This window comes from Salvia splendens, chromosome 6 (genome assembly GCF_004379255.2).
Source record: "Salvia splendens isolate huo1 chromosome 6, SspV2, whole genome shotgun sequence".
NCBI lineage: Eukaryota > Viridiplantae > Streptophyta > Magnoliopsida > Lamiales > Lamiaceae > Salvia > Salvia splendens.
In genome coordinates this window covers 1-70,941 of record NC_056037.1, presented here as the reverse complement: position 1 = coordinate 70,941, position 70,941 = coordinate 1, and the positions used below count along the sequence as shown (strand labels likewise).

At 43.7% G+C, this 70,941-nt stretch overlaps 5 protein-coding genes and 1 pseudogene across 9 annotated transcripts; 4 read left to right on the top strand and 2 right to left on the bottom strand.

The window, feature by feature from the left end:
• The first annotated feature begins 317 nt into the window (after positions 1-317).
• Positions 318-2,619, top strand: LOC121806277 (cytochrome P450 736A117-like). Its single transcript, XM_042206265.1, has 3 exons — positions 318-634; positions 691-1,279; positions 1,827-2,619. The coding sequence occupies exons 1-3, from the start codon at positions 354-356 to the stop codon at positions 2,424-2,426; spliced, it is 1,470 nt and encodes a 489-aa protein (XP_042062199.1). The 5' UTR covers positions 318-353; the 3' UTR covers positions 2,427-2,619.
• A 721-nt stretch (positions 2,620-3,340) lies between these two features.
• Positions 3,341-3,787, bottom strand: LOC121807819 (cytochrome P450 71A8-like). Its single transcript, XM_042208161.1, has one exon. It carries the CDS (start codon positions 3,785-3,787, stop codon positions 3,341-3,343), a length of 447 nt encoding a protein of 148 aa, XP_042064095.1.
• A 27,511-nt stretch (positions 3,788-31,298) lies between these two features.
• On the top strand, positions 31,299-37,730 carry LOC121808575 (fimbrin-5-like). Of its 5 annotated transcripts, none has more exons than XR_006052226.1 (15): positions 31,299-31,903; positions 31,977-32,144; positions 32,301-32,539; positions 32,658-32,829; positions 32,929-32,967; positions 33,052-33,120; positions 33,209-33,325; positions 33,459-33,670; positions 33,937-34,092; positions 34,167-34,366; positions 34,733-34,890; positions 34,967-35,063; positions 35,415-35,506; positions 35,702-36,057; positions 36,418-37,730. XR_006052226.1 is itself a non-coding variant. In XM_042209131.1 (15 exons), the coding sequence occupies exons 2-15, from the start codon at positions 31,817-31,819 to the stop codon at positions 35,894-35,896; spliced, it is 2,001 nt and encodes a 666-aa protein (XP_042065065.1). In that variant the 5' UTR covers positions 31,299-31,516; positions 31,804-31,816; the 3' UTR covers positions 35,897-37,730. The 5 variants fall into 5 exon arrangements, 3 of the variants coding, with proteins under 3 accessions (XP_042065065.1, XP_042065064.1, XP_042065063.1); XR_006052227.1 differs by having other exon boundaries at positions 35,702-36,699; positions 36,767-37,730; XM_042209131.1 differs by having other exon boundaries at positions 31,299-31,516; positions 31,804-31,903; positions 35,702-37,730.
• A 6,148-nt stretch (positions 37,731-43,878) lies between these two features.
• On the top strand, positions 43,879-45,767 carry LOC121807125 (cytochrome P450 83B1-like). Its single transcript, XM_042207322.1, has 2 exons — positions 43,879-44,926; positions 45,002-45,767. The coding sequence occupies exons 1-2, from the start codon at positions 43,952-43,954 to the stop codon at positions 45,521-45,523; spliced, it is 1,497 nt and encodes a 498-aa protein (XP_042063256.1). The 5' UTR covers positions 43,879-43,951; the 3' UTR covers positions 45,524-45,767.
• Positions 45,768-49,783: 4,016 nt separating this feature from the next.
• On the bottom strand, positions 49,784-51,748 carry LOC121807814. Its single transcript, XM_042208153.1, has one exon. The coding sequence runs from the start codon at positions 51,746-51,748 to the stop codon at positions 49,784-49,786; it is 1,965 nt and encodes a 654-aa protein (XP_042064087.1).
• Positions 51,749-52,887: 1,139 nt separating this feature from the next.
• Positions 52,888-66,810, top strand: LOC121810027 (annotated as a pseudogene).
• The last annotated feature ends 4,131 nt before the right edge of the window (positions 66,811-70,941 follow it).

The window sequence follows — 70,941 nt, the reverse complement described above, 5'->3', positions numbered from 1 at the left end:
CCCGAAGCTTAGGTAGTGGGCATAGGGCGCACCCTAGGGCGAGCACCCACAACGGAGGCATCGTCTGTACCCGAGGACGATGGCACGCATAGGGCGTGCCATCGAGCGCCCCATTGTGGGTGCCTGGTTATCATGAATGTGGGTACAGTCCTATTCCTATCACGATTATGCAAATTCAAACAATGCATTGTGATAGGATTGAAATCTTTTATTTAACATTACAAGCAAGCTAGTTTATTAAAAAATGAATTGGTAGGTACACTTATAAAACCCTGATTGTCAACTATAGAGTACTCCTATTTATAGACTAGCTATTTATAAAAAAAAAGGAAGAATTCGAATTAGAATTCGAAATGAATATGTTTATAGTAGTATTCATGACATCCATGATCCTAGTATGGTTGATTTGGAAGCGGGGTGGAAGGAAGAAGGTACCGCCGTCGCCTAGGGGGGTTCCAGTGCTGGGGAACCTCCACCAGCTGAGCCTCCTCCCCCACCGCGACTTCCTCGTACTATCGAAGAAACACGGGCCGCTCATGTTGCTCCACTTCGGACGGGTTCCAGTGCTCGTCGTCTCCTCTGCGGATGCTGCTAGGGAGATCATGAAAAACCAGGACCTGTCTTTGGCGGACAGGTGATTAGTACAGTAAGTATTAATTTTCTTGAGTGAGTCTAAAAATTATTTTGCAGGCCAAGGTACAAGGCTCACAAGAAGATCCTGTACAACGGCAAGGACGTCGTGTTCGCGCCCTACGGCGAGTACTGGCGCCAGGCGAAGGGCCACTTCGTCCTGAAACTGCTGAGCAACAAAAGGGTTCAATCCTTCCGCCCCATCCGGGAGGAGGAAACCGCCCTCTTCGTACAGAAGATTCGAGAATCTTCTGGACAACCGGTTAATCTCAGCCATATGTTTTTCAACTTCACCTACGACGGGGTGTGTAGGTCGGCTCTCGGCCGGACATACAGCCAGTCCGACAAGGGGAAGGAGTTCCTCGTGCTTATGATGGAGATGACCGAGGCCTTGGGGGCCGTCAGCATCGGAGAATTCATCCCGTGCCTCCGCTGGATCGATCGTATCAATGGGTTTGATAAAAAGGTCGACAGGATTGCCGCTGGTTTGGATGGAGTGCTGGAGGCTGTCATTCGAGAGAGGTTGGGGAATCTGGCCATGGGGGACTCTTTCGAGGACAAAACTGAAGTTGATTTTCTTGATATCTTGCTTCAGATTTACACTCATCATGTCTCCACCAATTGGGATACCATTAAAGCTATAATTTTGGTAACTTCTCCAACTCTATTAATCATTTTTTCACAGTTTGTTTGCTAGCTTTAATTATCAGATAAGATAATGTCTTCATATACCAACAAAAGTATAATTAGCCTAACTACTAGATATGGCTTCAATCTAGATATTTGACTGTGTACTGGGTTTTGTCCATTAAACCATCTTACAAAACTTCTTTTCATTTTGAATATTATTACAATGAAATAATAGCAAAAACTTGTATTGAATGATACTACCATAAATATTGATCAAACGCATTGATAGCTATGACTTTGGGTAAGCCGTTTTATATGGAGTATTTGATACTCTTTAATTTGCTAGGATTATTAGTAATTTATTGGGAATTGATGGCTGAAATTTAGTTTGTTATGTTTTTGGTTACAAAAAAGGTAGTCTAGTATTTTTTAAGTTGCGTTAATATATTGGACTAATTTTAATGTTATTGATGGGATTTTTCATAGGATATAGTGTTACTGTATAACTGTACTATAAGATAAGGAAATAAAAGTGTAATGGCAAAAATTTCACATATTATTTTTAGGATGTGTTTGGTGCGGGGACCGACACCTCGGCTGTGGTACTGGAATGGACGATGACGGAACTCCTCCGGCATCCAAAGGCCATGCGAAAACTGCAAGAAGAAGTGAGAGGAATCATCGGACAAAAACAAGACATAACAGATGATGACTTTGACAAAATGCACTACTTGAAAGCCGTGATCAAAGAAAGTCTCCGTTTGCACCCGCCGTTTCCCCTTCTCCTTCCAAGGATAGCCACTCGAGACGTGAAGGTAAAGGGGTACGACGTTGCGGCAGGGACAGTGGTGATGGTTAGCTTTTGGGCCATAGGGAGGGACCCTGAGCTGTGGGACGAACCAGACAAGTTTATGCCAGAGAGATTCTTGAATTCTTCTATAGATTTTAAGGGTGCTGATTTTGAGTTGATACCTTTTGGTGCCGGGAGAAGAGGCTGCCCGGGGATTGCGTATTCGATGGCAGTTATCGAGTTGTTGGTGGCTAATATTGTGGCCAAATTTGACTGGAAATTGGCTGATGGAAAGGATTTGGACATGAATGAGGGACCTGGGATTACTGCACATAGGGTTGTCCCTCTTCATGCAGTTGCTACTGTGGTTGCATAGTATTTTCATGTGTGTTTGTGTTTTAAATTTGTGTTTATGGTTTGCTGGGTGAAAAATGTTTTAATCTCATGAAATATTAATTGTTACTTTAGGAGTTACATTCGATCATAATTGCAACGCATAAACAATATGATCCCATATATAGAGCATTAATTGTTGTGTACTCGATGAAATAAATAATGATTTGATTATATATGTCCTTGAATTAACAATATTATATAATCGATTTTAATATTTCGATTTATTCAGAAAACATTTTTTTTATTATAAGAATGTACTATTACATGCATGCACAGTTCCCAAATAATACATTCTCAAAAAATAATTGCCAATTATTAGACAACCCATTACACATAAGTTTGCACCTGCCAAACACTATTAATGTGCATTATTCAATCATTTTGTTGTGTATTGACAAAATGTCTCGATCATGTTGGATACGAATTAGTACAATTTATAAATAAAAAGGACATAACTGTACGTGTATTAATTATACAACCCCTTATCCTAAAATAAATTATCACACCAACTATTCTTCTAGATATGCATACAAATTAAACGTATGCATATCTTTTGGTTACACCAATTTATTCGCCTCCCATCAGACACTTTAGTAATATGTACTTACAAACGTAGTATATCACTTAAAAACAAATGGGATACAAATAGTTAAACATAACTATAGACAAGTAATTAAACCAAACTCTATAAACAAAACTTTATACATAGATAAACCGCGTACACAAACTTTACATGAAGTAATCTATAAAACTGAAACTTATTGATAGAGCTAGCCTTCCGAATTATACTATTCACTAATCGGAAAGGCAAGTGCAAGAAGTGGAACAACTCTATGTGCCGCCATCCCAGGTATCTCATTCATGTCCAAATCTTCCCCATTAGGTAATTTCCAATCAAACTTCGTGCACCAAATTTGCTATCACAATCTCTATAGCAACAATAGAGAATGTGATCCCGGGGCACCCTCTTCGCCCTTCCCCAAAGGGGATAAGCTCGAAATCCTGACCTCTCAAGTCAATCGAAGAATTCAAGAATCTTTCTGGGATAAACTTGTCAGGTTCGTCCCAGGAAGCGGGATCCCGCCCGATGGCCCACCCATTTATCATCACCATTGTTCCGGCTGCAACGTCGTAGCCTTTGACTCGCACGTCTTCCCTCACGATTCGAGGCCCGAGTAATGGGAAGGGTGGGTGGCAACGCATGGCTTCCTTGATCACAGCCTTGAGATAATACATTTTCTCTATATCACCATCTCGTATCTCTTGGTCCTGCTTTGTGATTCCTCGTACCTCGAATTGCTGCTTCTCCATCACTCTAGGGTTTTGTAAGAGTTCCGACATCACCTGATGGGTGGACGAATTTTTGATGGTAGTGAATGCGGGTAAAAAATATAGATCACGACACAGGGAATTACGTGGTTCGATTTACTGAGGTAAATCTACGTCCACGGGAAGAAAGGAGGGCAAGATTGTATTGCTTGATCTGGCTTTCAGCTTACAAATACAGACTTGCTATATGATATTTGATGTCTAGAGCGCTCTCCCCTCTAGTCTATCTGATCTAAGTTCTATTTATACATTGAACTAAGATCGTGGCTTGCATCACCACTAACTAGGTCGTGGCTTACATCATCACTAATTAGGTCGTGGCTTACATCACCACTAATTAGGTCGTGGCTTACATCACCACTAATTAGGTCGTGGCTTACATCATCAGTAATTAGGTCGTGGATGTCGTGGAGGTCATGAGATCCTGCATGGGTCCACTATCTCTTTGTTTGGTCCGCTATCCTGCATGAGATCCTGCATGAGTTGACACCACTATCTCCCAGTTCGGTCGAATGATGAGACCGAACTGCTGAACTATTGCCGAGCAGCTTTTGCCAATCTGAGAGTAGAGCTTGATTGGTCGGCTTTTACCGAGCTGTAGGCTGGGGCCGAACTCTTTGGTAATGCCGAACTGATACTCTTCCTTGGGCTTTGGGCTGATGGGCCGTCACTGCTATTGGGCTTGTTTAGTACGTACCCCATCACTACCCCCCCCCCCCCCCCGAAAAGCGAAGTGAATCACTTCGGCGAAGCGAGTCACTTCGGCATTCTGGATAAAGGTACGGGGAAGGCTGACGTCAGGGGACGTGCCTTGCGCGTGACTGCATTAAATGCGACAGTAAAATCCGGCCGTTGAATCCTGAAAAGGTGGGATTCGAAACGGTGCGATGATTTTGAAATCTTCTCCGAATCTGATAAATACGTCCTTTCTTCATCATTTGAACACTTTTGCTATTGCTTCTTCTGCATTCTCTCTCTTTTGCGTAAAAATTTCCTTCCGCTTTCAAGAATTTCTTCAGAATTTCTTCAGACTTTCAAAGAGTAAGAACTATGTCTTCTTCTTCTTCTTCTGAGTCAGGTAGCGGTAGGAAAGGGGATAAGGGGTCTTCTAGCCGGAAAGAATCCGGGGAAAAGACCGTAGAGTATTTTCACAGCATCTTGAGTAAGGATACTGTGATATCCCTACACGAAAAATATTTTTTTCCTGGGGGGAAGGTTGCGATTCCCGACGACCTTCATAGGGCTGACTCGCCGCCGGAGGGTTACGCCACCGTTTATGAAGCCGGCTTGGAATGCGGGCTTCGTTTCCCTCTTCCCCCTGCCTTTGTAGAGCTGCTTGATTTTTTTCAACTCCCTTTAGGTCAGGTGACTCCGAACTCTTGGAGGCACTTATCGGCCTTTGCTGCCGAACTGCGTAGGCTAGATAAGGATCTGTCTCTGAGGGCAATCCTTAATTTCTTCCAGTTTAAGAGAAAAGGATCTTGGTTTTACTTGATCCCTTTACAGCCTTTTAGGGCCTTCTGCAAAACCAAGTGGCCAAAGTGGCAACATCGCTTCTTTTTTTATAATAGGACAGCGGCTCCGGGCTTTCCCTGGAGAGGGCCGAAGTCCGTGATTCCTCATCCTCGGTTAGAACCGTTGGACGAGCTCGAGGGCGAGCTCAATAAGATTCCTATGATTAGGAAGCAGTACCTGGAGTCTGAGCTCGTCAAGGGCGACTTCGTGTTCGACTCCTCGTCTTCGGACGAAGAGACCGAGGGTGAGGAATTCTTTTTTGTGCCTTACTGCTTTTGTGGCGAAAACTAACCTTGCTTTCTTGCTTTTTGTTAGTGAACATGCTAAATAAGATTAGCCGCAAATCCTCCGAGCTTAAGGAGCCGGAGAAACAGAAGGCTACCAGCTCGGCGCCTGATGCCGAGAAGAATCCGAAGAGGCAAAAGACCTCTTCTTCGGATCCAAAAAAGCCGGAGTCGACTTCGGCAAAGGGGAAGGGGAAGACCCAGAAGCCCCCAAGAGCGCCGGAGAGAGACATCGTCTTGGCGCCCCCTTCGGAGCATGTCTGTGAGCCTTTTGCATGGCCAACGGACTTTGCCGAGGTAACTTCTCTTCTTGATTCTTTGGCTTTGCTTCTTTCCTATGTTTTTTTGGTGGCCCCTCTGTTGACTCTTTCCTTTTTCCATTTTCAGAGGAATAGCATGCTCAGCAAGCTCGTCGCGGTCGAACTCTCTAAAGCGTCCAGCGACTATGCTGAGATGCAGAGGAAGTTGGCGGCTGCTCGTCACCAGGCCGAACAGGCTAAGGCAGACTTTGAGAAGGCCAGAGCTGCTAGGATCTCGGCCCAGGATGAAGCCCAGTTTGCCAAAAACCAGCTCGTCATCCAGCGAGAGCAGACGAAACGGAGGGATGCTGCCGCCGTGGTTGCCCAAGGGGAGGTTCTCCGTGCTTTCGCGGAGAAACTCTTTCTGAGCAATCAATTTTCGGCCTTTGTCGGTGATCTGCTGAAACTGATGACCGATAATGCCGAGCAGGGGCCCGAAGTCGTCCTGCCGTTGTACGGCCGAGAGATAGCAGCTCGTCTCCAGAGTCTGCCGCTCCTTGAGGAGCTTGCTTCGTCCTCGGTCCTGCTTTCTGCTGACCGAGTTCGTAGTTGCCGAGCTGACCGGGACGAGAATATGGAGGCTATCTTTGCCTCCTTAGGGCCAGTTTCACCCGCTCCAATTTTCCACGGAGAGGGTGAGACCGAGCAGCTTGATCAGCAGACCGGAGACAGGCAGGCTGAGCAAGAGGTGCTGCTGATCGGTGATGGGGGCACCGAGCAGGCTGGGGGGAGCAGGGAGGCCGAGGCTGAAGCTGAGGCAGACAAGGAGAAGGAAGCTGAACCTCACCGAGGAGCCGGAGACAAAGCTGGCGGAGTATGATTTCGTCTCCCTTCTCTTAGTTTAGTTTCTTCCTTGTTGTAAAATGGCCTTGAAGCCCTCCTTGTGTAAAAAATTTTTTCTTATGAATGAAAAAATTCTTCTTTCTACACTTGTGTCTTCGTATAGCTTTTCGTACTCTCTTTTACTCCTGTTGTGGTTTACTACCTGCTCAGTAAACTGAAATGCCGAACTGACATAGCTGCTTTGTATTCTTAACTCTTAAGGAGCTGGAGGTACTTCACTGGAAGCGGCTGTACTCTTCCGCTTTAGACGAAGCTGAGAAAAAAGCCATAGCTGACCAGATGAAGAATGACGAACTCTTGGCTTGTTTAGTGAAGCTGGAGGCCGACAATAAGGACTTAGAGTCCGAAAAGAAAGATCTGGAGGCCGAGCTGAATACTGCCGTCGCTGAGAGGACTGCGTATGAGGATTTCATCTGCGGACGCGGGGGAATGAGCATATGTGAAGTTCAGAATCAAGTTGATGAACTGTGGGAGGAGCTTCATGTACTCCAGAGGAACAATGCGCTGGAGAGCTCGGCTTACCAACAAGTTGTGAAATCATTGCGGCGCTGGGCTTCTCGGTACGACATCGTTCTTTCCCGGCGTCCTTCAATCGAGAGATTCCTTAGGCATTTCCCGCCAACAGATGCTCACACTCCAGCTCAAACCTCTGATCCACTTGCTCAAAATTCTACTCCAAATCAGCAACGAACTCAGGAGCAACCGGAAACGTCAAGACGAGAACGGACTCGGGAGCAACCGGAAACGTCAAGACGAGAACGGACTCAGGAGCAACCGGAAACGTCAAGACAAGGACGGACTGAAGTTCGTAGAGGAGCTGTGACTATGAGTGAGCAAGATCAACAAATGCTTCGTGAAGAGACTCTTCGCCGCCGAGGTGCCAGAACTTCCCGGACTCAAGGAAGAGGCGGTAGGTCGATCAGAGCATCTCGTCGACCTGCTTATTCTTCAGCTGCCCGGAACACCCGAACTCGGCTTCACGAGGATTTTTTGAATAGGTGGCTCAACTTTAGCAACCGTGGACAGTAGAATAGTCCTTTGTAATAGCGTAACGCCTTCTCGTAGGGCAGCGGAGTTGTATGCCGAACAAGTTTTAATAAATGAAATCTTCATTTCGCTTCTATCACTGCGTATTTACAGCTCAGCGAAAAAATTTCATCGTGCTCGTCCTCGGTCTTATGAAGTAAACTTCTTTGACCGGACTCGTCCTCGGTCTTATAAAGTAAGCTTCTTTGACCGGACTCGTCTTTGGTCTTATGAAGTAAACTTGTTTGACCGGAGTTGGTCCTCGGTCTTATGAAATAAACTTCTTTGACCGGACTCGTCTTTGGTCTTATGAAGTAAACTTCTTTGACCGGACTCGTCTTTGGTCTTATGAAGTAAATTTCTTTGACCGGACTAAGCTTGTGTCCTAATTTGGCGAGTTTTATCGCTCGGATCGGACTTTCCCTTGTCCTAATTTGGGGATCGGACTTTCCCTTGTCCTAATTCGGCGAGTTTTATCGCGTGGATCGGACTTTCCCTTGTCCTAATTCGGCGAGTTTTATCGCGTGGATCGGACTTTCCCTTGTCCTAAATCGGCGAGTTTTATCGCGTGGATCGGACTTTCCCTTTGTTGCAGTTCGTTTCAGACGAACTGCTTGTTTCTTAAGCTGAATTGTGGTCTTGTATCCTCCTTAGAAGCTTGGACTCACAATCGTTGGCTTATACATGTTCTAAAAAGGGGATCAGCCTTCGAAGAACAAGATACCTCAGTAACATTTGTAAGAGACGACACGCACATAGACAGACAAAACGCACATAGACAAATAAAAAGGACGAACAAGATTTTAAACTTTTATAAAACAAGCACAAAGAACAAGTAAAAAAAACAAAGAAAGCACATACCTCTAGGACCGAACTAGACACAAGACTGACTGACCGGACTGTCTCTTACAAATGGAACTTCTTAAGGTTGGAAACGTGCCATGTTCGGGGTACTTGTTCTCCTGACACGTGAGTCAATTTGTAAGACCCTTTGCCGAGGACTTCTGACACCCGATATGGACCTTCCCATGTGGGTTCGAGTTTGCCCAGCTTTTCTGCTCGGCTTACTTCGTTGTTTCTCAAGACGAGATCTCCCACTTGAAATTGCAGCTTTTTCACCCTTTGGTTATAATACCGGGCTACTTGCTCCTTGTACTTGGCTGCTTTTATGCAGGCCAATTCTCTTCTTTCTTCGGCCAGATCTAGTTCGGCTCTCAGTCCGTCATCATTCATTTCTGAGGAGAAATTTAGAGTTCGGGGACTGGGTACGCCGATCTCAACCGGAATCACGGCTTCAGTGCCGTACACCAGACTGTACGGAGTTTCACCGTTGGAGGTTTTGGGTGTAGTTCGGTAGGACCATAGGACTTGAGGGGGATTTTCTACCCATTGTCCTTTGGCTTGTTCTAACCGAGCTTTTAACCCTTTCACCAAGATACGGTTTGTTACCTCCGTTTGTCCGTTTGCTTGTGGGTGGGAGACCGAAGTGAACCGCTGTTGAATATTCAGCTCTTGGCACCAATTCTTGAATGTCTTGTCGGTGAACTGAGTCCCATTATCCGAAATGAGGATGTGGGGTATGCCAAATCGGCACACTATGTTCTTCCAGACGAAATCCAATGCCTTCGAGCTCGTTATCGTAGCTAATGGTTCAGCCTCCACCCACTTCGTGAAGTAATCCACGGCAACGATAAGGAATTTCATTTGCCGAGGAGCTTGTGGTAGTGGTCCTACTATGTCTATGCCCCATTGCATAAAAGGCCAAGGGCTTTGCATAGCACATAGATCGGTCTGCGGCATCCTTGGGATATTTGCATGGATTTGGCACTTCGTACATGTCTTGACGAGCTGCACTGCTTCTTGTACCAAAGTTGGCCAATAATATCCCCATCTCAGAACTTTTTTAGCTAAAGCTCTAGCTCCGATGTGGCTACCGCAAGATCCTTCATGAACTTCTCTAAGGATGTAGTCCGTCTCTTCTGGTCCTACACATCGCAATAACGGTTGAAGGTAGGACTTTCTGTATAGGACTCCTTCATGAAGTTCATACCGAAGTGCTCGGCATGTGATTTTCCGAGCTTCTCTCTTATCCTCGGGCAGTTGTCCTTGATCTAGATACTGTAAGATCGGCGTCATCCAGTTCGGCGAGCTGGTTACTGAATGTACCTCAGCTTCATCAATGCTTCGGTGTAGTAATTCCTCCACCTTTGAGCTCGGATATGAGGCCAACTTACTTAAAGTATCTGCTCGGCTGTTTTCCGCTCTGGGAATGCGGATTATCCGAAAATAAGAGAAACTTCGGCTAATGCTTTGCGCTTTGTCCAAGTATTTTTTCATCCTCTCATCTCGGGCTTCACTTGTACCCAGCATGTGATTCACTATGACTTGTGAATCACAATGGATTTTGAGAGATTTGACAAATAGACTTTGCGCTAAGTGAAGTCCGGCAAGGAGGGCTTCGTATTCGGCTTCGTTATTAGTAGTTGGGAATAAGAACCGAAGTGAATAAGTTACCTCGTGTCCGTCGGGAGCGATAAGTAGAATACCAGCTCCACTTCCCGTTTTATTCGAAGCTCCATCTACGAATCCGCTCCAGCAATCCGGCGGCTCTACTTCGGATTCCAGGGGCTGTGCTAGTTCGGTATTGGCAGAATTTTTCTGTTCGGCAATGACAGGGATTACTTGATCGATCTTTGCCTCTGTAAGAAAATCTGCCAAGGCTTGTCCCTTGATGGCTTTCCGAGGTAGGTATTCGATTGAGTGTTCTCCCAACTCTATGGCCCATTTGGCGATTCTGCCTGATGCTTCTGGCTTGGTCAAAACTTGCCGAAGTGGCAGATCGGTTAAGACGCATACCTTGTGAGCATAGAAGTATGGCCGCAGTCTCCTTGCTGCATTTACTAACGCCAGAGCAATTTTTTCCAGAGGTTGATACCTTGTTTCTGGACCTCTTAATGCTCGGCTTGTAAAGTAGATGGGAAGCTGCTTTAGGCCTTCTTCTCGTACAAGCACCGCGCTAATGGTTTGATCTGATGCCGCTAAGTATAAGAATATCACTTCGGCATCGGTTGGAGAAGAGAGAATTGGAAGCTTGGCTAAATAACTTTTGAGCTCGTCAAAAGCCTTTTTCTGCTCGGCTCCCCACTCAAACTTTGGTGCCTTTTTCAACACTTTGAAGAACGGCAGTTGCTTTTCGGCTGCTTGGGAAAGGAATCTATTCAGTGCGGCTAGACATCCAGTTAGCCTTTGCACATCATGTATGGACTTCGGCATCGCCATGTTCTGAACAACTTGAACTTTTGAGGGATTTGCCTTGAGTCCGTCCTTTGAAACCCAACAACCCAGAAACTTTCCCGAATCTACCAAAAAGGTACATTTTTGGGGATTGAGTTTGAGGTTGGCTTTTTTGAGCACGTCGAGGGTGGATTTGAGGTTGTCTTCGTACTCCGAAGTGCTTCTGCTTTTGACGACTATGTCGTCAACATACACTTCAACCTCTTTTCCTATCAAATGCCGAAAAAGCTTATCTACCATCCTTTGATATGTGGCTCCGGCATTCTTTAAACCGAATGGCATCTTTTTATAAGCAAAGATGCCGAAGTCAGTAATGAAAGCCGTTTTTGAAGCATCATTCTCATCCATTAAAACTTGGTGGTAGCCTTTGTATAAATCAAGAAAACAGAAAATTTCGAAGCCGATCAAAGCTTCTACTTTTTTATCTATGTTCGGAAGGGGATAGCAATCTTTAGGACAGTGCTTGTTTAGATCGGTAAAATCTATGCACATCCGCCATCCTCCTTCTTTTTTCTTGATCATCACAGGATTGGCCACCCAAGAAGGATATTTCACCTCGAATAATACATCCGCTTTCAATAATTGGCGGACTTCGTCATGGATGACTTGATTTCTTTCTGCCGCAAAGAGTCTTTGCTTCTGTTTTATAGGCCGGACTGAAGGATCAATATTTAACCGATGAGTGATTACCTCAGGGGGCACTCCGGTCATGTCCAACGGAGACCATGCAAAGACATCTTTGTACTCCTTGAGGAGCTGGATGGTCTTTTCCCGGAGTAGAGGCGTTCCCGCGAAACCGATCTTGACCGTTCTGGATGGATCATCTTCGTATAACTGAACGGTCATTGAGTTCGACTCTGGTGTGACTTCGGTCATTTCGCTTGCCTCTGACTCCGGCTGCTGTGATTGCTATGCTTGATGATGCCGATCTGATTGCTCGGCACTTTTAAGCGCAATCTGCAGACACTCTTTTGCTCTCTTTTGATCACCTCGGATGACCGCTATCCCACCTTTAGTGGGAATCTTGATGGTGAGGTGATAAGTAGAGCAAACGGCCCGAACTGCGTTGAGCCAGTCTCTTCCCAAGATGATGTTGTACGGGGACCGAGCTTTTACCATAAAGAACTCGATCATCGTACTGGAGCTTGTAGGCGCTTTTCCCACCGTGATCGGAAGGCTGATAATACCTTCAGGGCGGGTGTCCTCCTGGGCGAAACTTTTCAGAGGAAGTGGAGCCGGACTGAGCCGAGCTGGATCCACTTCTAGTTTATCGAAACATTCTTTAAAAAGAATGCTGACTGACGCTCCGGTATCCACAAACACTCTGTGGATCAGTTTGTTTGCCACTCCGGCTTGGATGACAATAGCGTCTTGATGAGGAGAGATGGCCGGGACGGGATCTGCATCTGAAAATGTAATCACTTCGTCCTGCTTCAGCCTTTTATGCGTTGGCTCCTCTCGATTGAAGCCTCTGCGCTCTGACTTCAGGGACGATTTAGTCTTCCCGGCAGGGAGAGCATCAATAGTCAGGATTACTCCATCATATTGCAGCTCGTCATCGTCTTCGGGGTCCTGTTGCTTTTTCAGATCCTGAGGAGCGCAGTTTGCACCTCTCTGCTTTTTGTTCTTTTTCGGCTGCTTGCTTTGGTATTTTTTTAACGTCCCTGCTTTCACAAGAGCATCAATACCTGCAGCCAAATGTCGGCACTCCTCGGTATCGTGACCGTGGTCTTGATGGAAGGAGCAATATTGATCCTGAGGTCGACGCGCGGCCGATTTCGTCATCCGCTTTGGTTTTTCGAACATATCGGAATGCAGTTCGAAAATTTCCGCTCTCGACTTGTTCAATGGTACGAACTGAGCGGGCGGCTTCTCAGGATTGAGACGTGGCCCCAATCGGTCTTGCACCGGAGTCCTTTGAATCCTTTCAAAAGGAGTTCGGCGAGGATGTCCCTGATCGCCAAAAGGAGTTCGGCGAGGATGTCCCTGATCGCTATGATCGGGCTTCCTCCTGTCTCCTCGGGATGAGCTGTCTAAAGACCGTTTGCGACGGTCTGCCTCATCGGCACGGGAGAACTGGTCCGCAATGTCCCACATCTCTTGAGCTGTTTGCGGACTGCATTCCACGAGCTTTCTGTAGAGAGCTCCGGGCAGGATTCCATTTTGGAATGCCGAAATGACAAGTAGATCATTGAGATCATCTACTTGTAGGCATTCCTTGTGGAATCTCGTCATAAAGTCGCTGATCTTTTCGTCGCGACTTTGACGTATAGAAAGCAGCTGAGCCGAAGTGATTCGGGCTTCCGCTTTCTGAAAGAACCTCCTGTGGAAAGCATCCATTAGATCTCGGTAAGATCTAATGCTGCCTTGGGGGAGGCTATCGAACCACCTTCTTGCGTTCCCGATAAGCAGCTCGGGAAACAGCTTGCACATATGGACCTCATTGAGACCTTGGTTCGCCATGTTATACTGATAGCGTCCCAGGAAGTCATGAGGATTCACTAACCCGTCATAAGTCATCGACGGAGTTCGGTAGTTCTGTGGCAAGGGAGTTCGGGTGATATCGTCCGAGAACGGAGTCTTCAATGCTCCGTACATGGCGAACCCGACATCTCTTCGGTATGGAGGAGATGGAGTTTTCCTGTGATTCCGGTACCGAGGAGGAACAGGAACATGTCGGGGTTGAGGATTCTTCTTCCTGGAAGACACGGCACTACTGCGGTAGTGACTTTCATGTCTGGATGAGGAGGGAGAATCCACCGTTTTCGTCTCCGGCTTTTGGCCCTTTTGCAGGAAAATTAAGAACTCTTCCTGCTTCTCGGCCAAAAACAACTTGACAGCCTCGTTCAAATCGGGCTGCTGGGAAGACTCGGTGCGATGAGTCTTTGAGCGGCTTGTTCCTTCTCCGTGAGAACTGGAAGTAGATTTCTCCCGAGGCTGTTTTCCAGACCTGCGGGCTGGACTAGCTTCCTCAGGGTTATCACGAACGGTATTATGGGTGTTATGTGATCTGGTATGCATTTTTTTTTTTTTTGGGGTGGAAAAAGGGTCAAAAATTCGCTTTATCACAAATTTGGTTCTCTGTTTCCCACAGACGGCGCCAGTGATGGGTGGACGAATTTTTGATGGTAGTGAATGCGGGTAAAAAATATAGATCACGACACAGGGAATTACGTGGTTCGATTTACTGAGGTAAATCTACGTCCACGGGAAGAAAGGAGGGCAAGATTGTATTGCTTGATCTGGCTTTCAGCTTACAAATACAGACTTGCTATATGATATTTGATGTCTAGAGCGCTCTCCCCTCTAGTCTATCTGATCTAAGTTCTATTTATACATTGAACTAAGATCGTGGCTTGCATCACCACTAACTAGGTCGTGGCTTACATCATCACTAATTAGGTCGTGGCTTACATCACCACTAATTAGGTCGTGGCTTACATCACCACTAATTAGGTCGTGGCTTACATCATCAGTAATTAGGTCGTGGATGTCGTGGAGGTCAAGAGATCCTGCATGGGTCCACTATCTCTTTGTTTGGTCCGCTATCCTGCATGAGATCCTGCATGAGTTGACACCACTATCTCCCAGTTCGGTCGAATGATGAGACCGAACTGCTGAACTATTGCCGAGCAGCTTTTGCCAATCTGAGAGTAGAGCTTGATTGGTCGGCTTTTACCGAGCTGTAGGCTGGGGCCGAACTCTTTGGTAATGCCGAACTGATACTCTTCCTTGGGCTTTGGGCTGATGGGCCGTCACTGCTATTGGGCTTGTTTAGTACGTACCCCATCATCACCCATTCCAGAGCTGTGGATACTGTAGTTCCACCTACAAATACATCCTGTGCAACATATCCAAAAATTGATCAGATATGATTAATACTACTACTAAAATTATTTTTTTAAATACAGCCTTACAAACAATAAAAGAGAAGAAGTGAGAGATAAAATTACCAAAAGCAATGGTTTGATGCTATCACGTTGAATGGAGGCATCCTGGTGGGCAAATTTGGATTAAAATGTCGACAAAATCATGTAAATGTTGGTCTTTTGGATGGAGATGTTGTTGAATCAAACACTCCAAAATATCGTCCATCTGTTTGGCAGTGTTATCCAGTCTGTTGTAAAACCCATTAAGACGGCCGATCCAATCAAGGCAGGGCATGAGAGCATCTCCAATGGCGGCGAGCCGGTCGGCTAGCCGATTTTTGGCGCTCGCCGGTCCGCTCGCCGAACCATTGGAACCGGCGAGCGCCATTTCGGCGAAAAAATCGGCGAGCTCTGGCCGATTCGCGAGCGCTCGTCGATGCGCTCGCCGGTCTGCTCGCCGCCATTGCAGGCTCAGGACCGGCGAGCAATCGGCGAGCGAATTTAATGTTTTTTTTTAAATTTTCGAAACACTATATATACGCGATTTGCACGTCATTTTCATTCACACCACTTGTTTTAACGAGTACTCTCTCTATTTTAATTTCTGTACAAGATCAATAACGGGAAATGAACAACGTTGGTGGTAGTAGTGGTGGTAGTGGTGGGGATGATGAGGAGTACGATCGTCGAATGAACGAAGCGTTAGAGGCCTATACGAACCGTGAGATTGATCGGCTGTTATAGAGGGCCTTGCAGCCAGCGGTACCTCGACCTCGACCACGACCAGTTGTCCACCGCCGAACAGTGATTGAACGTGATCGCGTAGCCAGCGGTACCTCGACCTCGACCACGACTACTTCGCACAGGAGCCGCGGTTCAACGACAACCATTTCAGGCGCCGTTTTAGGATGAGCAGAGCCCTGTTTATGCGTATTGTTAACGCCTTGGAGTAGGGATATCTGTATTTCCGCTTCAGGCACGATGCGGCTAGCATACCCAGCCACACACCTATTCAAAAGTGCACTGCGGCAATCAGACAATTGGCCTACGGAGGTGCGGGAGACATGTGGGACGAGTACCTCCACATCGGTGAGTCGACTGCCCTTGAATGTATGAAGTATTTCTGTCAGGGCGTGATTGAAATTTTCCATGATCAGTACCTTCGAAGCCCTACTCGCGAAGACTGCCAGTATCTGATGCAGATGCACGAGGAGAAGCATGGGTTCCGGGGTATGTTAGGTAGCATAGATTGTATGCATTGGGAGTGGAAGAACTGTCCCGCTGCCTGGAAGAGGTTCTACACGACCGGCTACAAGGGAAAGAATCCCACGATGATCCTGGAGGCCGTTACTGACTACCGGCTATGGATTTGGGATGCGTATTTTGGGATAGCCGGGTCGAACAACGACCTCAACGTCCTCAACTCGTCGCCCCTTTTCAACGAGCAGTGCCAGGGCGTCGGTCCGGCCATCAGTTTTGTCACCAACGGGACCCAGCATGATATGGGCTACTACTTGGCGGATGGGATATACCCTAGGTGGCCCGTCTTTGTGAAGACGATCAGATGCGCATCGGATGAGAGGAAGGCCTACTTTGCGGAACGCCAGGAGTCGGCGCGCAAGGACCTGTAGCGCGCATTTGGTGTGCTCCAGTCTCGATGGGCGGCAATTAGGGGTCCAACGCGTTTGTGGCATATCGACTGCATTGCTGATATAATGTACGCCTGTATTATCATGCACAACATGATTGTCGAAGATGAAGGTGTACGACTAACTAGTTGGGCCAACGACGATAATGAAGCAGGTCCAAGCCACGGCATAGCCGCCCCCAACGTACGAAATGGGGTCCCGCACGATGAAGCCGGTCTCCTCCAAGCACATGCCGACATGCGCCAAACGGATGCTCATATTCGACTCCAAAAGGATTTAATTGAAAAGTTGTGGGCGCGGAGGATTGCACGGCGTTAGTTTTTTTTTAATTATGTAACTTTTTTAAATGTACTTTTTTTAAAATTTATATAAAATAATTGGATTTTCCCGTATCTGTGTCATAAATTTAATTCCATATTTTGTGTGATTGTCAATTATTTGTTTTATATAATTAGGGGTGATGTGACTAGACTATTGCTGGGCTATTTGTTTGTCCTGATGATGTGGCAAGAGGATTTTTAGTACTGATAATGTGACAGAAGGAGTTTGTGGCTGGACTATTGCTGAGTTATTGTTGGGCTATTGTTGGGCGAAAGGTACTGGAAATGCCCTGAAATCACCAATATTAATAACCCCAAGAAACTCCATCAAATCCGTCATCACACGTAGAAACTTGTCCCATTTTCAAACTTTTTCCCAAAGGCTGCTCTAGCAATCACATCATTCGTAAAAGTAGCAACCATGGCGCTTAGGCCATCCACAATAAGAATAGCCCAGTAATAGTCCAGCCATAGTCTAGCCACAAACTCCTCCTGCCACATCATCAACACTAAAAATCCTCCTGCCACATCATCAAAACAAGCAAATAGCCCAGCCATAGCCTAGCCACATCACTCAAAATTATATAAAACAAATAATTAACAATCACACAAAATATGGAATTAAATTTACCACACAGATACGGGAAAATTCAATAATAATATTAAAATTTTAAAAGTACATTAATTAAAAAAACACACTTCATTAAAATTAAAATAACATTACAACATCCTCATTAATGAGTTTGTCCCACATCGAAAGTGGAATATAAAACATTCAAAGATGTCTCTATAAAAGAGAAATAACCAAGAATGAGGTTGTCCCACATCGAAAGTGGAACATAAAACATTCAAGGATGTCTCTATAAAAGAGAAACAACCAAGAATGAGTTTGTCCCACATCGAAAGTGGAACATAAAACATTCAAGGATGTCTCTATAAAAGAGAAATAACCAAGAATGAGTTTGTCTCACATCGAAAGTGGAACATAAAACATTCAAGGATGTCTCTATAAAAGAGAAACAACCAAGAATGAGTTTGTCCCACATCGAAAGTGGAACATAAAACATTCACGGATGTCTCTATAAATGGAAACAACCAAAGAATGAGTTTGTCCCACATCGAAAGTGGAACATAAAACATTCACGGATGTCTCTATAAAAGAGAAACAACCAAGAATGAGTTTGTCCCACATCGAAAGTGGAACATAAAACATTCAATTATGTCTCTATAAAAGAGAAACAACCAAGAAAGAGTTTGTCCCACATCGAAAGTGGAACATAAAACATTCACGGATGTCTCTATAAAAGAGAAACAACCAAGAATAAATTTCATAAAAAAAATATTAATTAAAAAAAAATTAAAAAATCTGCTGGGCGATGCGCTCGGCGATCCGGAGCGCTGCAATAGCGCTGAGCGGATCGCCCAGCGCACCGCCTAGCGCCACGGAACCGCCGAGCGCTAGGCGGTTTTTAAATCCGGAAATGGCTGGGCGGTTGCAATAGACCGCCTAGCGCCGGCGCTCGGCTAGGCGGTGCGCTAGGCGCTATTGTGAATGCTCTTAAATCCACAGCTCCTGAAGCTTCTCGAACCTTTTTGACATGAAGGGTCGTTTCTTCCTCTCTGATCCATCGGAATGATTGAACCCTTTTGTTGCTTAGCAGTTGAACGACAAAAATGCTCTTTATCTTTCTCCAGTACTCACCATAGTGTGCGGACCCCACGTCTTCGGAGTTGTACAGCAGCTTCTTCGAGGCCTTTAAAATTAAATCAACATGCATCCGTCAATGAAATATTGTTCAAGTTTGACTTGACACGAGTTTTAAGAAATGTAAAGAAAAATGAATTGAAAATATTAGTGAACAAGGTCCCACATTTATATATTAGTTTTACAATAAAATGTGAGTTAAAGAGTCAGTGGAAAGTGATAACCATTTACCAAAAGTAGAAAAAAAGTAAAGTGAACAATTGGACAACAGTACTAGTTATAAGAATCCAATCCAATGAAACCTGCTAGCTAGAGCTACCTTGAAGTGGGTCGGCCTGCGAAGGCGATATCAAGGGTTTTCATGACTTGGCGGGCTGAGTTGGTCGAGGAGAGACGAGGACGGGGACGGATCCCAAGAGGAGAAGCATGACGGGGCCGTGTTTTTGGGCGAGGGAGTGGAGAGCGCGGTGGGGGAGTGAGCTGAATTGGTGGAGGTTGCCGGTGTTGGAAAGATAACTTGAAGTGTTCCAAGTATGTTGGGAAGAGAATGTGTGGAGTCCCAACTTATTGGGAAGAGAATATCATTTATAATGTGGAGTTCCAATATGTATAGTTCCTAGGTATATTTATATCTAGAGTCCTATAAATACCTATTTACTATGTATCAACAACAACAAGACAAATCAATCACAATTTAGTTTTCAAGAGTTCAATAGTTTTATTTTCTGCATTTTACTTTTCAACATGGTATCAGAGCAGGTTCGATCCTTGCATGGATCGATTTGTCTTTATAGAAAAAAAAACGAAAACCTCCCCTCAGCAAAAAAAATCAAGGAAGGAGGCAACCAACTTTGCTGGGAAAGCGTTGGAGGAATTCGTGAGTATAGATCCAAGTTGGTGAATCTCACTGAGGTTACTGCCAAGTTTTTTTAGAATCTGGTTAGGGCTCTCGAGAATGATCTTTCGGAAGTTGAGGGCTGGAACTCTGCCCGACGGGAAGTTCTTCACCAGCAAAGTGACGGCATAGCAAGACCTGATGGATGAGTCTGCTGCTCTACTAATGACCAACCGTGGTAGAGATGGCAGCAGCGGGAAGCAAGGTTGGTGGCTGAACAGCGCTGGCAGCAGCAGCGTTTGCCCGCTAAGTGAAAGAGCTGTGGCGCTAGATGACCGAAGAGAACAACGCGAACGACGGTGTTGTGTCACCGCGAAAATCGGTGGGAAAATCAGAGGCGATGACCTCACAAGGCCCTTGTTCTGGCAAATTGGAAAAAAAAGAAGATGAAGTCCCTGACAGCAGCAACGCGCACAACCGCCTTCAAAAGAAGAAAACAGAGGAGTAATCCTCGGTTTTTCTTATCGAGGCGGAGAGGACTACCACAGCCGGAGAAACTAGAAGGAGGCAGCTCGTCGGAAGGAGGAGACATGACTGAAGTTTACGCCTTCAACTAGGCTGTAAACTTGGGTGTCGGAAAAGTGTTTCCAAATGGAGGTGCTAACTAAAAGTGTATTGGCGTTTATGAACAGATTGTCGCCAAGAAGAGAAATTCAGGAAATGAGTCGAAACAGTCGAAGAATTATCCGGTGGAGACGGAGAGGAAGTACACTACCGGAAGATTCGTCTCCAATTCTTTTAGCCATAGTGGTGCGTGCAGCCAGTTAACCGGAGAAGAAAGCAGTTGCGAAGGAGGCGCGGTGCACGATTGACGATATAGTCGAGGCTTGGCAGGAATCGGCAAGGAAATCTGATGTGATGACTGTAAGAGGAGAAAGCGAAGTGAAAGAGTGATTGGAGAAGTTTCACTGCTGGCTATTGGTGACGCAATTTGTGAAGGGACGACGAGCAGCCGATCTAGTAGCCGAGAATAAGAGGTTGCCCGGAATAGGGGAGCACAATGCCGAAGAAGCAGGTCACCGGAGTTACAAAGGATGTCGTGCCGGTGATGGAGAAAAGATAGCCAGCCCTGATGAGGAAGGAGAAGCCGAGACTTCCAGAAACGAAGCCGAGAAAGCAGTCTTTGATGTCGGAAGTGCACTGGTCGCCTCACCTATATCAAGTCCGAGAAGGCCACAATCGACGAACGAAAATCAGAACAAAGGAAAAGACGAGTTATCCGACTGAGAGGGCGAGATATTGGCCAACCAGATGACTCGTCTTCAAAATAGAACCACCGATGGGGGGAATCTCATTGAAAGCCTTTGCCCAGACACAACCACATGATCATCGATCACTGCTTCAAAAGGTAGTCGTGCCGGAGATGGAGATGGCCAGCCCCACCAAGAGAGGAGAAGCTACTGCCGGGGGCAGCCTGGAGAGACTACAATGAGAGAATTACAGAGGACGAAGGTGGAGCAGCCAACGTCCTGAATAGCACATCTCCGTGAAGATGCAGCGGAAGAGATCCCGCTGACTGGAGGAACCGCGAGATTTGGCGGTGATCCGAGAGGTGACCGCACTGAAGAATGCCGAGGAGGAACCGAAGTGAAATGTGATGGGAGAAATCTCATCGTCAGAAAATGAGCAGAAGCTCCACGGAGTTCGGACGTTTTTAGGGTTTCAAAAAAGAAGTAAATTTGGGCCTAGTGGTTATTAGGCTCAAGAAAGAAGAAATGGAAATAATGAGCCCATTGGAATGGGCCGAGAATGGTCTAAAAATGGTTCCTGGATACGAGCTAAAACTGTCTAAGATGGCTCCTAGATACGAGTTAAAAATGTCTAAAATGGCTCCTGGATACGAGCAAAAACTGTCTAAGAAGGCTCCTTGACACGATTTAAAACTGCTAACTAAAAATTGAAGAGCTCTATGACAAAAGGTAAAATTGTCAACAAAAAATTGAAGAGGTCTTTGAAACGAGTCTAAACTTTCAATGATGAATGAAGAGCTCCTTGATAAGAGCCTAAAGTTTCAATGAAGAAAAATGAAGAAGCTCATTGATAAGAGCCTAAACTTTCAATAAAGAAAAAAGAAGCTCCTTGAAACGAGTTTAAACTTTCAATGAAAAAAAAGACTCCTTGATACGAGTAAAAACTATCAGTGATGAATCGAAGAAGCTCTATGATACGAGCATAAACTGTCAATGAAAAGTGAAGGATTCCTGAATACGAGTATAAACTATTTATCCAAGTGAAGATCGTGCAAGTTAAGCGTCGGAAAACTCGATACTTAACTTGAGGGGGAGTGTTGGAAAGATAACTTGAAGTGTCCCAATTATGTTGGGAAGAGAATGTGTGGAGTCCCAACTTGTTGGGAAGAGAATAACATTTATAATGTGAAATTCCAATAAGTATAGTGTCTAGGTATATTTATATCTAGAGTCCTATAAATACTTATGTACTATGTATCAACAATAAAAAGATAAATCAATCACAATATAATCTTTAAGAGTTCATTAGTTTTATTTTCCATATTTTACTTTTCAACGCCCGATTATAGTTAGGTTTCGGGGTGATGGCGGTGGGTTTGTTTTGCTGGAGGCTTTGTGGAAGATGAAACGGTTAATACACAAAATTGAAATTGGGATGACAACTGTCACAACAACAATATAATGCAACTCCTGCATTTTTTAACATGTGTTAAGCTTTGTATGTGTAGGGGTTTTATAGCTATTTTTTCTACTATAGATACTACTCCTATCAAATAAATAAAATCAAAATGGTGACGGGAATTATTTGCACTGTAAAAATTTTAATGTCTTGTGAATATTCAAATAAATAACAACGGAATTATTTGCACTGTAATAGAAAAGCATCTTGAGGACACGTTTATGTGTACATTTTAATATTTTGTCTTTTCAGAATATTTGTTTTACACGTTTATTAATTTTAGTTGAGATATGAAGAATGTGAGCGACTTTTTGAAAATTAAATACAGCGGATCGGAGATAGCATGATCGATCACATACAATGTTTTAAAAACCGGAGTGGCAAGTGAACCGGCGTCATTACTGGTTCACTGGTTCAATCGGTTCACTGGTCGAACCATTGGTTGAACCGGAATACTGTTTATATATATATATATATATATATATATGTATATATATATATATATATATATATATATATATATATATGTAGGGTTTTGATCTATGCAAAACTAGATTTAAATACAGAAACGCAGAACAATATCATAATTAGGTCACTTTTAGGTAATAATTAGGTAATTTTTAGGTCATGCTAACAAAGCATGACCTAAAACGATCTTATCATGACATTAAACCCAAATATTATAATATGACCTAAAATTGCTTAATTATGACCTTCTGTGTTTTTGGTTAATTATTGACCATTAGATCATCTAATCCTAGGGCCAAGATTTGGTCTGCATTTCTGGATTTAAACACATACTTATTTTGATCATCTCCCTATATATGTATATACATTTAGTAGTAAATAATATAATTTAATCAAATATTTTATCAATAAATATTATAGTATTATATATTTAATAGTATTATTATAGAAAACAAGTCTTATACTAGTATATTAGAATATTTAATGACGTTAAGTTTAAATACAATAATAAATTATAATACACAATATTAAAAACTAGTATTAAACTCTATGTATAATTATAAACTCCTATATTATAAAACATTAGTGATTGTAAAAGTATAATTAAAATATAAGAAATATATTAAAATTAACAATTTCTTAAAAGAATATATAAAACTAAAATGAATTATCTTAAAAGAATATAAAATTAAAAAGAATATATTTTTAGTGAATGATAGAATTTTATTAATTTTTTATCAACAAATATAATTAAATATATAAATTATACTAGTAGTAAGTTATTGTAAATAAAAAATTTAATATTTATGTATAAAAATAAATAAGTTCATAGTATTATTTTCAAAAAGTAATGCGGCAAAATAATATTATACACAAAGATATATGAATAAACATAAATTAAAAACATATATTTAGTAAATACTCCTAGTATATAATCAAATAGTAGTAAACTTTTAATATAATTAATCACATATTCTTAATATACATATATACGTATTAAACACGAATTATTAGTTTATATAGATAAAATATTTCGTGTTTAACATATGAAAATAATTTATGTTCATATTACTACCAAGAAGTCCTTGTGGTGTAGTGGTAGAATTGTTGGTAAGTTCACCGAGAGGTCTTGAGTTCGACCCCTATCAAGGCCAAAATTTTAGAATAAAATTTTGAAAAGCATTTGAACCGGTTTCCGGTTCCCGGCCAAACCGGTTCCGACCGGCCGGTTTCAGCGGTTCATGGCGGTTGAACATGTAACTGGTTTTATAGTGCTAACCGGACCGGACCACCTACCGGTTCGCGGTTGAACCGGTCGAACCGGCCGGTCCGGTCCGGTTTTTAAAACATTGATCACATACGATGATGGGAAATGTCGATTTTATAAGAGATAAATGCATATGGACGGCATAATAAACTGTACTGAAAATTTTTCATTTATTTTCATTTTCGTCCATCATATAAAATTTGTCACTTTTCACTTTGATCTTTGTCAGTGAATCAACATTCCACTAACTCATTTTCACTCTCATTTTATTAAATTAATATTATATATAAAAATATGACCCACGTTCAATCAACTTTTTTTTAAATCATATTCTATTATATTTTATAAAACTTGTTGAGTTACACATGACGAATTATAAGGCCATCCACAATAGGAATAGCCCAGCAATAGCCCAGCCATAGCCTAGCCACAAACTCCTCCTGACACATCATCAACACTAAAAATCCTCCTGCCACATCATAAATAGGGGTGTGCATTCGGGTTTCGGTTCGGTTTTTTGCCAAAACCGAACCAAAACCGAAAAACCGAATATAGTTCAAAATCCAAACCGAACCGAACCCGAAAACCCGAAAACCGAACTTAAAAAACCGAAAAACCCGAACAAAACCGAAAAACCCGATTAAAACCGAAAAACCTGAAAAAAATAAATATAATATAAATATATATTTATACATGTGTATTTTATTTTATTTTATATATACTAATAGAATATTTATATTTAATATAAAATTAATAATACATATAATATATATTATATAGTAGAGTATATTAAAAGAATATATATATTATATAATATAATATATTAAATTAACATAATATATATATAATTCGGTTTTTCGGTTTTTCGGTTTTTTTCTACGCCCGAACCAAACCGAACCGAAAAACCGAACCGAATTTCAAATTTTCGATTTGGTTCGGTTCGAATATTCGGTTTCCGGTTTTTTTGCTCACCCCTAATCATAAATAGCCCAGCCATAGCCTAGCCACATCATAAATAGCCCAGCCACATCAATAGCCACATCACTAATAACAATTATATAAAAATGAAATAATTAACAATCACACAATATACGGAATTTAATTTACGAGACATATACGGGAAACATTAATAATACTATAAAAAATTTAAAAAGTACAATAATTTAAAAAAGTACAATAATTTAAAAAAATTACAATAATTAACAAAAAATACAATAATTCACTCCTCTGCTTCGGCGTCGTCTCCGTCGTCGTCTCCTCCGTCGTTGTCGGCACCATCGCCTCCGCCTCCGTCGCCGCCGCCTCTACTCCCGGTGGCTTCCCTTCGTGCCTCCTCCAAATCCTCCTGCATGCTCAGGAGCAATGTTTGAAGCAAACTCTTCTCCACCGGGTCCACCGCCGCCCGCCATTCGGCCATCGTCTTGACCATCTGAGCGCGCGTTTGTTGACGCGCGAAGAATTTGAGATCCACTGTGGATTGGCCAAGGGGGGATGCCGACTGGACCTCCTGGGAACCCCCGGCGACCCCCCTCGCCTCCCGTTGAGCCCGCTTGTGCCCAACCGGGCGAGTTCGGCGAGCGAACGAACGAGGGGTCGGGACCTCCTGGGCCGTCTCGGGGAGGTCGTGGGAACCACCGCTGCTGCCGCTGAAATCACCGGTATAGTTCAGTCGTTGCTTCTTCGGCCAGCCAGCGTCGACACCTACTCGGAACTTCTCGGAGTCGTTCAGCACAAGATAGCAGTTCCAGTAGGTGAAGTCCTTATACACCCCCTTCAGGGGGAAGGCTTTCTCCGCTATCCTCCTGCAGTCTTCCTCCGTTTGGCCACTGCTCATCATGCGGAGGGCGTTGGTGTAAAAGCCCAAAGATCGGGAGACCGCGGGCTTGATTCGGTCCCACCCTTTCCGGCAATCCTCCCCGGTGCATCGCCTCCCCTCCGGGCAAAAACCTCTGGTAGGCTGCTGCTATCTTGCCCCACAAGTTGACGATCCTCTAGTTGTTCGAAACGAGAGGATCGTCGCAAACACTCACCCACGCCTTGGACAGCGCGACGTTCTCCGCGTCCGTCCACCTCCTCCGTACCGAGCTGTCGTCCTCACTCGGCTGCGAGGACTCACCGACCCTCTTCCCCTTGCTTTTCTTCTTTGGGGCGCCACGACCCCGCCCTGCGCCCCCCGTTTGAACGGGAGCATCCGGAACACCGAGAAGATCTAACCCCAATTCATCGAAGGAGAAAGTGTCAAATTGGGGCAACGGCTGCGCCTCAGTTGGGGTCGATGTGTGCGACGAAACAGTCGAAAAATCAAAACTGGGGCGATAGACGTCCCCCGGCGTCCCCTGTGTTGCCGGGGATCCCCCTGTTGTCCACTGCGTCGCCGGTACCCCCCCCCCGGCGTCCCTTGCGTCGCCTGTACCCCCCGGGCATCATCTGCGTCCCGGGTGCCCACCCCGGCATCGCCGGAAACCCCCCCGGCGGACTCCCCCCGGCTGGCATCCCGGGCATCATCTGCTGCCACGGGTACATGTTGTAGTATGATGGCATCTGACTCCATCCACTTCCCACGGGGACCGGGGGAGTTTGACCTTGAGACCCGCTACTCCCTGAAGTAGGCTCGTTGTTGAGATCCATTTACCGTTGTTGATCTTGTACAGAAATTTAGATAGAGAGTACTCGTTAAAACAAGTGGTGCGAATGAAAATGACGTGCAAGACGCGTATATATAGTGTTTCGGAAAAAAAAATCACCCTAGGCAATCCGAACGCCACAATAGCGTCGAGCGGATCGCCCAGCGCACCGCCTAGCGCCACGGAACCGCCGAGCGCTAGGCAGTATTTTAATTCCGGAAACCGCTAGGCGGTTGCAATAGATCGCCTAGCGCACCGCCTAGCGCCGGCGCTCGGCTAAGCGGTGCGCTAGGCGCTATTGTGGATGCCCATTCTCGGATCTGATATACCCCCCCTCCACTTCTCCACCGCCTCACTTAATTCCGCACTCTCCATTCTCTCACTTCTCTCTCTCGAGTCTTTTGAGTTTCCCTTAGGTTTTCTTCTCTAATGATTCTCTGTTTGTTGTACGATGGTTTATCACGAGTGTTTGAGTGATTAAACGTGTGTGTGGGTGGGAGATAAGCAACTGCTTTGGTTGCTTTAGTTCCAGAGGAGTTAGAGTTTCTTGTTGAGAGGTGTTATGTGGTTGTGAGCTTTGAGAGTGGATAGATCCGGTGTAGTGGAGTGGTTTGGGGTTGTAACCTGTGGTGTGCCATAGCTACAAGATCTATGCGATTCCTTTGATTTCTCTCTTATTCCATGCATTGTTTGTTTAGATCCGAGAGGATCTTGTATTTTGCTACTAACTAGGGTTCCTATTGTGCAGGGTTCTCGGTGGTTCTTGGAGCTTCTGATCCAGGAGTGTTGTGTTCGAGATCTTAGCTAGTTACTGTTGTAATAGCTTGTATTTGTTTGTAATATCAGTCGCTTGGTTGATAGTTTGACTGAGCTATCTTGTACAAGACCAAAGAGGTCTCGGTAAATAGTGAATCCAAAGTAGTCTGATCCCTACAGTGGTATCAGAGTCACGGGGGACTGCTTTGGCACGTCGAGTCGCTTAAGGAGGTGGGCAAGTGGAACCCTCCCTCGAGTGGGGGTTTGCTCTGGTAAATTGGCTAAAACTCTCTGGTTTTTTGTTTTCTGTATAGTGCCAAATATAGGTTTGGGATCTTTGTTGCTGGTAGACAGTCTTGGCAAGACTTAGGGTTTCTCTGTGGTGCTTTTTTCACTCTGTGTTTTGTGCTTCCGTGGTTTCTTGGCGCTCTCTGTTTCTTGATCTCTCATTACCTGACCACCCAGCATACTGTGCTGCCTAAGTGACCCCCTGCGCTCTCCAGAAGTGAGTAATTGCGAACTGGGATAGCCTTAGCCGGCCTTGCTCGTGACAGTCAGGGATTTGAGGTCTATTCTGTGTGAAATTTGTGTGATCTTGTGCTCTGTCTGTTTGTGCTTGTCTCTGTGTTGGTTGACTTCAAGTTTGTGTGTTCTTATTCTTGCTCTCTGTGTTTTTTGAAAAAAAAAATTGGTTTCAAAAATAGCCCAACCTGTTAGCATGGTCCCATTTAATGGCAAAAATGATTTTGTGATTTGGAAACAGAAACTGAAGTCTATTCTTATTCAACAAAAGGTTTTCAAGTCTATTGATGGCTATGTGCCTGATGATACCCCATAAGAAAAATTGGATGAAATGAATGAGTTGGCTAAAGCAACAATTATTCTCAATTTGTCTGACTCTATGATTAGGAAGGTTAATCATATTGAATCTGCTTCTGAAATGTGGAAACACCTTGATACTTTGTATACTGAAACTTCTATGTCTTCAAGGATGTATTTGCTTGAAAAACTTTTCAAATTTAAGCTTGATTTGTCAAAAGATATTGATGACAATGTGGGTAGATTTCAAAAGCTTGTTCAAGACATAAAGAGATCAGGTGATAAAACAATTGATGAATATACAAGTATTGCTTTGATGAATGTCATACCTGATTCTTACAGTGATGTTAAAGTTGCCATTAAATATGGTAGAGATACTGCTCCTCTGGATTTGATTATTAGTTCCCTAAAATCTAAAGAAATGGAACTGAGGGAAAGGGCCTCTGAAAAAAATGCTTTAAATAGGGTTTTAAATATTAGAGGAAGATCTAAATCAAGAGGGGGAATGAATCAAATGGTGGGTTTAATGCCAACTTTAATTCCAAGAAGAAATTCAGATTTAGTTCCAGTAGTAAGGACCCCACATTTGTTAAGAAATGCTATAATTGTGGAGAAGCTGGGCATTTTAAAAGAGACTGTAATAAGCCTAAGAAGAATAAGCCTCCTAATAACAATGGAAACTCTCAGATTGAAAATGTTGCAAATATTGCAAAGTTTGATGCTGAAAATGATTTTGTGTTTATGTTGCATGATTTGATGTACATAAATGTTTCCCCTATGTGTCCCTTCTCATCAAATGATTGGTTGTGTGATTCTGGTTGTATTGTGTGATTCTGGTTGTATATATCATGTTAGTCCCTTCAAGGAAGTGTTCACTAAGATAAAGCCTATAACCAATACTTATGTGTCAATGGCTGATGACAAGAAGTGTGAAGTACTTGGTATTGGCACTGTTTGTTTGAAAATTGAGAATGGCTATGTGTTGAATTTGAAGGATGTTAGATATGTGCCTGAATTGTGCTATAATTTGATGTCATGCACTGCTTTAGAAAACTCTGGCATGAGTGGAAAATGGGGGAAAGGGTGCATAAAAATTTGTAAGGGTTCCATGTGTTTGTTTAAGGTTAAAAGAAAATGTGGTTTGTATGTCTGCTCTGCTATGCCTCTTACTTGTGAGAAAGCATGTGTCAATGTTGTTAAATCTGATAAATTGATGTTATGGCATAATAGGCTAGGTCACATGAGTGAAAAAGGGTTGAATATTCTGAAAAAACATGTCATATTGTCTGAATCTAATATTTCTGGTAATTTGTCTTTCTGTGACACATGTGTGCTAGGTAAACATCATAGGATTTCTTTTCCTACTTCTGTGCCTGGAAATATTAGTAAAAATATTTTGGAATACTTGCACATGGATGTTTGTGGCCCTGCTTTAGTGTCATCTCATTCTGGTTCTGTGTATTTTCTTTCAATAATTGATGACTTTTCAAGGAAGGTTTGTTGCTCTCTTATGAAACACAAAAATGATGTTTTTGAAAAATTTAGAACTTGGAAAGTTTTGATTGAAACTCAAATTGGAAAGAAGATTAAGACAATTAGAACAGACAATGGTTTAGAATTCTGTAATAAGCAGATGGATGAATTGTGTGCTGGCTTTGGTATTAAAAGACATAAAACTGTCCCTTATACCCCACAACAGAATGGGGTTGTTGAAAGAATGAATAGGACTTTGCTTGATAAAGTGAGATGCATGTTAGCTAAATTTGGTTTGACTAAAAAGTTTTGGGGTGAAGCTTTAATGATTGCTACTTATCTTGTGAATAGGTCTCCATCTGTACCATTGTTAGGACAATGTCCTGAATATGTGTTTACTGGAAAATCCCTCAACCTTTCTAATCTGAGAGTGTTTGGTTGTTCTGCTTTTGTGCATACTAAAACTGACAAACTTGAACCTAGATCTAGAAAATGTGTGTTTTTGGGATATCCTGAAGGTGTAAAAGGGTATAGAGTATGGATGAGAGATGAGCCTTAGTTTAAAGTCATCATTAGTAGGGATGTGGTGTTTAATGAAACTGAGTTCCCCTGCTTGCAATTGACTGAAAACCCAGCTCCACAGATAGTGGACAGTGACCCTCTCACTGAGGTGGAGTCCACAGACAAGCCCACTGATGTGGAGCATCCAGAGGATGTTCCAAGTGAGGTGGAGTAGCCATTTTGGAACTCTACACCAATCTATACTCCTAATGAAACACCTAATGAGGGGGATCTGCAAGATGATGCTGTTATTAATGTGCATTGGTCTTATAATGTGAACAATGCTGCTAATATATCTGTTAGTCCTGTTAGAATTCCTCCTGCTATGCCTGTCCAGAATGTGTTGAATAGTCCCTCAGGGGTTTTAAATTCTATTGATGCTCCTAACTTGAATGATTATGTGCTATCTAGAGATAGGCCTAGAAGGCAGAATATTCAAAAACCTGCTAGGTATGATGGCTATGTGGGGTTGGCAGATGGAGTACAATGTTTTGAATGACATCATAACACTAATCATAGCCCTTAGATCTATAAGATGAACGCCTACAATTGAATTGATGAAATAGAGTTCAGATTGCAGTCTTATGTGTTGGATATTGCAGGCGTTGGTATTTAAGTTGATTCCAAAAATTTAAATCAAAAACGGATTTTGCATATCCCACATTTGAGCCACATTCCAGAAATTGAAGGAAGACTGTAGACCACAAAGCTATAATCAACTGCCAGAACTAATGTGCAATCATTCGAATAAACTATACCAGGAACAAGTACAATAAAGTAACATGTAAACTGCAAGTACTTGATAACACTATAATATTTGTAGAGTAACACTGCAATCTGGTAAGGTAAAAAACTATTACGAATGATGCAGACGCGTAACACTGCAATATTCATAGAGTATTATTGCAATCCCTAAAAATAGAGAATGATAATTTTGCCATTCAGCGTTTTTTCATGTTTCAATTTAATTAAAATGGATTGTCACATGACAACATGAGAATCACAAGATCTTTAGATCTAATTGCCTAAAATAGTGATATTGTGTTATAATGAAGAGGTTGTGATATTTAATACATCCCATAACTATTTTTTAAATTAAGATCCAATGTCTAATTAATTCTACAAACATCTCCTATATTAAACAATTTATAGAGAGGTTTAAACATAAGATGAAAAGATATGCTAAATCTAGAAACAGAGGTAGTTGTTAGTTATTTTGTGCTCCCTGAGTTTTCGCATGTCCGTAGCCGAAACGACATTTTCTCCTATTATCAATTATCATATCCTCCTTTTTCATTTCTATTTCCATTCTTCAATCTTGATCCCAAACACACGCGACAATACTACAAATAAATGAATAAGAGATGGCATGAGGTTGATCCTCTTCTGTGGTAAACGGTAGATATCATTACTCATCATCAGAAGGTAATCCATCGAATTCTATCTCTTTTGCACATCAACTGCTTGTTAATATGCTTCATATATATTCTCAATATAGTTGTTTGATTTCACATGCAATTCGATTGAATTAGTTTCTTATTACCCTGAATGCCTTAATTAGTTGCGTTTTGTATGATCAGCATTGGCTTCTGTAGTTCTGTTAGAGAATCGATCGTGCTTATTGACTTGTTCGTAGAATATGGATGGATATAGATTGATCTCCCATGTTTGAAACATCGTTTCCAGCTAATCTATCTTGTTTCCGTTTGGAGATTTAATGTGAATATGTCGAGTTTCGTGGGCGTAATCGTCTCTGATCCTTGGCTTCAGAGCCAATTCACTCAAGTTGAGCTGCGAGGACTTAAATCTAAGGTACTGTGATATCTCATCCCTTTTGACCAAATGCACATTGTTTACAAAAAATTGCATATGGCTGTGGTTGCAGTTTCTCTCAGCAAAGAACCAATCTGGAAATGTTACATTCGCAGATTTGCCACCAGTATTGGCAAAATTGAAGGAGGTCACTGAATTGACTGAGAATGAGATCACAGACATCTTAAAGGAGTCATCTCCTGATTTAAACGAAGAAGTTGATTTTGAAACCTTCCTTCGGGTATGTATGTTAATTTGAGTCTCGTCTAGAATAACCTTTGTTTCCTGTTTCCTGTTTCCATAAATTTAGTATGCTTCCTAGTGTGCATCTCCCTTTCCATGAATGTATATATTGATAAAGACACATAAAGATCACGTATGATTCAAATATGTGTAGCATTACTTGGACCTGCAAGCTCAGGCCTCAGCTAAAGTGGGTGGTCCCAACCCTCAATCGTCGTTTCTCAAAGCAACTACAACTACACTACATCACACAATTAGTGAATCCGAAAAGTCTTCCTATGTCGCCCACATCAACAACTATCTTGGAGAAGATCCATTCTTGAAGGATTATCTCCCCCTAGATCCAGCTAGCGATGATATCTTCGAACTGGCAAAGGATGGTGTTCTTCTATGGTACTGGCCACCCCTTGTATCCCCTGCCATATAGAGTATCTGTAAATACATACATGTATGTATGTGAACAAGAATAATTATCATATTTTCTTCTCACCCATGTAATTATTTGATGCAGTAAACTCATAAATGTAGCTGTACCTAATACTATAGATGAGCGAGCCATCAATACTAAGAAGGTTCTAAACCCATGGGAGAGGAACGAGAACCATACCCTTTGCCTCAATTCTGCAAAGGCAATTGGGTGCACAGTGGTCAACATTGGCACACAGGACCTAATTGAAGCAAGAGTAAGCTAGCCATCTGTGGTTATATCTCTCATTTTCAATACATTGTAGATATCATCAGCATGGATATATATCATGATAACTTCATTATTTGTCTGACAGCCTCATTTAGTCGTTGGGTTGATGTCCCAAATAATCAAGGTAAATTAAATTCTGCAGGTCTGTAGCATGATATAAGTTGAAAATATAGCTAATTTCTGCTCTATCTTGTTTGTCAAACATCAGATACAATTGTTATCTGATCTTGATTTAAAGAAGACGCCTCAACTTGTTGAGCTGGTGGAGGATACCAAGGTGAAGAATTCTCATAGTTGTTTTCATGTTATAGTTTGTTCTCATGACTAATAGCAACCGACATGCACTTATAATTGATCCAACGCAGGATGTAGAGGAGCTTATGGGATTAGCCCCAGAGAAAGTTCTTCTGAAATGGATGAACTTTCATCTGAAGAGAGCAGGATTTGAGAAGCAGATTACAAATTTTTCCTCAGATTTGAAGGTAAGAGTAGTACACTTTTAAAAGGTCAGTGAACCGATCAGGGGGCAGAAGCCTCTAAGAGCCTTATTTAGAACTCCCCAAAAAATTGGCAATTGTTTAGTGTGTGTAGCTCAACACACCCGTTCTAATGCAGGATGGAGAAGCTTATGCTCACTTGCTCAATGCACTCGCCCCAGAACTTGGCACAAACTCAACATTAGAAACAACAGATCCCACTGAAAGAGCAAAATTGATCATTGAGCAAGCTGAAAAGCTAGATTGTAAAAGATATGTTACTCCAAAGGATATCGTTGATGGATCAGCAAATCTTAATCTTGCATTTGTTGCTCAAATATTTCAACACAGGTAGACTACAAACCTCACCTTCTGTTTATGGAGACAAAACTTTATTAGTTCATTTCAATAGTCATGTTTATTTCAAAGAAAGAATATATTTTTTACGAGTGGCTGTCTTTTATTCATTTTCATATCATTCTCCTACTATAGGACCAAACATAATTTATGCACTATACGTATAAACTGCTTAATTTATCCATTATGCGTATAAACTGCTTAAGTATTCCCCACTTAAAGTCTTATGATTGTTGTGATTATTGAAATTACTTTTTCAGAAATGGACTATCAGTGGACCAGTCAAAGATACCTGTTGCTGATATGATGGAAGATGATGCTCAAACTTCACGTGAAGAGCGATGCTTCCGGCTGTGGATTAACAGCCTTGGGATTGAAACCCACGTCAACAATTTATTTGACACTGTCAGGGGAGGGTGAGGTTTCCTTTTCTTTGTTTTTGGCATGTGGCTTTATGAGTTTATTTTGCTTTAACTTGTCCTTCTTGCAGATGGGTTCTACTGGAAGTACTTGAAAAAGCTTCTCCTGGGTCTGTTAACTGGAAACAAGCTTCAAAAACTGCCATTAATATGCCTTTCAAGAAACTTGAGAATTGCAACCAAGTTGTGAGTATTGGAAAGGATTTGAATTTCTCCATGGTGAATATAGCTGGAAATGATATTGCGCAGGGAAACAAGAAGCTCATAATAGGTAAGACTGCTCATCTTCGTACGTCATGTACAAAAGTATATTATGATTCTGATCCCTGTTTTCATTCTAAAATTTATACTGTTCATGGTTTCATCCGTAGGTTTTAGGTACTGTCGAATGAAGTCTTCATTTTTTTTTGTTAAAATGATTATGGGGGGTTATCACTACCATTTCACTTTTCATGCTGTTTATGCATAAGTTTACAGAGTTGCGTGCTTTCCAATGTCATAATGTTTTCACGCCAAAATCTTTTGGCTCCTGTATGATGTTTATTGTCAATAATGCTGACCCCATATGTTATGCTACTGTTGGTTGGTTTATCAGCCTTTAAACATCGACATAATTTTATCTGTTTATCTTTTGCAGCTTTTCTGTGGCAGTTAATGAGATTTAGCATGCTCAACCTGTTGAAAAACTTGAGACAGCATTCCCACGGAAAGGAAATTGGAGATGCTGACATACTGAATTGGGCAAACGAGAAAGTCAAGAGATCTGGTAGAAGTTCCCAAATGGAAAGCTTCAAGGTAGCACTGAAGACCTTGATCTTGCAGCTCGTTCATATATTTGCTGTTATATATCCATTTTCTCTGGCATTATCAGGATAAAAACCTCGCAACCGGGAGATTCTTTCTCGAACTTTTAAGTTCTGTGGAGCCAAGGGTGGTGAACTGGGCCCTAGTAACGAAGGGCACAACTGGTATGTGAGCCTTCGTTGAACTATCAACCACTTCTTCCTCTCTAGATGGAACGGCAAGATTTAGGATCTTCTGTTGCAGCTAATGAGTTTAACAAATTAAACATATATGCTTAGGATGGCTGAAAATTATTTGATGTACCTAGAAAGGCGGTTTATTTTAGGAGCCAAATGAGGCAATGGCCCTAACCTCTAAGGGGCAGTTAGGTAGTGTGGATAACTCATCTATCTTGGAGTTAACTTGCATCGATTTTCTCTCTTTATGTTTGTTGTATCTGATTGTGGCTCTCAACATGACCTGGTTTAATAGTTTCTTGGAACTGAAAGTGGATTTAATTGTAATTGTAAATGCAGATGAAGATAAGAAATCAAATGCAACATATATTATCAGTGTTGCTCGAAAGCTTGGATGCTCCATATTCTTATTGCCTGAGGATATAATTGAGGTACATTCACCAGTTGCATTTAATATATGACTTTTCTAGTGTTAGTGCATCCCAGTTAGCTCATTTTGCTTTGCCTGTATTTAGATAGTAAACTACTTATCTACTGGCTAGTTTACTATCTCCGAACATAACATTAAATGTATCCAATACTATAAAAAAGAGTCATATCCTCTTTGTTGTAACTGATGGTGTCAGGTGAACCAGAAGATGATCCTGACCTTGACAGCAAGTATCATGTACTGGAGCCTGCAGAAGAAGGGGGGAGATTTTGAGCCGCTATCTCCTAGTCAGCAATCTGAGCCGCCGTCTCCTAGTCAGCAATCTGAGCCATCGTCTCCTAGTCTGAGCAATAACCAATCACCAACGTCTCCGAGTGGTGATGATGGCTAGTCTGCATCAAGTACTGGAGTTTGACAAGAAGTAATTAGCGGTTAATAGTCATTTTCACAAACTGGGAATTCAACTGGGTCTAGCACAGTTGAAATTTATATGGAGTGGAGAGTTGAGATTTAGGTTCTGGTAAGCAAATTCATGGTAGAGTAAGCAAGAAGGTATGCATATCCTTCGAGTTTGATAGTAGCCACATCTGCATTGCTTGGATACAGTTGAAGTGCGGAAACAGTTTTGTATGGCACATTCATGTTGTTTGTATTGCAAAGTTATGTCATATAGTATATAAATATAGCTTTGGTTTTCATTTTCTTTTTCATTATATTAAAGATGAAATCATTAAATATACTATATTAATTGGGAAAGGAAGCGAAAGCAGGTATGTTTCTCTTTGATTTTCCTCCACCAAACAGGAGGAGCTGATGGAGTATGTTTCGTACTTTATCTGCGTATTTTCTGTGCAAAGTAAAAGTGAGAGTTGCTATGCAGCTGGACTTTTGATGATTTTTGCTCCGGTGCAGGTGGAGGGTCCTCTTGAGAGACTGGAGCTCTTTCTCAAGATTCTGGATTCTAAAGGCAGTGGGCTCATAGCTGTTGTTGTGGCCAGGTGGCATGGACATGTGTTGAGCGTGCACAAAGAGCGCCTGCATCATGAGGCGCAGCAGCATCACCTCATTCCTGAGGGCTTCAATGCAGACAGGCGGAGAGAGTTTTTGGCAGTCAAGATATTTGCAGAGTGATGCTTTCTCCTCCTGTGAAAGGTTGGGGTGGGAGCGGAAGAAGAGGTCTAGCGCCGTGTAGAGGTAATCGTGTGTATGCCTGCTGGAATGGGGAATAATTGTTTGGATGAGAGTGATGAGTCTCGTGCAGGGGAAGTCAGGATCAGCAACTATGTTAGTTAGGTACTGGTCCCATAGCTGTGCAACAGCAGGTGACCTGGTGTCCTAGCCCAAGAATATCCTCTCCACCACTGCTAACTCAATACCAGCCAGATCCTCCGGCTGATCCAGATGCAGCACGGACGGAAGCTAATATCCATACATCTCTGCTGACCACATCCCCCACAACGGCATCCCTCCACGGCCAAGGCTTGTGCTGCTGCAGCGCCTGGTCCCGCCCCTGCTCTGGATCAAGAATCTCCATACATCATGCCATGAACGCCATGGTCTCGATGCAGCGGGTGACGAGGAGCACGTCCTCCTCCCATGGGAGCAGCCCGTGGGCCTGGGACAGCACCAACACAGTCTAGTGCCAGCTCTGGAGGACCACCTGGTTGAGATACATGTCCAGGCCTTGGCAGTGGCGCCGCAACTCTAGGAAATCCGTGGCGCATCTTAGAGCGGCCACGTTATCTGCCTCTACTAATGCACCATGGCCATACATCAGGAGTGCGGTCAGCTCGAAGGCCTCAGCTCCACTGGGGAAATCCGGAGGGAGCTTGACTTCGTTTGTCGTCTCGTCTTTCAACTTCTCCTTGAAATTGCCGCTGTTACACCGCAGCCGGACCTTGTGGAGGTGGAAACTTCTTTCGGGAAATCCAGTTTCTTGGCTCCTGAGAAATGAACAGAACAAAATGAGGTTTTGTAAGAATAAGTTAATGGAGAAAGAGGGCAACCAACCAACCATGAAAGAACCTTGATCTTGAGCAAAGCAGCAACCTTGGAGCTACTCATGTCTCTTATTCATTAACATATGCAAAGTCAGGGAAATATATGTAATATGCATTTCTTCTTTGTTTTCTCAAGTTTTAGTAATGATCTTGCATGGGGATAAATGTTTGTACTAATCTCAACAACTTTTTTTATTAAAAGAAGAGATGGAGATTTTAAAATAAGTTGATGTGCTGGACTGGACTGAAGGGCGAGATTTAAGGCTTAAAACAGGGTTCTGGAACGTTGCTTCGTCTCCAAAAAGGAGGCAATGCAAGTGGGTAACAAAGTTATTGTTTGTAGCTGGTCGAGTTAAAGCAAAAGATGGCACGCCGTCTGCATTCACTTTTGGTATAAAATCATCTCCGACGGTTCTGAACATGCAATAGTCCTCCCATAGCCTTGCCATTGTCATATCATCAGCACTAAAATCCTCCTGCCACATCATCTGGACATGCAACTGGACAAACAATTGGACATGCAATAGCCCTCTCATAGCCTATCCACATCACTAATAACAATTATATAATTTAATTTACAATCGTAGCAACATACGGAATTTAATTTACGAGACAAATACAAGAAAATTGAATAATACTATTAAAAATTAAAAAAAGTACAATAATTTTAAAAAAAGTACATTAATTTAAAAAAAAGTACAAAAAGTAAAAAAAAAGTACATTAATTTAAAAAAAAGTACAAAAAGTAAAAAGTACAATAAAAAAATTACATAAAAAATCACTCATCGCCGCCGTCCTCGCCTCCGTCGTCGCCCAGCCCTTCGTCGTCCAAAGCGCGTATATATAGTGTTTCGAAAAAATTAAAAAAAAAATTTAAAATCTGACGTCGGTCTGACGCCGATCCGGGGCCTACAATGGCGCCGTGAGGATCGGCGTGAGAATCGACGTCAACTCAAGAATCGGCGTGGGCACGCTGATTTTGACGTCGATTTCGCCGACGCCGCTCGCAATGGTTCGGCATCAGCACCGGCGTCCGCGAAAAATTGGCGTGCCGGTGACGACGCCGCCATTGGAGATGCTCTAATAAAGGATAAACTTCATTAGACCACAAAGTCGGATTTGGTTGACAAGACATTTCTCATTCATCCTAATAACTGAACAGTTAAGAGTCTTCGTCCTCATTGGGCAATAACTTCAATATTTCCTTTTATAAATGAATGTACTCCAGCCGTCCAAAAAAATTGTTCCAATGATACGGATTTTAATGAGAAATTGATAAAGTAAGACACAAGGAGAAAAAATAGATAAAGTAAGAAGGGTATTAATGAGAAATTGATAAGAAAGATAAGAAAAAGTAAATAAAGTAGGAGAGAGAAGAAAAAATCGATAAGTATGAGAGAGAAATTTTATATTTTTAGAAATAGTAGTACTATTTTTTGTGGATATTCTAAAATGACAAAACGAGACTATTTTTTGGACGAAAGCAGTATAAAATTTAGAGCAACTCATTTTTTATTTGCTGAGGATAATATCATAAGGTGTGATAATTCTATATCATATTTTTGGTTAAAAGACTTTGTACATTTCCCCAGTTTAGTAAGTACTAGTACTACTTAGTATACTACTATTAATTTAAAGAACAAAATATATAAATGATAATTTAGGCATATTTTACTTAATACTCTCTTCGTCCATAAAAAAATAGACAAGTTTTATCATTTTGGACCGTCTACCAAAATTAAACTAATTTTAAAAATGGAAAGAGCAAACCAATACTAACCCAACATAAAATTCTAAATGTGAACTTCATAATCCACTAACACTACTTTCCACCACATTTTCCTTCCTTCTCTTACTTTACCAATTGTGCATTAAACTCGTGTCGTTCACAACTTTATCTATATTTTTGTAGACGGAGGAGCAGTATATTAATTTCATGCAAGTTATCAAGTTACAAGTAATATATAGAGTTCGGTAAATATATTACTCTCTTCGTCTCCCATTAATTGACATCAATTTATTTTTTCGTTTGTCCCAATTAATTGACAACCTTACTTTTACTGCTTTTAGTAAATGACCTCACATTCCACTTAACTCATTTTTACTCACATTTTATTATAAAAATAATACTCCCTCCGTCCATGAAAAATAGATAAGATTGTGAATGACACAAGTTTTAATATATAATTGGTAAAGTAAGAAAGAGATAGGAAAAGTAAAAGAGAGGGAGGGAAAAGGTAGTGAAATGAGTGTTAGTGAATTGTGGGGTCCATATTTAGAATGATGTATATGGTTAGTATTGGTTGAAAACTTACCTTTTTGAACTTAGTCTATTTTTTTAGGACGGTCCAAAATAACAAAACTTGTCTATTTTTTATGGACGGAGGGAATATATAAAGGTAGGACACATATTTCACTAACTTTTTCCACCTACTTTTCACTATATTTTTTAAAATCCGTGCCAAATCAAACAGTGTCTGAGACACGGAGGGATTACTATTGTTTTATTTAAAATAAAAATGTAATCCCTACTTTAGTGGACAAATGGCCCATTTTGGCCCAGCCCACTTTCTTCGTCCTTGAGTCGAGCCCAAACTTGTGCTTCACTGGTACCCGAAAATGTTGCATACGGAGTATTTATAAATTTTGTTAATTTGTGGCGGTGAAAATTGGGAAAAATGTTATTGTAGATTATTACAGAGGCTTAATATTGAGATGAAAATTAAAGAATATGAATCACATTTAAAACATCATATACACCAAATTATACTAGTACTCATTTGATTTATTGAACGTAGGTTACAAGAGAAACGCTATTCATATATAATCGCATTCGAATAGCTAATAGAACCCGCTAGCTACTCACTCATTTCATTAATTGGATTATTGGGGATAAAGATAGTTCAAGGTTGAAAATAATTTGATTTGTCACATCAATTTAGAAATTTGAAACATATATGTACGAACTTTATTTTTTTATTACGAAATTAAATTTCATCAGAACCTAAATTGAGTCGGCAAAATCAAAGGCGCGACAATCAAATGACATCGTTTTCATCAAATGGAGAGCAAATGTGTTAGCCGAAGACGATTGCTCTTTCATCAAATATTCAAATGGTACTCTCTCCGTCCGTGAAATGTTGTCCAGTTTTACCATTTTAGTCCGTTTGTGAAAAATTGTCCACTTTACTTTTTTTTTTTTGATAAATGGTCTCCACTTTCTACTAACCCAATACACTCACATTCTATTATAAAATTAATATATAAATGTGGGACTATCATTACACTAACTTTTTCAACTCATTTTTTTTATATATTTCTTAAGATCGTGCCGAGTCAAACTTGAACAATATTTTGCGGACGGAGGGAGTACTATAAAAAAGGTCTAGATTTTATCAGCCGTTGGCAGCAACGGACATATGACACTATCCACTTAATTATTCTTAATTCATTTTTTTTCTAGATTTGTCTAACAACTACCAATTAAATATTCTTATTTATTTTATTTCTAGATTTGTCTTATAAGTATTTTGAAGGCAGTATTTTATCTGTCAACTAAAAAAAATCGGCCCGTTATTTCATCATTTAGATAAGTAGTAGTAGTAGTAAATTTTATATTTATTTTAATCTATTTCGGTTTTGGCCGGTTGACTACCAAAGTTCAGAATATAATTGAAGTAATTTTATTACTCGCTCTTGATTTATTATTATTATTATTATTGAATATTTATTTTAATCTAGGTTTTGGCCGGTTGACTACCAAAGTTCAGAATATAATTTAAGTAATTTTATATAACTCGCTCTTGATTTATTATTATTATTATTATTATTGATTTAAACACATTTACTGATTAACCGTAATTTAATAATTTTCTTATCGAAATAGTAATAGTAGTATATCTAGTCTAAATATAATTTTGAGTGTTAAAATAAGTCTCAAGTCATATCCAAGTCGTATAGGAGTACAATTTAAAAATGTATTGCTTATATCGTGAATTTCATTATTGATATGTTTTTCCTTGACCAAAACGAATATACTAATTTAATTTATAGAGCAGTTGGCTGCTCAAGACCTACCCTTAATATGTCACTCTTTTATATTTTAACTCCTTTATATAGACGCAATTTGATTAATTAATTATTACTCTCCCCGTTCATGATTAAATGTCATATCGATATGAGTTTTAAAAAATTATATAACTTTATAGAATAAATTGGATAAAAAAATTAGTGAAATATGTGACATACTTTTATATATTGATTTTATAATAAAATAAAAAATAAGAGTGGTATGAGTTAGTGGAATGTAAGATCCACCTACCAAATAGGAGTATAATAAAAGTGAAATGTAATATTTATAGGTGGACGGACATAAAAGAAAAAAATGAGACATTAATGGCGGCCAAATGGAATAATTAACTTGAGATCCAATTGCAGGGAAATATTATATAAATAAATAAACACAAAAGGGCCCCTAACAAATATGCGTAATGGTCGGATAGCATATGAATCGTTCGAATTTAAACTATAATACTATCTTCGTCCATAAAAAATAGTCTCATTTTTCTATTTTAAGATGCCTACAAAAAATAATCACAATTTAAAAATAAATACTTTTTTTATACTTAATTACCCACTTTTTGAAGAATTTAAACTATAATGCTCCATCCCTTCCTTATACTCCATCTATTTCACGGTAGGTGAGTCAGTTCATTTTCTGCACTCGTTTTGAAAAAATAATACTTCATCCGTCCCATAAAAATATGAGCAATGGATATGGTACGAAAATTAAGATAGAATTGGTAAAGTAAGAGAGATAAAGAGAATGATACATTATTCTATCTCTTACTTTACTTTTTCTCCATTTTAACTATTTATTATTTCTTTTAAAACGAGTGCAAAAAATGAAATGACCCAATTACCGCAGAATAGACTATACTACGTAGTAGTAGTAATTGAGTACTATATAAACCTTACCCTCTGTTGCAACAAAATGTTTCAATATTGACATAATTTTTGAAGAATATGACAAATATGCCACAAGAAAAAAAAATTGCGATATGTTCAAGATTGGTGGTACGTATATATCGATGGTGTTCGGTTTCTAAGATAAAACAATACCAAGATATAATCTAAGCGTGAGTTGTGAGATTATTTTAATCATAGGGTGTTAGCTATGACTAATTATCCCATGATTATCCATCTAAGATTGAGTTGTGTGATTGAATCTCATGAACCAAATACACTACAAATTTAATCCCTGGATACAATCTTGCAAACCGAGCACCCCATTGTGAATTATTGTATTTCAGAAAATATAAAAACATGTTAAAATTTAGTGATATTTTAGAATGTACTCCCTGTTCTATAGTAGTGGAGCCCATTTGTCATTTTAGTACGTTTTATAGAAGTAGAGTCTTAAGTCTCGTGCCAAAAAAACCATTCTAATACCCCGAAATGGAGAGAGTAGTAATTAATTTTGTGACATGCATGTAAAGTGTTTGTAATATATAAAGTGAAGCCAATTTCTAACGACAGTTAATTTATAGCTATTTATAAAAAAAAGTAATTTTATTACTAAAAGTAAAACTAGGAGTACTATATAAATTAAATCTGCGTATGTTTGTGTTCAACACATTATGCTGAGAGAGAGTAGAAAAATTAAAATCGTGGCACGCGCACCAATAATTTTATTTTTATTTTTTTGTGATAGAGTGCACCTAAATTTTGGTACGTATAGTATAAAGATTTAGCAATTTTAATAATGTCACTAAAATAGTATCATTACTAATTAAGTAATTCAGTTATAGTGCGTGTATATATATATATATATATATATATATATATATATATAGGAGTAGGTTCAACCGCCCAAATAAAAACTCTTAAACTGTAAATTAGTACTCCCTCCGTCACTTTATAGTATAGGCGTTTTATTTTGAGCACTCTTTTTAGTAAAGACGTTTCATTTTGAGCACTCTTTTTGAAAAAATTATAATAAATAGTTAAAGTGCAGAGAAAATAAAGTAAAAAAGAGAATAATATAGTTAAGAGTCTTAACTATAATATTCTTTCTCTTATTTTAAATTTTCTCTATTTTAATTATTTATTATCATTTTTTCAAAACGAGTGCTGAAAATGAAACATCTCTATTACAGAGGGACTGAGGGAGTACTTATTAATCATAGATTAAGATAAACATGCATATCTATTTAATAATGATTTGGGGATAGCACACAACTAGTGGGTGGTCAATGGATATTAACATCATACACACATTTTATAATAGTATTAATTGGAAGTAGGACCAATAATCACATGTTTTATTTGCATATAATTAAACAAGTAGTACTCCGGCCAAATTGATCAATGTTAGGTTACTCCAGCATATAACATAGATATCGATTCCCATAACAGTAAGACAAAAGCAAATATTATTAGTGAGGATGAAGATAGTTGTAGCCATAATTATTAGTAGTATCTTGGTTGCAATAATACATAAGATGAGGATGAGGATGAGGATGAGGATGAAGAAGAGGCCGGGGCCGGGAGGAGTCCCGGTGTTGGGAAACTTGCTCCAATTCATCAAATCTCAACCGTTGGTTTACCTCCAAGAGCTACATGACAAGTACGGTGGGGTGGCGTACCTGAGGCACGGGTTGACCCCGGTGATGGTGGTATCGTCGGCAAGATTGGCAAAACAGGTTCTGAAAAGGCACGACAACCGGCCGCCCGTCCTGGGGCAGCAGAAGCTGTCGTACAATGGGGCGGACATAGCCTTCTCCCCGTACGACTCTCACTGGAAGGAGATGCGGCGGCTGTGCGCCGTCCATCTCTTCTCCCCGAAGCAGCTGCTGTCGTTCCGGCCCATCCGCGAGGCGCAGGTGGGCCGCATGATCTCCAAACTGCGCTCACATGCTGTTAACCATGAAGCAGCGAATCTCAGCGACATGGCCATGTCCTTGGCCAGCAACATCATCTGCGGTGTGGCGTTCGGAAAAACTTACGACGACCACGAATACGAGAAGAAGAAGCTAGATAAGCTGGTGCTTGAAGCGCAGGCTTTGATGGTCTCGTTTTACTTCTCGGATCAGCTCAAAGTGTTTAGTTGGTTGGATAAGTTGTCTGGTTTGTTAAACCGGGTGGATAACAATTTCAAAGAGCTTGATTCCTTTTACCAGAACCTCATCGACGACCACCTCACCCGTAACAATAATAGTAATAAAGACATTATCGATCTCATGATCGAGCTGAAGCGGGAGAAGCCTGACGAGATCACGTGGGAGCACGTCAAGGGGCTGCTCATGAATCTGTTTGTGGCGGGGACGGACACGGTGGCTGCTGCGGTAGTGTGGACGATGACGGGGTTGATGCTCAGGCCAGACGTCATGAGGAAGACACAAGAGCATGTCCGGGAAGCGGTATGTAGCTAGTGTACCACATTCATACTATAATATATATTGATACTATTACTCATTACAAGTATATATATACAGGTAGGGTTGAAAAAAGAAGGAGCGATGATCGAGGAAGAGGAGTTGACGAAGCTGACGTATCTCAAGGCAGTGGTGATGGAGGGTCTGAGGCTGTACCCACCGGCACCGCTGCTGTACAGGACGGAGCAGCAAGGGGTGGAGGAGATAGAGGGGTGGGAAGTGGAGAAGGGGACAAAAATAATTATAAACGGGTGGGCTGTTGGGAGAGATCCAGAGGTTTGGAAGGATCCGGAGGAATTCGTGCCACAGAGATTCTTGAATGGGAATGGGAATGGGAATGAGAGTGATCATCGGGAGTGGGAGTTCAAGATGTTGCCGTTTGGGGGTGGGAGGAGGGGCTGCCCTGGGATGGGGTTGGGGATGCTCGCCATACACCTCGCTTTGGCCAATCTTTTATACTCCTTTGATTGGGTGCTGCCCTCCTCTGCTCCGCCCATTGACACTCATGCCTTGCCCGGACTCACCATGCATAAGAAAAATCCACTTCTTTTGATCCCTATACCTTATCCATCTTCCACTTAGACATATGGACTACGTATTCCCATTATAGTATATCTTAAATACTAGTAGTACGTACTAGAATTCTATCTCTATCATTAATCTCCCATCCCATGTAATTTACATGCATCTACACATATGGACTACGTATTCCCATTATATATCTTAAATACTACTATGTACTAGAATTCTACCTCTATCAATAATTACCTGCATCTACACATCTTGCATTATTTATTTCTTCTACTTTTTGTTTGTAATTAAGGAGTATTTCCTATACAGTGGAGTATATAATTAAGGAGTATAAAAAAACACTTTATTAGGAGTAGTGATTTTCTGCAAGTTGTGGGCATACAATATGTGTATCAGATGATGAGGGAACGAATAAGTACGATTGCAACAACCAAAGGAACGAGGATGATCTAATCCACTCCATCAATTGTAATTTAAAATCTAAAGAGTTTTTCCATTTCCGCATTCCTAAAACTAAAAATAAGCTAAAACCCTCCACTGATTCTTAAATCCTACTACTACAACAAAACAAGCTCCCAAAATCTGTAAAATGCACAGGCTATCGAGGTGTTCCGTCCGAAGCGCCGCTGCTCGCTATCGCCTCGACCATCAGCTCGTCCCTCTTTAGTTATTTTACAATTTTGGTCTTTTTTTTGAAAAATTGATTAGTCCGGAGAGAGTGGTCCTGCAAAGAGATGGTGCTCTGAGCTGACAACTGGTGGCAGAAACACCAAGCAGAGGTGAATTTGCGTTCAAAGTAATACGTACCTTTCTAGTTGCAGCAGTGTTCGTGTACAATTTCTCATGTTTACTTGTGTATGCTATCTATCTATGGCAGGTTAGCCGTCTCATGGACCTTATCGTGAATAGTTTATATAGGATGTCTTTCTTATCAGGCACGTTTCTCATTTTCAAATCAATTCTGTTACCTATTTGGTGTATGTTGCCATATCATACTATATATACTCCATTTTAGTACATTAATTTGGTGATACATGCTTGTGGCTCAAGAATTCCCGATATCTAGAAAATTTTGGATCAAATTAGTATGTACTTTAGCATTACCTGCCTTTTATGTTCGTGCCTGTGGTTTTCTTATTTCATACACCCTCTCAGTTCCTTGTTTTTTTTTTTGACATGCAGCATATCTAGCCATACATTGGACAAGCTGTGTTTCCTTGCTGTCACTCAGCCCGAACTTTTGCTGTGTGGCGAGCATGCACGTTCATACTAATATGTATATGTAGACCTGCTTACTTGACTTCTGTGTTAATCCTTATGTTTGTCAAGCTTATGAAGGCACAAAATGTTGGTGACGGAAGGAGTATATATTTGAAAACATAAAAAATCTAGAAGTGAATTTGTAGTAGTAGAGTAGTAATATAGAAGTGAATTACTAAAAAGGAACATTGGCAGGGTTAATAAAAGTAAAGCGATGAAGAAGACGGGTGACGCAGCTGCAATAGTCACCACAAAAACACTCTGTTTTGTTGGCCATGTTGGTGATTAGCAGGAGGATTGGTCTAATGGAGGCTGCTTTATCCCTTTCTCTATCTGATACGGAGAGGTTCCGTATCTGTGCGTCGGCGACGAGAAGACCAGAGGGGGAGGATCGTTCGCGGAGTCTTCCTCCGTCGAGCAGCCGCCGACCGCTAGGGTTTTCGCGTTGGAGTTTATGTAACTTGCGGAGAAAGTAAAGGGACGATAAAAAAAGGTAAATTCTGATATATTGATAATGATTTCAATGTACAGAACCCCTATATATATCTAAGGACCCTAGGTTTGGTTCGACTCGATCAATTCCGGGAAAGAGCCAACAAGAAAACCCGAAACGGAGCTTATAATTACGCTCGACTCTAAAAGGCAATTATTTTAATAGTTTGCAAAAATATTAATGAAAGTCTTAAGCAATAACAATTAATAAGGAAACGTTAAACGTAATCATCCAACTTCACCGGACGTCTTGATATCCGCTTCGGAAGTTCCGGCGACGATTCCCTTGAGCTTGACCCCTCTGACTCCTCAGCGCTTGCATCCTCCTCACCCTCGTCTGACTCTCGGTGCGCTTCCTCCTGCCCTTTAGCCGTCTCTCTTGATGTGCTACTCACCGTGCTTGTATCAACTCCCCCCGGATAAGAAACTCCTTGTCCTCAAGGAGGTGGGCAAAACGGGACCGAATAGTGTCCAATGGCTCCCAAGAAGGTGCGACTGAAGGGTCCCCCGACTACTCCACCAATACTTGTTCCACCGCTTTCCCATCGTGGAGAGCGACTCAACGATCCAACACCCTTATCGGCTTTCCAACCGGTCGAGCTCCCAGAAATTCCTCCGGTAAAACAGAGTCAGAGGCTGCCGAACCCCCATCGACGAAAGGACGAAGTAGAGACACATGAAATACGTTATGAATCCTTGCACCCGGCGGCAATGCAAGACGATATGCCACGGACCCAATTTTTTCGGTGATGACAAAAGGCCCATAGAAACGCTTGGCTAGCTTAGCCGACAGAGGGCGAGCTACCGAGTGTTGACGATACTGTTGTAACTTGAGGAGAACTCTATCTCCCACCTCAAACTGAACATCCCTGCGGTGCTGATTCGCGGTGTCCCGCATCCGCTGCTGCGCCCTCTCTAAATTTTTGCGCAAGTCCACCAGAAGAGCGCCACGCTGCTGTATTAAATCTGCCACAGCCGGCTCTGTCCGGATTCGCCCCGCCGTCGACTGAACAGCCACCAAAGGAGGTGGTTCGCGACCATAGAGAGCCTTGAACGGAGACATTCCCAAACCCTCGTGATGGTAGCAATTCAGGGCCAACTCCGCCCACGGTAAAAAATTCGCCCATTTCGATGGTCGGTCCCCTGCGAACACCCGCAAGTATTGCTCCAATCCTCTGTTGCGAACCTCGGTCTGACCATCCGATTGCGGGTGGTAGGCGGTGGAATAGTGAAGCTTCGTCCCACTTAGCTCGAGCATGTTCTTCCAAGCGTCACTAAGGAAAATAGGGTCTCTATCTGAAACCAAAGTCAACGGAAAACCATGATGCTTGACCACTGTCTCAATGAACAAACGTGCCACCCGCATAGCATCGAAGCGAGCAGGAAGTGGAGCAAAATGAGCATATTTCGAAAGACGGTCCACCGTCACCATGATAGTAGTGTAGCCCCGCGAGGGCGGTAATCCCACGATAAAATCCATAGAGACATCTTCCCAAACCTGGGAGGGAATAGGTAACGGCTGTAGCAACCCGGCGGGTTTCTGTGTAGAATATTTGGTCGTTTGGCACTCCACACACGATGCAACAAATTGTTTAACGTCACGGCCCATGCCACTCCAGCAGAAATGAGCCGAGAGCCTCCGAAGGGTTCTCTCAAAACCCGGGTGACCTGCTTGCGGAGTGCTATGGTGCTCATGTAAAAGGGCCTCACGCAGAGGTGAATCCTTGCTCACGAATATCCGTCGCCCACAATAAATCAGCCCGTCCGAGAAAGCAAATTTTGGTGCCGCCGTACCCGCCACAATCGCTCGTTGCAGCTCCTGTAAGTCCGGGGCAGCCGCTGTTTCCTTACGCAGCAAGGTCAGAATGTCGGGCCCCGGCTGGGCGACACTCATCAGCAACTCCCCGTCGGCCACTGCCTCCTCATCGCGGCGCGAAAGCGCATCCGCAACCTTATTAGATGTTCCACATTTATATTCAATAGAGAATTTGAAACCCATTAATTTCCGGACATACAAATGTTGCTCCGGGGTCTGAATTACCTGCTGCAGAAGCTCCCTAAGGCTCTTTTGGTCGCTGCGAATCACGAACTCGCGACCCAACAAATACTGGCGCCACTTTTGTACGGCCTCGACAATAGCATAAAGCTCCTTATGGTATGTGGATGCACTCCTTTTCCTGGGACCCAATTTCTTACTGAAAAAAGCGATTGGGTGGCCATCTTGCATAAGCACCGCTCCAATGCCGAAATCCGACGCGTCAGTCTCCAAATAAAATGTCTTAGAGAAATCCGGTAAACGCAAGACGGGGGCTGCCGTCATAGCACGTTTAAGTGCCTCAAAACTGTCCAAAGCGGCCTGGGTCCAGCAGAAAGAATCCTTCTTTAGTAAATCCGTCAGGGGGGCAGCGATGACGGCGTATTGCGCAATGAAGCGGCGATAGTATCCCGTCAACCCCAAGAAGCCCCGAAGTTGTTTGACTGTAGTCGGAACCGGCCACGCTACCATGGCATCAAGCTTTGCCGGGTCGGCCTTAATAACTCCCTCCGAAATCAAGTGTCCTAAATAATCCACGTGCAGCAAAATATGCATTTGGACATCTTAACAAAAAATTGCTGTTTATCCAGAATCGCCAATACCTGAGCTAGGTGAGAGGCGTGGGTTTCCAAAGTGGGGCGGTAGACGAGGATGTCGTCGAAAAATACAATAACAAACCTCCGCAGCCACTGTTGGAAAATACAATTCATCGCTGATTGGAAGGTGGATGGCGCGTTGGTAAGTCCGAACGGCATCACCAAGAATTCAAAGTGACCGTCATGAGTGCGAAAAACGGTTTTGTAGGTGTCCGCCTCGTGCATCCTGATCTGATGATAGCCCGAACGGAGATCTAATTTTGTGAAAAACCGGGCTGCACCCAACTCATCAAATAACTCGTCCGCAGTTGGAATTGGAAAATGATCCGGAACGGTGGCCTTGTTCAAGGCACGGTAGTCGATGCAGAAGCGGAAGGTACCATCCTTTTTGCGAACTAAGAGAACCGGTGATGAGAAAGGGCTGTGACTGCGCTGAATCACCCCCTGTTCCAACATGTCCCGGACCTGTCTCTCAATTTCATTCTTCTGAAAATATGGGTAGCGGTACGGACGAACATTCACTGGCTTGGAATTCGGCAGAAGGTGGATGCGATGGTCAAACTGGCGGGCCGGTGGAAGGCCAACCGGAACACTAAAAACTGTTGCATGTTCTTGTAGCACATCGCGGATTTGTGGAGGTAAATCGGGAGGGAAAACTGCATCATTCGCGGCAGGGTCAGCTGACGGAGGCAGCTGGACTACCTCGTACATTTCGAACAATGACACCCGGGACACAAAAGATGTCAAGGACCGGAGAGAGATCTGACGCGGGCCAGGGTTTGCGCTCGTGAGAACCACCAACTCATTGCCTCTAGTAAATTCCATTGATTTCTTGACAAAATCAGTAGTCACACGCCCCAACGACTCGAGCCATTCCATACCCAATATCACCTCTGGGCCATGAATCGGCAAAATGTGGAGGTCAATAAGAAACTCCGTGCCCTGCATGATCAACTCGGTGGCCCTGGAGATGTGGGAACACAACAATGATTCCCCATTCCCAACATATACTCGAAACGGCTTCACCGCTGTGAGCGGAAGGTGGAGCTTCTCGGCCACGCGGGGGTGGAGAAAATCATGCGAGCTGCCCGTGTCGACTAGCACCTGCACCGGCTCCGTCCCGATCGTGCCCGCCAAGGTCAGAGATTTCGATCTCCTCGTGCCGTCCATCGAGTGAAGATGTGACAGATCCGCCGCAATAACTTCATTAGAAAATCCCTCGGCATTATCTTCAAGCGGGTCATCCTCGTTATCCTCGACTCCCATGTAGGCGAGGAATCGATGCTTGCATACGTGTCCAGTCACCCACTTTTCCGGACAATAGTAGCAGAGGCCCAGACGAGAGCGTTCCGCCTTCTGAGCCGCCGAAAGCCGAATGATAGGCGTCTTGGAGCCCTCTGAACGGGGCACGTGCTGCCCTGGGCGTCCCGAAACAGCCGGCGATGCCTGGCTTGGGGTCGCTACTGGTGGCGCTGAACCAACTGGGTGCGAGTCACGCGGGGGCCAAGGGCGGCGCTGCGCAACCTGGGGTGCGGGGCTGAGGTCCGGCCGACAGGCAGCTAGCTGAGCAGCCAGGGCGAAAGCACTTGCCAATGTGGCTGGCTGGTGTAACAACACCTCGTCTTGCAAGGGTTGCTTCAGACCCGCCACATACAAATCCAGAAGAACATGATCAGGCACCCCAACAGTGTTATTTTGCAATTTTTCAAAGGCCAGCTGGTAATCATAAACCGTACCCGTTTGGACGAGTTTCTTCAGGAGTCCCACATGCCTCGTGTAGCATTGAGGGTCGAAGCGGCGGCGAACGTCATCCAGGAACTCATACCAAGTGACATACTCGTTGCTAGCACAATAATTCCAGATCCAATCTGCCACCACGGGCTCAAATAACATAATAACGTAGTGGAGGCGTTGCCCCTCTGGGTTCCCATATGATCGAAGTAGAATTGAACCCCACGGATCCAGTTATTCACCTCTGTTCCGTCAAATCGAGGGGGATCCATTTTACCCTTGTGTGGGGATGCGAATCCGAATTTGGTTGCCCAAACTGAGGGCGTGCATTGGGTGGGCCCCAACAAGACAAGGAATTCACCGTAGGTGGACGTCGCAGCTGTGTGCGCTCCGGAGTAGGGCCAAAGGCTGAGTCGGCGTGGTGCCTAGAAACTGTGGTGGATACCCCCACAGAGTCCGAGAAACCCGACAGTGGAAGGGAGAATGGGCCTGCAGCAGATGTAAAGGGCCCTAGGGTTTGTGGTAATGAGGCGTGTGTTGCGAAGGTAAATGGCGCTGTCTGTGGGTGGTACGACGCAGCGGGAAGGGAAGGTCTCACTGAAGGAGTCGGGGTGAAAGTGAACAGAGGGAACGGACTTGTACTCAGCGGCGGAGGGCGGTCCGTGAAAGGCGGGGCTGGTAGTGGCCGCGTCGGGAGTACTTGGTCTCCCACATCGAATTGCGATCGCATCTCATTTACCACTGCCGTGAGATGTTCCAGTTGTAACATAATCGCCGTCAACGACGGTTGGCTGGCAGTCGGGTGCGTCGGCTGTGCAGTTGAAATCCCAACCATCTCCAAGCAATCGGACGCAGAACTCTGTGAAGCCATTGAAATTGATGTAAGGAGTATGAGAACCAAAGAAAACACCAGATGATACGGAGAGGTTCCGTATCTGTGCGCCGGCGACGAGAAGACCAGAGGGGGAGGATCGTTCGCGGAGTCTTCCTCCGTCGAGCAGCCGCCGACCGCTAGGGTTTTCGCGTTGGAGTTTATGTAACTTGCGGAGAAAGTAAAGGGACGATAAAAAAAAGGTAAATTCTGATATATTGATAATGATTTCAATGTACAGAACCCCTATATATATCTAAGGACCCTAGGTTTGGTTCGACTCGATCAATTCCGGGAAAGAACCAACAAGAAAACCCGAAACGGAGCTTATAATTACGCTCGACTCTAAAAGGTAATTATTTTAATAGTTTGCAAAAATATTAATGAAAGTCTTAAGCAATAACAATTAATAAGGAAACGTTAAACGTAATCATCCAACTTCGCCGGACGTCTTGATATCCGCTTCGGAAGTTCCGGCGACGATTCCCTTGAGCTTGACCCCTCTGACTCCTCAGCGCTTGCATCCTCCTCACCCTCGTCTGACTCTCGGTGCGCTTCCTCCTGCCCTTTAGCCGTCTCTCTTGATGTGCTACTCACCGTGCTTGTATCACTATCTCTCTCCAAACACTCTCTCCTCCCAGCTCACAGACTTGTCCACCATTTCTCTCCGAGATGCACTCACCCTCAAGCATCATTTGCATCGACACCAGAGGACCACCAGATTCTCCGCCGTCGCCACTCAACTCACAGAAACACCCCCATCCACCACTCCTGTTCTACCCACTAACCATTCCTCCCAGACGCTCCTCAGGATTCGCCACACCGTGAGTCTTTCTCCTCCCCATTCCTTTCTAATAACGCCCGTTAATTATCAAGTTGTTTAATTAGGGATTTGCAGTGTGCTCATGTGATGGCCATGGCTGTTCAAAAGATTTATCCACAAGCAAAAGTCACTATTGGCCCTTGGATCGACAATGGCTTCTATTACGATTTTGATGTGGAGCCTCTCACTGACCACGACCTTAAGAAGATCAAGAAGGAAATGGTGTGTCTTCCTCTTTTTCTCTGCTCAATTGATTCTGCTTTCTTTTTCTTTTTTTCTTTTAAATTATACTAGTAATTTCTTGAATCATCGATAGGATCGCATTATTGGTAGGAATCTGCCCTTAGTCAGAGAAGAAGTCACCAGGGATGAAGCAGAAAAAAGGATTATGGCCATCAACGAACCCTACAAAATGGAGATTCTCTAGAGCATCAAGGAGGAGCCTATCACTATCTATCACATAGGTGATGAATGGTGGTATCTTTGTGCAGGCCCTCATCTTGAATCTACTGGTAATATCAATAGAAAAGCTGTTGAGCTTGAATCTGTTGCTGGGGCTTACTGGAGAGGAGATATAACTAAGCCAATGCTGCAAAGAGTATATGGCACCGCATGGGAGAATGGGGAGCAGTTGAAAGCCTATCTTCACTTCAAGGAGGAGGCTAAAAGGCGGGATCATCGCCGAATAGGTCAAGATCTTGATTTATTTTCTATACAGGTACCACAGCTGTGATTTGAGTTGTCGAATTTTAGTATGACTCTGCACTGTGAAAAGGTTTTTTGTTTTTTTTTTTTATGTTTCTACTTTACATTGGTGATAAGGTTCTGTGTTATAAATCAAAGCTTGATGCTGATATCTTGAAAACCTTTGCAATTAATTGGAGTGCCTGAAAGGTGGTATATTTAGGCAATTTGCGAACTAATTGATGGATCCGCGAATTTTTGATGTTAGCTAATGCTGGTAGAGAATGAAAATACAGACACAAAGAATTTACGTGGTTCGATTTACTGAAGTAAATCTACGTCCACGGGAAAAAGGGAGGGCAAGATTGTATTGCTTGATCTGCCAAAATACAGCTTACAATACAGACTTGCTTTATGCTATTTTATCTCTAGAGGGCTTAACCCTTTTCTATCAGATCTAAGTTCTATTTATACATTGAACTAGGATCGTGGTTTGCAGCCCCACTAACAAGATCGTGGGTGAGCAATAACTGCTCAATAACTGCTTCATACCACTAAATAGATCGTGGGTATAGTGGAGGTCGTGGAGGCCTTTCGTGAGTCCACCAACTCCTAGTTCGGTCGAATGCTGAGACCGAACTGCTGGACTTTACCGATCAGCTCTTGCCGATCTGAGAGGAGAGCTTGACTGGTCGGCTTTTACCGAGCTGTAGGCTGAGTCCGAACTCTTTGGTCGTGCCGAACTCTTTGGTCGTGCCGAACTCTTTGGTGCCGAACAGATACTCTTTCTTGGGCTCTGGGCTGATGGGCCGTCACTGTTATTGGGCTTGCCATTAGGGTTTAGTTCGTACCCCATCACTACCCCCCCCGAAAAGCGAAGTGGATCACTTCGGCGAGGTGAGTCACTTCGGCATTCTGGATAACGGTAAGGGGGAGGCTGACGTCAGGGGACGTGCCTAGCGCATGCCTGCATTAAATGCGACAGTAAAATCCGGCCGTTGATTCCTGAAAAGGTGGGATTCGAAACGGCGCAACGATTTCGAAATCTTTCCCGTATCTGATAAATACGCTCTTTCTTCATCATTGAAGCACTTTTGCTGTTGCGTCTTCTATACTCTCTTTCTTGCAAAAATTCTCTCTCCGCTTTCAAGAATTTTTTTCAGACTATCTTCACCTTCAAAAGTAAGAAAAATGTCTTCTTCTTCTTCTTCGGAGTCGGGTAGCGTTAGGAAAGGGGGTAAGGGGTCTTCTAGCCGGAAAGAATCCGGGGAGAAGACCGTAGAGTATTTTCACAGTATCTTGAGTAAGGATACTGTGATATCCCTTTACGAAAAATACTCTTTTCCTGGGGGGAAGGCGGTGGTACCTGACGGTGATCACAGGGCTGACTCCCCGCCGGAGGGTTACGTCACCGTGTACGAGGCCTGCTTAGAATGCGGGCTTCGTTTCCCCCTCCCTTCTGCCTTTATAGATTTACTAGATTTTTTTCAGCTTCCTTTAGGCCAGGTGACTCCGAACTCTTGGAGGCACTTGTCGGCCTTCGCTGCCGAACTCCGTAGGTTAGGAAGGGATTTGTCTTTGAAGGCGATCCTTAAATTCTTTCAATTTAAGAGGAAGGGGTCTTGGTTTTACTTGATCCCTTTACAGCCTTTTAGGGCCTTTTGTAAAACGAAGTGGCCGAAGTGGCAAAATCGCTTCTTCTACTATGATAGGACCGCGGCTCCTAGTTTTCCCTGGAGAGGGCCGGAGTCCGTTATCCGTCACCCTCGGCCTGAACCGTTGGACGAGCTCGACGGCGAGCTCAACAAGATTCCCCTAGTTAGGAAACAATACACGGAGTCTGAGCTCGTCAAGGGCGACGTCGTGTTCGACATCTCGTCTTCGGACGAAGAGGCCGAGGGTGAGGATTTCTCTTTATCTTTATGCTCTACTGCTTTAACGAAGAAAATCTGACTTTGCTTTCTTGCTTTTTGGCAGTGTTCATGTTGAATAAGGCTATCAGAAAGTCCTCCGAGCTTGTGGAGCCGGAGAGAGAGAAGGCTACCAGCTCGGCGCCTGATGCCGAGAAGAATCCGAAGAGGCAAAAGACCTCTTCGGGTCCAAAGAAGCCGGAGTCGACTTCGGCAAATAGGAAGGGGAAGACCCAGAAGCCCCCGAGAGCGCCAGAGAAAGACATGGTCTTGGCGCCTCCTTCGGAGCATATCTGTGAGCCATTTCTATGGCCCACGGACTTCGCCGAGGTGAATTGTCTTCTTGATTCCTTGGCTTGGCTTCTGTCCTGTATTTTTGGTGCCCTCTGTTAACTTTTTTCCTTATCCATTTTCAGAGGAATGATATGCTCTCCAAGCTCGTCGCCGTCGAACTCTCCAAAGCGTCCAATGACTATGCCGAGATGCAGAGGAAGTTGGCGGCTGCTTGTCATCGGGCCGAACAGGCTGAGGCTAAATTTGAGAAGGCCAGAGCTGCTAGGATTTCGGCCCAGGATGAAGCTCAGTTTGCCAAAAACCAGCTCGTCATCCAGCGAGAGCAGGCGAAGCGGAGCGATGCTGCTGCCGTGGTTGCCCAAGGGGAGGCTCTCCGTGTTTACACGGAGAAACTCTTTTTGAGCAGCCAGTTCTCGGCCTTTGTCGGTAGCCTGGTAAGGCTAATTGCCGATAAGGGCGAGCAGGGGGCCGACGTCGTGCTGCCTCTGTACAGCCGAGAGATAGCAGCTCGGCTTCAGAATCTGCCGCTCCTTGAGGAGCTCGCTTCATCTTCGGTCCTGCTTTCTGCAGACCGAGTCCGGAGTTGTCGAGCTGATCGGGACGAGAACCTGGAGGCTATCTTTGCCTCCGTGGGACCCGTTTCACCCGCTTCGACTTACAACGGAGAGGGTGAGGCCGAGCCGCTGGAGCGGGAGGCCGAAGTCGATCAGGCCGGGCATCCGGAGAAGGAGGCCGATCAGGAGGCGGAGGCGAGGCCGGCAGGAGGCGAGGCCGAGGCTGAGGTAGCCCAGGAGAAGGAAGCTGTACCAGACCGAGGAGCCGGAGACGAAGCAGGCGGAGTATGATTTCGTCTCCCTTCTCTTAGTCTAGTTTCTTCCTTGTAAAATGGCCTTGAAGCCCTAGTGTAAAAAATTTTCCTTGTGAATGAAAAATTCTCTACATTTGTCTTCGTATAGCTTTTCGTACTCGCCTTTATTCCTGTTGTATTTTACTATCTGCTCGGTATAGCTGCCGAACTAATAGCTGCTTTGTACTCAAGGAGATGGAGATACTTCACTGGAAACGGCTGTACTCTTCGGCTTTAGACGAAGCTGAGAGAAGAGCTATAGCCGATCAGACGAAGAATGACGAGCTTCTGGCTCGTTTAGTGAAGCTGGAGGCCGATAATAAGGACTTAGAGTCCGATAAGAAGGATCTGGAGGCCGAGCTGAATACGACCATTGCTGAGAGGACTGCGTACGAGGATTACATCCGTGTGCGCGGGGGATTGACCATCTCAGATGTTCAGAGTCGAGTTGACGAACTGTGGGAGGAATATGTTGTACTCCGGAGGAACAATGCGCTGGAGAGCTCGGCTTGCCAACAAGTTGTGAAATCATTACGGCGCTGGGCTTCTCGGTACGACATTGTTCTTTCTCGGCGCCCCTCCATAGAAAGATTCCTTCGGCATATCGTGCCAACAGATGCTCGCACTCCAGATCAAACCTCTGGTTCCCTTGTTCAAAATCCTACTCCCAGCCAACAACGAACTCCGGAACAGCCGGAAACGTCAAGACGAGAACGGGCTCAGGAGCAACCGGAATCGTCAAGACGGGGACGGACTGAAATTCGCCGAGGAGTTGTGACTATGAGCGAGCAAGATCAGCAGATGCTTATTGCAGAGACTCTTCATCGCCGAGGTGTTAGGACTTCTCGGGCTCGGGGAAGAGGCGTTGGGTCGAGGATAGCATCTCGTCGACCTGCTTATTCTTCATCTGCTCGGAACAACCGAACTCGGCTTCCAGAGGATTTTGCAGATAGGTGGCTTAACTTCAGCAACCCTGGACAGTAGAATAGTCCTTTGTAATAGCGTAACGCCATTTTGTAGGGTAGCGGAGTTGTATGCCGAACAAGATTTGATAAATGAAATTTTGTCTCCACCTCTAACACTGTATTTACAGCTTAGCGAAAAAATTTCATCGTACTTGTCCTCGGTCTTATGAAGTATACTTCTTTGATCGGACTTGGTCCTTGGTCTGATGAAATAAACATCTTTGACCGGACTCGTCTTTGGTCTGATGAAATAAACATCTTAGACCGGACTCGTCTTTGGTCTGATGAAATAAACATCTTTGACCGGACTCGTCTTTGGTCTGATGAAATAAACATCTTTGACCGGACTTGGTTTGTGTTCTAATTTGGCGATTTTTGTCGCCGGGATCGAACTTTCCCTTGTCCTAATTCGGCGAGTTTTATCGCGTGGATCGGACTTTCCCAGTTAACCGAAGTGGTCTTATGCAGTAAACCTCTTTGACTAGACATGGTCGTCCCCGGTCTTATGAGGTAAACTTCTTTGACCGAACTTGGTCGTCCTAATTCGGCGAGGTTTATCGCGTGGATCGGACTTTCCCTTATCGCAGTTCGTTTCAGACGAAGTGCTTGTTAAGCTGAATTGCGGTCTTGTATCCTCCTTGGAAGCTTGGACTCACAATCGTTGGCTTATTGCAGTTCGTTTCAGACGGACTGCTTGTTAAGCTGAATTGTGGTCTTATATCCTCCTTGGAAGCTTGGACTCACAATAGTCTTTAATAATCGATCTAAAAAGGGGATCAGTCTTTAAAGAACGATATACCTTGGTACCATTTGTAAGAGACGACAAGCACATAGAGACAAAACACATAGGGAAAAAATGAAAAAGACGAAGGAAAAAAACTTTAAACCTTTTTTTTTTAAAACGACAAGTAAAAGGTACAAGTAAAAAACAAACAAATAAAAACACATACCCCTATGACCGAACTAGACACGAGACGGACTGACCGGACTTGTCTCTTACAAGTGGAACTTCTTGAGGTTGGAGACGTGCCATGTTCGGGGTACTTGTTCTCCTGACATGTGAGTCAATTTATAAGACCCTTTGCCGAGGACTTCTGACACCCGATATGGACCCTCCCATGTGGGTTCGAGTTTGCCCAGCTTTTCTGCTCGGCTTACTTCGTTGTTTCTCAAGACGAGATCTCCCACTTGAAATTGAAGCTTTTTCACCCTTTGGTTATAATACCGGGCTACTTGCTCCTTATACTTGGCTGCTTTTATGCACGCCAATTCTCTTCTTTCTTCGGCGAGATCTAGTTCTGCTCTCAGTCCGTCGTCATTCATTTCTGAGGAGAAATTTAGGGTTCGGGGACTGGGTACGCCGATCTCCACCGGAATTACGGCTTCAGTGCCGTACACCAGGCTATACGGAGTTTCACCGTTGGAGGTTTTGGGTGTAGTTCGGTAGGACCATAGGACTTGAGGGAGATTTTCTACCCATTGTCCTTTGGCTTGTTCTAACCGAGCTTTTAACCCTTTCACCAGAATCCGGTTCGTTACTTCCGTTTGTCCGTTTGCTTGGGGATGGGAGACCGAAGTGAACCGCTGTTGAATGTTCAGCTCTTGGCACCAATTCTTGAACGTCTTGTCGGTGAACTGAGTCCCATTATCCGAGATGAGGATGTGGGGTATGCCAAATCGGCACACTATGTTCTTCCAGACGAAGTCCAATGCCTTTGAGCTCGTTATCGTAGCTAAAGGTTCAGCCTCCACCCACTTCGTGAAGTAGTCCACGGCAACGATAAGGAATTTCATTTGCCGAGGAGCTTGAGGAAGTGGTCCCACTATGTCTATGCCCCATTGCATGAAAGGCCAAGGGCTTTGCATAGTGTATAGATCGGTCTGCGGCATCCTTGGGACATTTGCATGAATTTGGCACTTCGTACACTTCTTGACGAGCTGCACTGCCTCTTGTACCATGGTTGGCCAATAATATCCCCATCTCAGAACTTTTTTAGCTAAAGCTCTGGCTCCGATGTGGCTACCGCACGATCCTTCATGAACTTCTCTGAGGATGTAGTCCGTCTCTTCTGGTCCTACGCACCGCAATAACGGCTGGAGGTAAGACTTTCTAAAGAGGACTCCTTCATGAAGTTCGTACCGAAGAGCTCGGCACGTGATCTTCCGAGCTTCTCTCTTATCCTCGGGCAATTGTCCTTGATCCAGATACTGCAAGATCGGCGTCATCCAGTTCGGCGAGCTGGATACAGAATGTACCTCGGCTTCATCAATGCTTCGATGCATTAATTCTTCCGCCTTTGAGCTCGGATCTGAGGCCAACTTACTTAAGGTATCTGCTCGGCTATTTTCCGCTCTGGGAATGCGGATTATCCGGAAATAGGAGAAACTTCGGCTGATGCTTTGCGCTTTGTCCAAATACTTCTTCATTCTCTCGTCACGGGCTTCACTTGTACCCAACATGTGATTTACTATGACTTGTGAATCACAATGGACTTTGAGAGATTTGACGAGTAGACTTTGCGCTAACTGGAGTCCGGCCAGGAGGGCTTCGTACTCGGCTTCATTATTAGTAGTGGGGAATAGGAAACGAAGTGAGTAGGTTACCTCGTGTCCGTCGGGAGCGACAAGTAAAATACCAGCTCCACTTCCCATCTTGTTTGAAGCTCCATCTACGAATCCGCTCCAGCAGTCCGGCGGCTCTACTTCGGATTCCAAGGGCTGTGCTAGTTCGGCATTGGCAGAATTCTTCTGTTCGGCAATAATAGGAATTGCTTGATCGAACTTCGCTTCTGCAAGAAAATCTGCCAAGGCTTGTCCCTTGATGGCTTTCCGAGGTAGATATTCAATTGTGTGCTCTCCCAACTCTATAGCCCACTTGGCGATTCTGCCTGATGCTTCTGGCTTGGTCAAAACTTGCCGAAGAGGTAGATCGGTTAAGACGCATACCTTGTGAGCATAGAAGTATGGCCGCAGTCTCCTTGCTGCATTTACTAACGCCAGAGCAATTTTTTCCAGAGGTTGATACCTTGTTTCTGGACCTCTTAATGCTCGGCTTGTAAAGTAGATGGGAAACTGCTTTAGGCCTTCTTCTCGTACAAGCACCGCGCTGATGGTTTGATCCGATGCCGCTAAGTATAAGAATAGTACTTCGGCTTCGGCTGGAGCAGAGAGAATAGGAAGCTTGGCTAGATAACTTTTGAGCTCGTCAAAGGCCTTTTTCTGCTCGGCTCCCCACTCGAACTTTGGTGCCTTTTTCAACACCTTGAAGAACGGCAGTTGCTTTTCGGCTGCTTGGGAAAGGAATCGACTCAGTGCGGCTAGACATCCGGTTAGCCTTTGCACGTCATGTATGGACTTCGGCATTGCCATGTTCTGAACGACTTGAACTTTTGAGGGGTTTGCCTTGAGTCCGTCTTTTGAAACCCAACAACCCAGAAACTTTCCCGAATCTACCAAAAAGGTACACTTTTGGGGATTAAGTTTGAGGTTGGCTTTCTTGAGCACGTTGAGAGTGGACTTGAGGTTGTGCTCGTACTCCGAGGTGCTTTTGCTCTTGACGACTATATCGTCAACATATACTTCGACTTCCTTTCCAATCAGGTGCCGAAAAAGCTTGTCTACCATCCTTTGATAAGTGGCTCCGGCATTCTTTAAACCGAATGGCATCTTTTTATAAGCGAAAATGCCGAAATCAGTAATGAAGGCCGTTTTTGAAGCGTCAATCTCATCCATTAAAACTTGATGGTATCCTTTGTACAGATCAAGAAAACAAAAAATTTCAAAGCCTATCAAAGCTTCTACTTTTTTATCTATGTTCGGAAGGGGATAGCAATCTTTGGGACAGTGCTTATTTAGATCGGTGAAATCTATGCACATCCGCCATCCTCCTTCCTTTTTCTTGATCATGACAGGATTGGCTACCCACGAAGGGTACTTCACTTCGAATAACACATCCGCCTTCAATAATTGACGGACTTCGTCATGGATGACTTGATTTCGTTCTGCCGCAAAGAGTCTTTGCTTCTGTTTTATCGGCCGGACTGAAGGATCAATATTTAACCGATGAGTGATTACCTCGGGGGGCACTCCGGTCATGTCCAACGGAGACCATGCAAAGACGTCTTTATACTCCTTGAGGAGCTGGATGGTTTTTTCCCGAAGTAGGGGCGTTCCCGCGAAGCCGATCTTAACCGTTCGGGATGGATCGTCTTCGTACAGCTGAACTGTCATCGAGTTCGGCTCCGGTATGACTTCGGTCATCGCCTCTGACTCCGGCTGCTGTGATTGCTATGCTTGGTGGTGCCGATCTGACTGCTCGGCACTTCTAAGCGCAATTTGCAGACATTCCTTTGCTCTCTTTTGGTCACCTCGGATGACCGCTATCCCTCCTTTAGTGGGGATCTTGATGGTGAGGTGATAGGTGGAGCAAACGGCCCGAACTGTGTTGAGCCAGTCTCTTCCCAGGATGACGTTGTACGGGGACCGAGCTTTCACCACGAAAAACTCAATCATCGTACTGGAGCTAGTAGGCGCTTTCCCCACCGTGATCGGAAGGCTGATAATACCTTCAGGGCGGGTGTCCTCCTGGGTGAAGCTCTTCAGGGGAAGCGGAGCCGGACTGAGCCGAGCTGGGTCCACTTCTAGTTTGTCGAAGCACTCTTTAAAAAGAATGCTAACCGACGCTCCTGTATCCACGAACACCCTGTGGATCAGTTTGTTTGCCACTCCGGCTTGGATGACAATGGCGTCTTGGTGAGGAGAGATGGCCGGGACGGGATCAGCAGCCGAGAACGTAATCACTTCGTCCTGCTTCAGCCTTTTATGCGTTGGCTCCTCTCGATTGGAGCCTCTGCGTTCTGACTTTAGGGACGACTTGGTCTTCCCGGCAGGGAGCGCGTCAATAGTCTGGATTACTCCATCATATTGCGGCTCGTCATCGTCTTCGGGATCCGGCTGCCTTTTCGGATCCTGAGGGGCGCAGTTCGCACCACTCTGCTTTTTATTCTTCTTTGGCTGCTTACTTCGGTATTTTTTCAATGTCCCTGCCTTCACAAGAACATCGATACCTGCAGCCAAGTTTCTGCACTCCTCAGTATCGTGACCGTGGTCTTGATGGTAGGAGCAGTAGTTATCCTGTGGTCGGCGCGCGGCTGATTTCGTCATCCGCTTTGGCTTTTCGAATAGGTCAGAGTGCAGTTCGAAAATTTCCGCCCTCGGCTTGTTCAGCGGTACGAACTGAGCGGGCGGCTTCTCGGGATTGAGACGAGGTCCCAATCTGTCTTGCACCGGAGCCCTTTGAATTCTTTCAAATGGAGTCCGGCGAGGATGCCCCTGATCGCTATGATCGGGCTTCCTTCTGTCTCCTCGGGACGATGAGCTGTCTAACGACCGTTTACGACGGTCTGCCTCATCGGCCCGGGAGTACTGGTCCGCAATGTCCCACATTTCCTGAGCTGTCTGCGGACCGCACTCAACGAGCTTCCTGTAGAGAGCTCCGGGCAGGATTCCATTTTGGAATGCCGAGATGACAAGCAGATCGTTGAGATCGTCTACTTGCAGGCATTCCTTGTGGAATCTTGTCATAAAGTCGCTAATTTTTTCGTCGCGACCTTGACGAATGGAAAGCAGCTGAGCCGAAGTGATTCGGGCTTCCGCTTTCTGAAAGAACCTCCTGTGGAAGGCATCCATTAGATCTCGGTAAGATCTGATGCTGCCCTGGGGGAGGCTATCGAACCACCTTCTCGCGTTCCCGATGAGCAGCTCGGGAAACAGCTTGCACATGTGGACCTCGTTGAGACCCTGGTTCGCCATGTTATATTGATAGCGCCCCAAGAAATCGTGAGGGTCCACGAGCCCGTCGTAAGTCATCGACGGAGTTCGGTAGTTCTGTGGTAGGGGAGTTCGGGTGATGTCGTCCGAGAACGGAGTCTTCAGTGCTCCGTACACGGCGAATCCGATATCTCGTCGGTATGGAGGAGATTGAGTTCTCCTGTGATTCCGGTACCGAGGAGGAGCTGGAATATGTCGGGGTTGAGGATTCTTTCTCCTGGGAGATGCGACACTACTGCGGTAGTGACTTTCTTGTGCGGAGGGAGAAGGAGAATCCGTCGTTTTCGTCTCCGGCTGCTTTTGGCTTTTTCGCAGGAAGGTTAAGAATTCCTCCTGCTTTTCAGCCAAAAACTGCTTAACAGCCTCATTCAAATCGGGCTGCTGGGAAGACTCAGTGGGACGATTTTTGGAGCGGCTTGTTCCTTCGCCATGAGAACTGGTGGTGGATTTATCCCTAGGCTGTTTTCCCGACCTATGGGATGGATTGGCTTCCTCCTGGTTCTCACGGGCTGGAATACGGGTATTCTGCGATCTGGTATGCATTTTTTGGGTGGAAAAAATGGATCAAAAATTCGCTTTATCACAAATTTTGTTCTCTGATTCCCACAGACGGCGCCAGTGATGGATCCGCGAATTTTTGATGTTAGCTAATGCTGGTAGAGAATGAAAATACAGACACAAAGAATTTACGTGGTTCGATTTACTGAAGTAAATCTACGTCCACGGGAAAAAGGGAGGGCAAGATTGTATTGCTTGATCTGCCAAAATACAGCTTACAATACAGACTTGCTTTATGCTATTTTATCTCTAGAGGGCTTAACCCTTTTCTATCAGATCTAAGTTCTATTTATACATTGAACTAGGATCGTGGTTTGCAGCCCCACTAACAAGATCGTGGGTGAGCAATAACTGCTCAATAACTGCTTCATACCACTAAATAGATCGTGGGTATAGTGGAGGTCGTGGAGGCCTTTCGTGAGTCCACCAACTCCTAGTTCGGTCGAATGCTGAGACCGAACTGCTGGACTTTACCGATCAGCTCTTGCCGATCTGAGAGGAGAGCTTGACTGGTCGGCTTTTACCGAGCTGTAGGCTGAGTCCGAACTCTTTGGTCGTGCCGAACTCTTTGGTCGTGCCGAACTCTTTGGTGCCGAACAGATACTCTTTCTTGGGCTCTGGGCTGATGGGCCGTCACTGTTATTGGGCTTGCCATTAGGGTTTAGTTCGTACCCCATCACTAATGTAGCTGTAGATTGGCATATGTACGGGGTAAATCCTCAGTTATCCAGCCCCGGCTGCCAAACTGCTTTATACATCCATTGGCTTTCACTCCTCCAAATATAGCTTATTTATCCTTCGCAAAACATCTCTAAATTATTATTGTCTGTAGGATGGATAATTTAGTTGCTTGTCATTAATGCTACTAATTTAGCTTTTCGGTCTTAATAGCTGTTTTGGCAAAGAGATTAAACAAAGATACTCCATATCTTTCCTTGTAGATAAGCTCCTTTATGAATGTATTGTGGCTATTGACTCTAATGATTTTGGTATTTTTAATCCATTAAATTAATTTTGGGTGCTTATTGTTGAAGTAATAGGGTTCTGCCTGGCTTTATATTAGCGTAAATGTCACAACTTTTTTTTGGGTTGATTAGATAATGGGGGCTTCAATTGATAGTAGATAAATACTTGCAGAATGAGGCTGGCGGCGGATTGGTTTTTTGGCATCCAAAGGGTGCTATCATGAGACATATAATTGAAGATACCTGGAAAAAGATTCACCTACAGCGTGGCTATGATCTCCTCTATACCCCACACGTGGCAAAAGCAGATCTCTGGAAGATTAGTGGTCATCTGGACTTTTACAAAGAAAACATGTTTGAGCAGATGGAGATAGAGAACGAACTTTATCAGCTTCGGCCAATGAATTGCCCTTACCATATTTTGGTCTACAAAGCACAGCAACATTCCTACAGGGATTTTCCAGTTAGGGTTGCAGAGCTTGGAACGGTGTATAGATATGAGCTGTCTGGAAGTTTACATGGTCTATTCCGAGTACGAGGATTTACTCAGGTATTTTTTTGCTCCTTGCATATTATGACTTCAGACATTTCTGGGATGTCTATAGGTCTTGGATCTGGTTATTGAGTCATAGCCTAATGTATATGGTTCCCCAAAAGTTGTTTCATTTATATTCTAATTTACACGGCTGTCTTGTTTGACAAAATTCCATTAATGGTGCCAAAATTCCCATGCCTTTACTTGACAACCTTCATTATTGATTAAAGAGCTTTCCGATGGGCCTATTTGTTGTATGCATTGGATGGGAGATGTTTAAATGCATTTTCCAACTCGTTGGTCCAACCTGCACTTGAAATTTCCTTGCACTGTCACTAAAATGAGTTACTGTCAATTGATGAATTTATACGCAAACCACACATACTAGATAGATCTTTCGGAGGCTCGTTATCTAGTTTACTCTGTGATGGTTTTACAGGATGATGCCCACATCTTTTGTTTAGAGGATCAAATCAAAGATGAAATCAGGGGTGTCTTGGATCTTACAAAGGAAATACTGCTGCAGTTTGGGTTTGACAAGTATGAAGTGAACCTGTCAACAAGACCAGAGAAATTTGTCGGAGGTGATGAAATATGGGACAAAGCAACTGCTGCTCTAAAAGATGCTCTAAAAGATGCTCTAAATGACAAAGGCTGGAGTTATCAAATCGATGACGGTGGTGGTGCTTTTTACGGCCCCAAAATTGATCTCAAAATAGAGGATGCTCTGGGTAGGAAGTGGCAGTGCTCGACCATACAGGTATTGTTGGACTGCAACTTTGCTGAAACCTGAAGAAAGAATGAAGGGCTTGAGCTTCTCACTGCATGCTTGCTAATTCTTGAACCCCCTTTTCCCCCTTAGGTTGATTTTAATTTGCCTGAGCGGTTTGACATGACATATGTGGACTCTGATCAAGAGAGAAAGCGACCAATCATGATTTAGGGTTTAGGGTTCAGGGTTTAGGGTTCATGATTAGGGTTTAGGGTTCAGGGTTTTTTTTTTTTTCCTCAAACACCATCACGGCGGGGGGTTAAGGCGGACCCCCAACCTGTATATATCAAAAATCACCAAAAGAACATACATCAGACGAGCCCAAAAGTGACTCGGTCCGCACGAGAGATACAAAACACAAGAGCTAACAAAGCTATTATGGTATCCCCACAGACCGGGTACTAACCATCTAACTAAAGAGAGAATAAACATAACAAAGCTATACATCATAAAAAGGTCAAGGATGATGGCCAAAAGCGGGCCAAATCCAAAGGAAATAAAAAAACCATAAATCAAAACCACGGACCAAGTGAAGAAGTCATCCATCTCGATATCTGAATCTGAAGTTCGGATAGCCCAACTGGTCCATCCTGACGAGCGACTTCAAATATCGAGGCGCTGAATCCGCATCAAAGAAGGTGATGGCAGGGGTCTGGACCCCCCTACCTGCCAAAAAATCTGCTGGCCGGTTGCCCTCTCGAAAGATGTGAGAGAACATAAACTGAATCTGTGCGAGCAAAGTACGAATGCGAGCCATGTGATGTCTCACATCCGCTGCTCCTCCGCGTCCTGAAGTGAACACCGCGACCACTGCTGCCGCATCCATCTCGACCCAAACATGCGATGAGAACTGCATAGCTAAAGTCAGCCCGTGAAGAAGAGCCAAGAGCTCCGCCTCGAAGGCCGACCCAGCTACGAGGGGCGTGCAAAAGGCCCCCAGGAGGGAACCATCTGAGCCCCGAACCACTCCCCCACCGCCTGCCTGTCCCGTCGAGCTAGAAAAGGCCCCGTCGGTGTTCAGCTTCACCCAAGGATCATCAGGTGGATGCCAAAGCACTTGCAGGGACCGTAGCACTCGCCGGCGAGGAGGCGCCAAAGGCATGAAGTCAACGGCCGGGGTGCAACCGCGCCAATGAAGGGGGACTAGCACACCCGCCGCCACCAAGATCCGCAGGTGCCGAACAACCTGCCAAATAACATGCGAAGAACGAAAAGAAATACCGCGATGCTTGCAGCTATTTCTCTCCGTCCAGATAAACCAGTATACCAAACAGGGAATGATGAAACTAATGTGCAAGGCGGTGGCCCTGTGAGAGGACCTCCACCAAAAACCTAATCTATGTGCAATGTCAGTGCACGTGTGAATGTGTGTGCTGATGTAAGGGAACCAGCCATCAAAGTAATCCCAAACCGATCTCGCCAGAGGACTCGACACAAACAAATGCTGAAACGACTCGACTGAAATAGAAGAGACGCAACAGAGACACTTGGATGCAAGAGAGATACCACGGGCCTGAACATAACACTCAACAGGAAGCCTGTGGAGGAGGAGGCGCCAGATGAAGACAGAGATGGTAGGGGTCAGCCCAGCATTCCAAACCATGCGAAGTCCGAAATGTCTAGGGGACCGTGTCCGGATGAGCTCCCAAGCTGAGGCCGTCGAGAACTCGCCATCGCCAGTGAGGCTCCATCGCATCACATCCTGCCTGCCCACCTCAATCGGGACAGCCCTGATAAGATCCAACACATGCAAAGGCACACCATACAAAGCCAGATAATCATGCAGTTTTTCAACATGCCAAGTATGATCATGCCAGAACCTAGAAACCTCAGCTGCAGGAAGATCAGTCCCGGGCGGACAATAGGTCCTAAGGGGGAGATCCCCGACCCACACGTCATCCCAGAAACTAATCCGCCCTTCGCCTAGGGACCACCTAATGAGACCATGGTTTAGGGTTTTTTTTTTTTTTTTTTTTTTTTTTTTCAAACACCATTACGGCGGGGGGTTAGGCGGACCCCCAACCTGTTGATAAAGGTTCCTTGTGAGGGAAACCTTCCATGTGCCCAAGAAATACACAAAGCGGTGTTTGATTTCAATTTTTTTGTGTTTTCAAAGATAAAGTAAAGATAAGTTGAGCTAGCCACAAAAACTAAACTCAAAATGGTTTTGGATGGAGAGAAAGAAGGTGAGAAGAAAGTGTAAAGAAGGAGGAATCCTCTTTGAGGACCTATGACCTCCCACAAAGAGATGTGGGCAACCCTAGGCTACTTTCACCCAAAGCAAACACTCCATTGGCTCCACATTCATGACTACACAACCATAAATGCATACCTATACTTGATTTAGCCAAATGAACATAAAACAAGCAACCTACAATGTAGAAATTTGGATAGAAATCTCACATGGGAGATGCTCTCAAAGGAGTCTTCATAATAACATTCATCAAAGTCTGCCCTTAAAGTCTTACAAAAAGGATATTTATAGTTAGGGTTGGAAACCCAAGAAAAGGGCTAAAAACACAAGGAAAATCGGATGTAAAAGTTGAATCGCCCGGCCGGGCGTTTTGGGAAAGTGAAATCGCCCGGTCGGGCGAACTTTCTGGATTCGGCGCTGCTTCTTCAAACGCCCGGTCGGGCGTTCTGGGATGGTGAAATCGCCCGGTCGGGCAAACTTTCTGGACTGTGGACGATGCTCAGCGCACAAACGCCCGGTCGGGCGTTCTGGGATGGTGAAATCGCCCGGTCGGGCGAACTTTCTGGACTGTGGACGATGCTCAGCGCACAAACGCCCGGTCGGGCGTTTTGGAGGTGTGGATTCGCCCGACCGGGCATTCCATCTGCCTCCTCCATTCCCCTCCTAATGAAGTTTGAAACGCCTTCCCGAAGCCTTTGTCTCATTGATCTCGTGACGGGCCTTCCGGGCAGCTTAAGGGGAGTCGTGGTCGGGTCAGCCCGGGCCTTGGACTTCCCGTTTATATCATCCTCTCCCTCTTGAGAAGGATTTGTCCTCAAATCTGGGTCGTCCCCTACAAAATCAAACGGGCTCAAGTCAGCCACATTAAAAGTACAACTCACGTTATACTCACCGGGAAGATCAATGATGTAGGCATTGTCGTTCACACGCTCTAGGACCATAAATGGGCCATCCCCTCGCGGGGCAAGCTTGGATTTTGCTTTGTCGGGAAAACGTATTTTCCGAAAGTGTACCCAAACCCAATCTCCGGGTTTGAACAACATTTTCTTTCGCCCTTTGTTCACCCTTTGAGCTACTTGTTCCCCCATCTTGCGGATTCGTTCTTGCACTCGAGTGTGCAAGTCTTGTACAAACTTGGCCTTCTTCATCCCACCTACATCAACCATATAAGACAAAGGCAAATCGGCCGTGGACAAGTCCAACGGGGTGAGTGGATTGAAACCATAGACAACCTCAAAAGGAGATTGTTGGGTGGTGGAATGTATGGTCCTATTATAAGCAAATTCGGCTATAGGCAAACATTCTTCCCAAGAAGTTTTATTTTCAAAAACCAAGGCACGGAGAAGAGTTCCCAATGAGCGGTTCACGACTTCCGTTTGACCATCCGTTTGGGGATGTGCGGTGGTAGAGAAAAGAAGTTTGGTGCCCATCCTACCCCAAAGCGTTTTCCAAAAGAAACTCAAAAATTTGACGTCTCTATCACTTACAATAGTTCTCGGGACCCCATGGATTCTTACAACCTCCTTGAAAAATAAACTAGCAATGAATTTGGCATCACTTGTCTTCCGACATGGAATGAAGTGAGCCATTTTGGAAAACCTATCCACCACCACAAAGATGCTATCATTTTTCCGAGGAGACATTGGGAGACCTAGAACAAAGTCCATGGACAAGTCTACCCAAGGATGTGTAGGAGTAGGCAAAGGGGTGTAAAGACCATAATTGTTAGATTTAGACTTGGCTTGCCTACACTCTAAGCAACTACTACAAAACTTTTCAACATGCTTCTTCATGCAAGGCCAAAAGAAATGCTCACTTAGTATGTCAAAAGTTTTAAGCAACCCAAAATGACCCATTAGGCCCCCTAGGTGAGCCTCCTTAATCAACAAGTTTCTCAAAGAGCATGAAGGTATGCACAACCTATTCTCTCTAAAAAGATAGCCATCCAACTTATAGTATTTATCAAAAGCACCTTTTTCACAAGCTCCGTAAATAGAAGAAAAGTCATGATCATGCTCATAAAGGTCTTTAATAAACTCAAATCCAACATATTTGGAGGCACACATGGTAAGCACACGCTTTCTCAAACACACGGTATCACTCACAAG

Coding starts and splice junctions, on each gene's coding strand:
- LOC121806277 (XM_042206265.1), top strand. CDS start 354: ATGAATATGTTTATAGTAGTATTCATGACATCCATGATCCTAGTATGG. Junction 635..690: donor GACCTGTCTTTGGCGGACAG/GTGATTAGTACA, acceptor ATTATTTTGCAG/GCCAAGGTACAAGGCTCACA. Junction 1,280..1,826: donor CCATTAAAGCTATAATTTTG/GTAACTTCTCCA, acceptor TATTATTTTTAG/GATGTGTTTGGTGCGGGGAC.
- LOC121807819 (XM_042208161.1), bottom strand. CDS start 3,787: ATGTCGGAACTCTTACAAAACCCTAGAGTGATGGAGAAGCAGCAATTC.
- LOC121808575 (XM_042209131.1), top strand. CDS start 31,817: ATGTCGAGTTTCGTGGGCGTAATCGTCTCTGATCCTTGGCTTCAGAGC. Junction 32,968..33,051: donor TGATGTCCCAAATAATCAAG/GTAAATTAAATT, acceptor GTCAAACATCAG/ATACAATTGTTATCTGATCT. Junction 33,671..33,936: donor GCTCAAATATTTCAACACAG/GTAGACTACAAA, acceptor TTACTTTTTCAG/AAATGGACTATCAGTGGACC.
- LOC121807125 (XM_042207322.1), top strand. CDS start 43,952: ATGAAGATAGTTGTAGCCATAATTATTAGTAGTATCTTGGTTGCAATA. Junction 44,927..45,001: donor AAGAGCATGTCCGGGAAGCG/GTATGTAGCTAG, acceptor ATATATATACAG/GTAGGGTTGAAAAAAGAAGG.
- LOC121807814 (XM_042208153.1), bottom strand. CDS start 51,748: ATGTTATTTGAGCCCGTGGTGGCAGATTGGATCTGGAATTATTGTGCT.